General features: G+C 48.6%; 1 protein-coding gene, 1 long non-coding RNA gene and 1 pseudogene across 2 annotated transcripts; 1 reads left to right on the top strand and 2 right to left on the bottom strand.

The window, feature by feature from the left end:
* Nucleotides 1–15,455: 15,455 nt before the first annotated feature.
* On the bottom strand, nt 15,456–16,842 carry LOC119440873 (intracellular coagulation inhibitor 3). The gene has a single exon (XM_037705714.2). The coding sequence runs from the start codon at nt 16,785–16,787 to the stop codon at nt 15,588–15,590; it is 1,200 nt and encodes a 399-aa protein (XP_037561642.1). The 5' UTR covers nt 16,788–16,842; the 3' UTR covers nt 15,456–15,587.
* Nucleotides 16,843–32,047: 15,205 nt separating this feature from the next.
* LOC125943385 (uncharacterized) lies at nt 32,048–46,515 on the bottom strand (annotated as a pseudogene).
* A 24,732-nt stretch (nt 46,516–71,247) lies between these two features.
* Nucleotides 71,248–71,569, top strand: LOC125942937 (uncharacterized). Its single transcript, XR_007465431.1, has 3 exons — nt 71,248–71,319; nt 71,398–71,423; nt 71,518–71,569. It is a non-coding gene; the product is annotated as an uncharacterized LOC125942937 (long non-coding RNA).
* Nucleotides 71,570–72,089: the final 520 nt, after the last annotated feature.

Below are 72,089 nucleotides of genomic sequence, written 5' to 3'. Positions count from 1 at the left end.
TGCTGCCATTTTTTTAACCTTGCAACACGAGACACGCGCCGGAGTTCGCCGTATACAGACTCGACAGGGGAACAGCGCGAAAAGACTAAGGACGAGAATGAGAACACACATTAGCTCTGGTGTGAGTACCTGTTTTTTCCTTCGTCTTCTCGCGCTGTTCCTCTGTCGAGTATGTAACGACTAGCCCAAGCCTCTAGTTTCACTTCACTTGGGCCAAACTTCAAAAACGTGCAAAGGCTACGTAGCTGGACAGAACCAAGGTAATGTTTGCCGTCGCTTAGAGATACTCATATTATGTTTTGCATTCCGCCTAATTATATAATTGGTCTTCATTAATTAATGAACTTTTTAGTTGAAGTGTCAATGAGATAAGTGTCAAAATGCACGCAAACTGGCTCGAGCGGCCAGTCGCGCGGCAGTCCTGAATGTGTTCGGGGGCTTCTATCACATTCGGAAAAACGCTTTTAAGTAGCACGTATTGAGCAACAGAAAGCTCTATCGGGAGGTTTTCATGTTGCTCTACAATTCTCATTGACACTTATCTAATTATTATAATCGAGAAGTTGAAGAATTAACGAACACTAATCATCTAATTAGGTGGAATTAAAAAATAATCTTAGTATCCCCAAGCGGCAACAAACATTGCCTTGGTTCTGTCCAGCTACGTGGCATTTGCATATTTAAAGTTTGGGCCAAGTTACGTGAAACACCCTGTATAAAAAGCGGCTGAGGAAGATGACGATGGCTGCTAGAGGGCGAACTGGTGAAGCGTTTGCTCGGCGTTACATGTGCAAAAGCTTCTTGTCATTCAGAGCGCTTCTTTTTTTACTTTATGAAACAGGAGATGTGTGTAAAGTGTAACATGGCAGTGTACAAACGTATTCACTGGTTTGAAGATGATTCATTGCGACCTTATGCTTGTCTTTTTTTTTCAGAGTGGTACACATGTGCCTCTTGTACAAGTGCTACATAAGTGGTACATATGTGCCTCTTGCTTTTCATATAAACCAAGAATTACTTCCTTGATTATTTGAATGAAGCTTTCAGGGCAATAGTTTGAATTTCCAGGTTTATATAAGTTTTTTTATTATGAGGCTTATACATGCATGTCTCGTGTACTAGAATGCAAATATTATTTTATTTATGTAGCATTACTCAGTCTCATCGTACACTGCAATAGAATGGTGCACACTTGCGACACTGATTTCCCCGTTTGAATATTCTATACTACTTTTACTTGATTGCTGCTTTTTGGTTTTATTGTTCTTTTAATTTTCACCATTACATTATTTGACGTATACCAAAGACAGTATTGTTTATTTTAACATGTTCCCAGTGTTTGTTTTTGATACTATGCGGCGTTATTCCTTTTTGTGTTCTTTTCAATTGCATCTAGATTATTGGTAACATTGCTTGTAGGCAGTTACCATACGATTAAATCTCACATTTCGCAGTCTGCTTCTTGCAGTTGCTGTGATATCAATCTCTAAATAACTCTAGTTTGTTCATCTGACTGCTTGGGCTGTTTACTTTGCTAAATAAGAAACTTTACGAATTTTGTTTGTATATTGTAGTCATTGTTTATCAGTTTCTAGTTCATTAAAAATTGTATCTGCGAACTTTAGTCATTGTTGGGGTACTTTTAATTCAATTTACTTTGTATTTATTATACACTTTGCTGATATCTTGCACTTTTTCAATGAACTTTTGCTTCGTCGTACGGTCCTCATTCCATGCGCACTTGGTGCAAAAGCCCTGGCCTGGACGCTCGTCCAGACGCGCCGATTTTTTTTAGCGGGATTTCATTCCCATTTTGGTTGTAAACATCCTTGCTGCACCCCAAAGACAGTATTGTAGATTCATTTTCGTGCATATGTTCATTTTCATGCGACTTGGTAAAGGATGCGTCAGCGTCGATAGGCAACAATGCTTGGCACAGCACCCGGAGCTCTTTTGCATTCGACACCAACGCTTCGACTCATTTTGGACCCCCCAAAATTAGCTTCAGATTACCGTAAACCTTCCAAGACCATTTCTAGACCAGCTTTTTGATATCGTTTTAAAAACGTTTAGAAATTGGATATGAATAGCTTTGGCAAAGGGCTTATTTGTTCCTTTCCCAATCCTATTTCTAGACGAGCTTTTCGAATACGTCTTTAAGACATGGTATCAATAGTCTCAGAAAAGTAATTAAGCCGTACATTAGCCGATATATGCGACGTTTTACCGACAAAGTTGTCTCACTGATGTCTTCTTTAAACTGTTTGTATCGTCTTCGATTAACGCTACGAAAACGCTATGTATCTCTTTTGTGCTACCTGGATTGCCCTAAAGAAATGTTAAATTAATGAAAATGAAAACAGATGAAAAAACAACTGTCCGCAGGTGGGGAACGAACCCACGTCTTCGCATTACGGGTTGCGATGCTCTCACCATTGAGCTACGGCGGAGCCGTTTTCCCATCCACTTTCTGGTGTATTTATGTTTTACAACTAGAACTAACATTGGGTGTGTTAATTAGCCAGCACCACTATTCACAAACCTAGGGGCGGATGTGGCACATCCTTTCTGCCGCAGGCGTCACGAGTACGTGATCTTCTTGGGGGATGGCAACTGGTGTGTGTATATATATATCTTGTTATGTTTTTTATGTGCTTCTATTTTTTGAACTACTTCTGTGCCGGCTCCGGTTACTCTTTACTTTACTAATATATATATATATATATATATCCCCTAAAATACAAAATACAAAACGTCAGATTAACAATTGATGACAAACGGCATATCTTTGTTTACAATCACGCATACAGCATATATATACATATATACATATATATATAATGACGCGTCACCACGCTTTCACATATAACAGGGAGACGCGTCTAGCAACTGATTCAGTTAATTCTAAGACTGCCATGGGTAGACCACGGAAATTAAAGACACCAGAAGAACAGCGTGAATACAATGCTCGACCATGTGTGGGGTTCGATACAGCTTCGCTGTACATTCGTCGTCGTCGCCGTCGCCGTCGCCGTGCGGTTCCCTATAGATAAAATCTTCGCCGCGCGCCATATGCCCGAGCGGAAGCGTGCGGGGACGCGCGCTATCACGGAGAGCGAACGCACTCAATCTCCCACGCGCAAGCAAGGAAGCGGGAAGCCAGCGCCGGAGGGAGCGGGGGAGGGGGGGGGGGGCGCACTTCTACTCTGCCAACAACCGCGCTCGTCGCTCGCCCCGCACCGTCTCTTATCTCCCCACGGCTCTGACCTTTATGCGCCGTGCATTCGCCGCTCAGTTTCCGTTGAAGCGATAGACCGCACGTACCTTCGCCGCTGCGGCGTACGCGCTTGCTGACAGCGTTTTGACAGTCGTCTGCAGTCATTCAGTGTGATCTATTCATGTTTGTTTGTGCGCGCTCACACCACGCTCGTTCATTTAGTTAGTAATAGTCGGGCCACGTTTTCCAACATACGCTACACATGCAATGCTGCCCGGATCGGCAGTGCAGAGCTAAAGGTGTGTCCCTTCGCACGCGCTGCCCACGGGAAGCGCTTCTCATCAACACCACCGTTTCACACGCGCCTTTTCGTGGTCATCGAGTCTCTCTTCAAGTCGGTCTACTTACGCCGCAGCACACCTGCTTACTTAATCAGCTCATGTTTACTACAATTCATATTGCTACCAAAGCCGCTCACGTGTGACATTGCTGTGTTGCTATCGCATTCATTGCTTCGCCCTTAGGGCGAAACTGTGCCATTTTCTTTTTTTACTTTAGGAAAGAAGATATGTGTGTAAAATGTAACATGGCAGTGTACAAACGTATTCACTGGTTTGCAGATGATTTATTGCGACATTATGCTTGTTTTCTTTTTTCCAGAGTGGTATATATGTGCCTCTTGTACAATGCTTTACGTATAAACCAAGAATTACTTCCTTGGTTACTTGAATGAAGCTCTCAGTGCAATAGTTTTAATTTCCAGGTTTATATAAGTTTGTAATATGAGGCTTATACATCCATGTCTCGTGTACTAGAATGCTAAGATTATTTTATTTATGTAGCATTACTCAGTCTCATCGTATACTGCAATACAATGGTGCACACTTGTGGCACTGATTTCCCCGTTTCAGTATTCTATACTATTTTTACTTGATTGTTGTTTTTTGGCTTTATGGTTCTTTTAATTTTGTATGTTTGTATTGAAAACTCATTAGAGGCAGTCGTGTTTCTTACTGCAGTCGACAAAAAATAATTGTTCCATTTTAGTTAATTGGCCGGCTCACAGTGATTATTGTCATCTCACTTTGTGCCCCCCTGGCCACATAACTTATTTGCAAAGGTGGTCTTCACGTGCTTCCCAGTGCCTAATTTTAAGAAACCATAACGCTTAATTTTGAACACCCGGTATATCTAGCCTGTATTGTTTCTTAAAATAAAATTTGGGATGATCTGTTGCAGATTCGTTATAAATGCGTAAGCACGGGTCCGTCTTTGGAGTTCCGTTGGGACACCTTGTTTTCCTTAAGGAGATTCTTTGTGTTCGGCTGAGACACCTTCGTTTGCTTTGGAGCTCCAACGCGGCAACCACTACGCTGGTTGTTTACGATGGCGAATGACCGCGTATGAAGACTCATGACGCCACCTACAAGAAGAACGATGTGGTGTAGTAGCTGAGAGCGCGAGCGAGCGTCTTCATGTTTTGTTTCCCACGCGACGCCATCCTTTTACACAAGGCGCGCATCTGCTCCCGTTTCGCTAACCACGCGACGCCATCCTTGGCCCGCGCGCTGGCGTTGGCCGCTGACATCATGCTCGCCCACTTCGCAGCCGCTGCTCGAGGCTTCGCCCCGCTCCGCGAGAACGCCCACTCAGATAAACGGATCCAGCGGCTTTGACCCTACTTTGCTTAATGTACGGCAATAAAACTGCGAAGTTACAATGAAAAACTTGTAGCGTACGAACGGCACTGTGCTCGTATTGGATATTTTCAACGTGTAACTGTGATCACAATGAGTGCTACCGTTAAAAAAAGCTGCCCATGCGTCCTTCTTAGTTTAGCTGTTAGTTGTTATTATTTATAGAGGGTTTGTCCGAAAAGTAATGTCAGAGAGTCGATTAAAAAGAAATTATTGATGAGATCGGTACAACACAATAAAATGATTCAAAATAGGCTCCTCCTTCATCGTTACATTGCTTCTAGCTAGATTTCCAACCATCGAAGGCGTCACGGTAGGCCTCCTTAGGAATGTCGTTTAGAGCCTTGGTGCAAGCCTCTTCGACTTAGCCAACTGTCGCGAAATGATGTCCTTTCATGAGAATTTTCAAGCGCAGAAAGAAGAAGAAGCCTGGGAGAGCCACGTCAGGACTGTAGGGCGGCTGGGTAACCGTTGGCATCTTTCAATCGGCCAGGAAGCGGCTCACGAGGAAGGCGGTGCAGGCTGCACGGTGCGTTGTCATGGTGAAGTTTCCAATCGCGCCCGATATCAGGCCGGGTGCGATGAATCCTTCGTTTGAGTCGCTTGAGCACTTTCACGTAGAATTTGGTGTTCACGCTTGTGCCATGGGGTACAAACTAATGGTGGACAAAGCCACTGATGTGAAAGAACACAATCAGCATGGTCTTGACCTTTGACTTGCTAATTCTGGCCTTCTTGGGGCGAGGGGACGCCGAGCTGTGCCACTTGGCACTTTACCTTTTTGTTTCGGGGTCGTATTCAAACACCAAAGTCTTGTCACCTGTGATGACATAGTCCAAAACGTGGGGGTGACTTTCGCACAAGTCCCAAACCTTCTGGCACGTTTCAGCTCGGCTCGATTGTTGGTCGTCCATTAATATTTTGCGCAAGATCTTCGAGCACCACTTTTCGTATCTGAAAATTATTCGTCAAAATCATATGAACGGTACTTCTTGGAATGTTTACTGTCTGTGCCACTAAACGGACACTCAAACGAGAGTCTGAGTACAAAAGATTTCTCGCGCGCGTCACATTTTCGTCGGTGATGGTCGTTGATGGCGGTACAGCGCGGGCTTCATCACTGACCTCTTCACAACCTTCTAAAAAGACCTTGTGCCCCCGGTAAACTTGACGTTCTGATAAACAATTATCGCCGAAAGCTGTCTTTATCATAAGAAAAGTTTCCACTGCAGACTTGCCGAGTTTCACACAAAACTCGATGGCAATCCTTCGTTCCAACGAGTGCTGCATTACGGCTTGCACGGCAAATGAAAATGAGTTGACAAAAAACCTTGTCCTTAGGCAGCGTTCGCGCCAGCAGCTTCAAGGTGTTCATGAGAAAAAATAATTACGGCAACTTCGCGACACCACACCCCGGCGGAATACAACTAAGCTTGTGAGCGAGCTAGCTTTACTTCTAAATGGCTGATATCATTGGTACTCGCGAAAAATACTTTTGAAGAATGCTGGTGGTCATATTTGTTTTTGGGACAGCGCCATCAGGGTCAGCGAGGGGGCGATGCAGAAATCTGAGGGGGGGGGGGGGGGGGTCGGGACATCCGGACATCCGCCCTGGATCCGCGCCTGCACGCAAGAGGCCGCGTTTCGACCAGAAAGCTCGCCTACGTGCATAGCGTTCGCCGCCAGTGTTTACCAGTAACCATTACGGTTGCATAAGCTGCAGTCGTCGGGAACCATGAGTAGCAGTCGGGGATCTTTGAATGCTATCGCGTTCCACTCTTGGACGCTAGGGAGCCAAACGGAGCGGTCGCGCTTCGCATGAGCTCCTGCCTCGGCGCCTCATTTCACCCGGAAAACCTCGACGTCGCCGAAAATGCAGTACTGCGTCGCCTTCTACTAATCGTGCGAAATCCGTGGATAACCGGTTTTCAACCGTAAGTCCAAATTCCCCCTTCTCTGCTTGTTCGAAGATCCGCGGAGAAGAACGATGCTCTAAGGCTAAGCGGCGTCGGGCCGTCAGACCGACGGAACACTGCTCCTGCTCGTGCGGGACGCGCCAGGATGGCTCACGACGACGCGTCTGCGATGATCAGAGCCACGACGCCGATCGAAAAGAACCCCCAACTCGAAGAAAACGCTACCGACTTCTCGCAAAAGAAAACCCTTGACAACGGGGGATGGTTCACTGCAAAATATCACAACTCAAGGCTGATCGCCGTTCCGGAGACCGGGACCGAAGCGGTGAACAAATCAGCGTCGAGCCAGCCCAAACTAAAGGGGAATCCCGTTCGCCAAGAGAAGCTACCTCAGGAAGAGACACGGACGAGCGCTCGTCCGTGTCAGCGCTCGTCCGTGTCTCTTCTTTTGTCGTCTGTTTGGCGCTTTAAATAATTTAGTAACATGCACCAACTAGCCCAACAAAAAGTTCTGCTTGAAGCTACCTCCACTGCCGAAGACCGATTTCAAAGGCATCATTACACCGAAGAATGGGCTCAACATCAGTCAACTGAGCACGCATCAGATGGCCCGGGCTATAAGCAAGGCATGTGGAAACCCAGACATGTGTAACGAAGGCAACTTGCTTATACGGTTGCGCAACGGATCGAACATTGCCATAATCAGCACGCCAAGCATGGAGACTGCCAATGTTGTGCAGAGCGTTCCAAGTCTACGTTTTGGTGCAAATGCAGTGACGGCTTACGTGGCAGCGCCGGACAATTCGTGTAAAGGTGTGATTCATAGACTGGACGCCGGTACAACGCGGACAGAATTACTAGCCCTTCTTCGGGTACGTACACAAGGAGTCAAAATACTTTATGCAAGAACGCTTGGAAACTCCCAAACCACGGTCATTACCTTCGAGGCCAAGATCGTCCCCCGCTACGTTTACCACTACGGCGGCGAGACACGTTGCTACCTCTATCGGCCATCGCGGCAAGTCTGCTATATATGATTCAAGCCTGGGCATAATGTGGATGTGTGCCCGACACCTGACGCCGTTTTCTGCTCAAACTGCGCCGAACCAGTCATCGAGGACGGAAACACCTGGAAGCCCAGGTGTGCGCTATGCAAGGAAGCGCACCCCACACGGGCAAAGGAGTGCAAGGCACGCCTCAGGAAAGCGAGGAGCCCACGGGCGAGAAAAGTTGTCGCAGTTTCACCTGAAAGGCGAAGCATCAATTGCGATAGCAAACTTGTAGAGAGCTATACGGAGTAATGATAGTAGCTTTATCAGGTGTATAACCTTGGACATGCAGCAGCACTGGCAACACGCAGAACTGTTGTCGACGCCGTCGGCATTTTGCCCGCGTTCGCACAAAATGCGTACGGCGTTGGCGACTGTTGCCGGGGCCTCTGAAATAAATAGGCACTTGATGCTGCAGCTAAACGTCGCCTCCCCCTCCCCCCCCCCTCCCTGCCACGGCCTTTCGCGCGTCGGAAGAAGGCGCATTTGTTCTACATATATGATGATTGTAAAGGAGAAAAGAGACGCCTACTTCTGCAGCCCTTAAGGGAGCACGGCGAAGAACGCGTGTTTTTTCTTCGCCGTGCGTTCACTCCCCGTGAAAGCGCGCGTCCCTCGCGCCCTTTCACTCGCACATACAGCGTTCGGCGCGCGGCGACGATTTCATCTGCACTGACGTCATACGGAACCTCACGGCAACGGCGACGACGACGGCAACGCCGACGGCAGAAATCTGCTTTGGAGTGTCCATATAATTGCTATCACAATAAAACAAGAGGAACCAGACGCCGAAGCCAGGAACGCCGGCGGACGTGGCCGTACCAGGAAACGCTGGTTCAGTAGGGACTCCAGCTCAACATCCAGGTCAAGATCAAGGTCGAGGTCCGCGTCCAAGACCCGGCAGGCTCCGGAAACGAAAAAGAAGCAGCAGAAGAAGACCATAACCAAGAAGGAAGAAGAAAGTAAGGTGAGCTGGAAAGTGCTTCTCAGCCTCTCCCACTGCTCCAAAGAACACGAACACGCAGAACGACGAAGTAAGTGAGCTAAGGCAAACTATTCAGACTCTCAGGGCAGAAAATGCGGAGCTTAGACAGAAGCTCAACGAGCTCATAGATAGGATAGGATAGGAATAAACTTTATTTGTGCAGCGGTTAAGGCTGTTGGTGCCCGGGGCTAGGCTGCCAGGGGTCCATCGCCGGAGAAAAATCTTTCGAGATCCTCGGCAATGGCCCTGGCCCGCTGGACGGCCCACTCCTGGTCCTCGGGTGCCTCGCTGAGGAGGGCGGCTTGCCATCTCTCAGCGAGGCGCCCCGCTTCAGAAGGTCCTGCTGTTATCTTCCCCCTTCCTCTTGGTCCTTCTTCTTCAGGGCGTTGACATTCCCAAAGTATATGGGCCATATCAGCCCGTTCATGCTCGCACCACGGGCAGCCGGGCGACGGGTGCAGCGCGGGCCACAGGCGGTGCAGGTGATAGGGGTTGGTGAAAGTGCCCGTCTGCAACCGCCTCAGGTCGACTGCCTGGGACCTGTCCAGCCGCCCGTGGGGTTGTGGATATGTCATACGTTCTTTCCTATAGTGTGCAAGAACCTCTCGGTACGAGGCCGGAAACTCCTCGATATCACAGTCGGCGTCCCCGTGGCCCCCAGTTCCGACCGCCGCGATTTGGGTTGTGTTGATAATTCCTCCGGTGGGGTCCCGCACAACAACGGCGGCTGCCCTCTGGGTGATCGCGTCGCGGCGGGTAAGTTGCCTCGCGACGAGATGGGCACGCTCGTTGTGGTTGGGCGGGATGCCGGTGTGTTTTCGGCCGTTAGTATTGTTGTTGCTGCGGCTGTTGTCTTCTTTAGTACCAAGCTCCCCGACGTGCGCGGGGAACCATTTGAGGGACTTGATCGTAATCCTGCCGGACACGAAGTCTCCGGCTCTGGCGTTGAGCATGCGCGCCACATCCACGGACACCCAACCTTTGGTGTAGTTCCGGATCGCTGATTTGGAGTCGCTTATTATCAGGCTATCCTCCGTACCTCCGTGGAGTACCGCGAGGGCTATGGCCATCTCCTCCGCTGCTTCGGCCGACGGCAGCCTAGCTGATGCCATGACTCGGATCCTTCCCTTCGTATCTACGACCGCCATAGAGAAGGCGGGCTCCGCCGCCGTCGGCCGGCCGTGTCGTTGATGTTGCTGCTGTTGCTGCTGCCGTTTTTGTCGTAGTAGTAGTAGAGATGGTGGTGTTGGCATCCCCGGTTCGTCTCGCACATTTCGTTGTAGTGGCGATGGTGGTCGTCGTCCCTCGTCGCCATCAACGTTACCGGCGGGCCGCGGGTACCTGGCTGCATCGACAAACAGGACGCCTTCTCGTCTTGCGTGCTCCTCGAGGATTGCTACCGCCCGTCGTTTATCTCTTTGCACGTCATGCACCGGGTGCATGTTCTTCGGCATGTTTTCCGTCTGTATGGCGTCCCTGACCTCCGGTAGCAGTATTTCCTTCAGTCCCCGCGCCTCATGATATCGAATCCCGAGCAGGTCGAGGATTCGTCTTCCCGTTTTGGTGCCCGACAGCCTCTCCAGCTGCGCTATTCTCTCCGCCTCGGCGACCTCCTCGAGCGAGTTGTGTACGCCCAGCTCGAGGAGCCTGTGAGTTGGCGTGTACTGGGGTACCCCCAGGGCGGTCTTGAACGCCCTGCGGATCGCCACGTCCAGCTTGTCGGTTTCGCTCCTGTTCCAGTCGGCATACGCGGCGACGTACGATATATGGCTCAGCGCGTACGCCTGTATCAGCCTCGTCACGTTGTGTTCTTTCATTCCTTTCCTCTTGTTCGCGACTCGCCGCACGAGGTGCGTGGCGGCGGCTACTTTCTTCTGCAGTCGGGAAACCAGCTCGCGGTTGGCACCGTTCTCTTCCAGCCACAGGCCGAGCACTCGCAACTTGGACACCGTCGGTATTCGGGTCCCCTCCCTCGTCGTGACGTGGACGCCCAAACGACGGGCATCGAGCACGCCCTGCGGGAGGGGTCCTTTCTTGCGCGGTCTGTGGAGTAGGATCTCTGACTTGTCGGGTGAGCAGACGAGTCCCGTGTCTTCAAGGTGCCGCTCCACCTCCCGGACGGCCCGCTGCAGTCGGTCTTGCATTTAGCCAACGCTCGTGTTCTCCGTGGTCCACACTGTCGCGTCATCTGCGTAGATCGTATGATTGATGCCCTCTATCGCGTCGAGACGCTCCGGCAGGCCGATCATGACGAGGTTGAAAAGCATGGGGGAGAGTACGGAGCCCTGCGGCGTTCCCGCACCGCCCATTCTTAAGGCACTTAATATGAACTTAAGATGAACTTAAGGCATTCTTAAGATGAACTTAAGGCACTGAGAACAGGGCAGACAAACTCAAACCCACAAACAGACGAAACTCAGTCGGCCACCATAGAGCGGCAGGAATTCGCAACTGCCATGGTAGCCATGAACAATGCACTAGCGAATCTTAGCAACCTCGTTTCTAACCTCCAAGAGGAGGCGCGCAAGGATAGAGAACGCCTAGTACAATTTACTGGCATGAAATCCAGAACTAAACCCTATACTAGGTCATCGGCTGACCATGGCGAGCTACCGTAAATGCTCTATCAAGTTGGAAACCATCGATATATGGCAGTGGAACTGCGGCGGGATTCGCAGAAAGCAGGGTCTTCTTAAACAACACATAACCCATTGCAGAGCTCAGCCAGACATAATTGCAGTACAGGAAACCGGCTGCTCACCCACTCTTGTGGGCTACTCAGTCTATGAGGGGCTCGGGCAAAGTAAGGTCGCGACGCTGGTTGCCAAAGCGATCACCGCAATCAGACACGACATCGACGCAACGGACATTGACCACGTCTTTATTGGAATCATTACCTAAAAAAGAAGCCAAGAAAGCATCTTTCTCCTCAACATTTACAGCCCACCCAGCCAGAGGAAAGCAAACTTCGGCTACCTGCTACGCAAGGCAGAACAAGCAACAGGCAAGAAGGGTCTCGTCATCCTGGGGTATTTTAATGCTTGGCACAAAAGCTGGGGCTACGTTAAGGAAAATCAAAAAAGTTGTCGCAGTTTCACCTGAAAGGTGAAGCATCAATTGCGATAGCAAATTTGTAGAGAGCTATACGGAGTAATGATAGTAGCTTTATCAGCTGTATAAACTTGGACATGCAGTAGCACCGGCCACACGCAGAACTGTTGTCGACGCCGTCGGCGTTTTGCCCGCGTTCGCACCAAATGCGTGCGGCGTTGGTGACTGTTTCCGGAGCCTCTGATATAGAGGCTAGGCTCACCGACTGGGTAGCCTATAGAAAAACTAAGGCGGAGCCCGAAGACGCTGAGATCACAGACATTACGAGCTGGGTCACAGGAATCAAGGCAGACGGCAAAACGCTAACCCGAGAGGTACCCCTCACCACCAACACACCCGAGGTGGATAAGCATCTGTTACACCTATGAGACGCCCGACGCGGGCTACTAAGATGGAAACGGCAGAAGCACAACAGGAAACTCCAACTTAATATCGTTGAGGTCACCAGACAAGCCGAAGAGTATGCAACAGAACTCTCAGGGCGCAACTGGGACCAAAAATGCAACGAGCTACAGGGGACCCTAGGCTGGAAAAAGACATGGGCCCTGCTAAGGGCTCTTATAGACCCAATCATGACCAAGTCCGAAAATCGTAAGACGACCCAACGGATCGCGCACCGATTCCAAGGCACGGATCGGCAAATGCTAGAGAACATCAAGCAGCGTTATGTTGGGGATATAACGGACGTCAACTGCAACTTGGCATACACGGGTGAAGTAAATCCCGCTCTAGATGAAACCATTACCACAGAAGAAGTCAGACACGCTGTGATGTCTGCCACAAAGAACACCACGCCAGGGAAGGATGGCATCACCAACGCCATGATAAGGAACCTGGACAAAAACTCGACTAAACGATTTACAGAATTCGTCAATAAACACTGGGAACGGGGGACCATCCCGGACGACTGGATACATGCGGAAATAGTAATGATTCCGAAGTCCGGAAAGACTCCCTGCCTGGAAAATATGCGAGCTATTTCACTAACGTCCTGCTTGGGAAAACTATACGAGAAAATTGTGCTTCAGAGGTTGGAGACTCACGTGGAGGATAAAGAGCTCATGCCGCACACTATGTTTAAATTCAGAAAATTCCTCTCAACACAAGACATCCTCCTGCAGATCAAGGCAGAGGTGCTTACTAACATCCCGAAATACAGAGAAAATATCGTGCTTGCGCTCGATCTTGAAGCGGCCTTCGACAATGTAAGTCATAGAGCTGTGCTGGAGGGGCTGAGCAACATTAGTGGCGGGCAGAGAATACACAACTACGTCAAAGCTTTCCTCAGTAACAGAACCGTCATCATTGGTATAGGAGGCATCAGGACTGACACCTTCAACACGACCTCAAAGGGAACACGGCAAGGTTCTGTGATCTCCCCTGTGCTTTTTAACATTGTTATGATCGGCTTAGCACGGAAGCTGGAAAAAATTAGAGGACTCAGGCATGCCATCTGCGCAGACGACGTCACAATCTGGGCGACCAGGGGATCCTTAGGAGAAAAACAAGACCTTCTGCAGAGTGCAGCAGATACAGTCCACGCATACACCGAACACTGCAGACTTGCATGCTCCCCGGAGAAATCCGAAGGGCTCAGAGTCTACAGAAAAGGATACAATCTGCAAAACTCCATAGACATCTACATAGGGGGAAGAAGGTTCCGGAGGTATCCCAAGTTAAGATCCTTGGCATGTGGATACAAAGCAACTGTCGTGTGGATCACACGATCAGACAGCTCGCAAAACGACAGCGCAGATCACGAGGATGATCGCAAGAATCTCAAACAGACGACGAGGCATGAAGGAAGAGGACACATGTAGGCTAGTACAGGCCCTCATGGTCAGTAGGATTGTATACAGTGTCCCCTATCCAACCCCGCTCGAGCAGGAAAAAGAACAAGTGGAGGCAATCCTTAGGCAAGCTTATAAATGCGCTCTCGGACTGCCAGTCAACACCTCGACGGAGAAATTTCTTAAATTGGGCATAAACAACATAGTCCAAGAACACATCGGAGCTCACCTTCTTGCGCAGAAAATGAGACTCCTGCATACCCCAACGGGCAGGAATACGCTGAAGATACTGGGCATGAGGGATGCTGGCAGAGAAATTAACAGCACGGAGAGCATACCTAAAGATATTCGAGAGATCATTGAGGTCAGCCCGATACCAAAAAACATGCATCCTAAAATACACAAGGCCAGAAGAAAGCAAGATCGGAAGCACACGAAAGAAAGATATTTCGCGCGGAGAAAAGACGTGTTATATGTCGATGCGACCACATACAAACAACACTCCGGGGCGGTGGTCAGCGTTGTTGATCACCAGCTTAGTATAACCAATTGCGCGTCGATCAAAGGCAACAACATCCTCGAGGCTGGGAAGCGGCAATCGCCATCACCCACCAGGGCGAAGAGGCGACTACAGAAATACTTACGGACTCGCAAGAAGCGTGCGTGCAGAAGGTACAGCAGTGGACGCATATCCACTGTGGGCATCCGCATACTCAAGACGAGAAAAATCACCTTCTCGAGATGCTTCATTACGTGGACACCAAGCCATGAGACTGTGACAGGGAACCAGCATGCCGACGCCAACGCCCGAGCATACGCCAACCGGGGTGCGCACAACGACGGTGAACCGGACACAGTCTCCAGACGCTATGGAGCAATTTTAGAAAACCGAAGAGCCCTAAGGACGATCTACCCCCTCCCCACAAATACCTTAGTAGCAGTCGGTTGCCTGGAGCAGTCGGTTGCCTGGAGACAACTGCAGACTAATACATACCCCAATCTGAGTCTACTCAGAAAAATCTATCCGGCAACATATGACAATAAATGCCCGCTATGCGGGGAACACGCAACCCTTTACCACGTTACATGCGCCTGCCAAAAACCAAAGGTAGCGCCAGTACACAAAACAATAACACCGGAGCAGCGGGAGGCTGCGCTATCCTGCTCGAAGCCTGAAGAACAGCTCAAGCTGATCGACGGAGCTCGCAAGATAGCAAAGGCCACAGGGGCCCTGGACTGAGGGCTCCACCTACGCCGGGAAACCTCCTTTGTGAAAATAAAGTTTTTCATTCATTCATTCATTTCCACTCTTAAAAGCGAAGATTAAGCGTTTTCCCAATTTTTGTACTCGTCAAAATAATAATATAAAATAAAGCTGCAGTCAGGCTATGCGAGTAGCTAATCCAACCTTGGGAACGCCATGACCTATTATCGCACCACATAAAAACGCTCAAGGTTACACAGCGCACCATTACGAGGATGCCATGACTGGCTTGTGAAAAATTTCTGTTCTTATTGTTTCATACATACGCTTTTTCCAAGTAAAAGATAACAATAAATACAGCTCTTCATCTTCACGCTGCCAATCTACCCAGCGTAACTGCATATAGTCAGACCTTACACTATCGTGACAGCATTTCTGCGACCCGAAAGAAACATATTTCTGAGCATGTGGGAGATACAGCGAGGATTGTACTAAAAGCATTCAGTTTATTTTCAAACAGCAATATCTTGCTTATTTTCTCATTTTCTAGCTCAAATGACACTTTTCTTGCCCTTCAAAACTTGTCCCTAAACTAGAGCACAAGAAAGATCACGCGCGTCAAAGGCTGTGGACTTCGCCGATGAAGAGGATGCGGTTGGCGTTCTTGTCTCTGATGTAGTACAGGAAAGGGCGATCAACAGTGAACAAAACTGGTGGTGGTGGGACATTCAGAGCCAAGGTCGGCGCGAAGCCCAGTCCAGTAACGGCCGCCGCGACGGTTCCCTCCTCGTTAACCTCTACGGCCGCTTTATGCACGGCATCCGATATGTGGACGGGTGTACCCTCGGTGATTCCGCTGAAGTCAGCTGAGCCTCCGAACACAGCGTTCAGTCCGAGTGCCTTCATCGTGGGCACCAAGTTGTAGCGCATACTCATCTCGAACTTGGGCAGCCGGAGTATGACGTCTTTTGTTTGCAGGTTGCTGCCGAGAACTTCTAGAGTGGCGACCGACAGGACGTCCCTGAGCGCCTGAAGGCCAGTAGGGATGTCCGGCAGCATGACCACCATGCTGAACTTGCCACCCTGGTACGGGATCTCGACAGCGGACGCGTGCAGGGCATCAATTCGGGTGTGAGGAAGACGAGTGCTGAGGTGCATCGTCGGCTTCCTCACCTCGGTGGTTCCAAGGTTGAAGAATGGCTTGTTCACGGTGTCGGCGACATCGAACTTGGTCACCCAGGTGCCCTGGAAGTAGACGGCGTTCAGGATGAAGAGGACGATGTTCTGCGGCTGGCCTTCAGGCAGGATGCCGAAAATCTTGCCCCTGGTCTTTTCACGCACCCAGGCATTGACATCGGCCGCGACCCTAGGACCTTCGTTGGTGAAGTCGGCGGACCGGAGCTCCGCGTCAAAGATCTCGCGGAGCTGCTGCTTGTAGTTGTCGGTTAAATGAAAGCCGTTCTGCGCGAGGACCATGTTGGCCACATCCTGCGTGACATTGGGTGAGGCTGCGAGCTGCAGCAGGTTCTTGTATGCCGCGAGCACTCTTGCTCGGTCTGTCAGGCCAACCGCAGTATGGCCGAGCACAGACCCCAGCTCGGCCTCTGAGCTTCCCCGGGCACCGGCGTAGGCCATGCCGAAGGCAGCGGCGATGCTAGTCGGCGAGAAGAAGACGTTGGACGAGGGATCCTGAGTGGCAAGGTGCTTCAGCAGATTCACGGCGAACTGGTTGTGAGCTTTGGCGAGTAGCGTGTCGTCTTCATGTTCACAGTTCACCACGACGAGTACCGCCGTGAGAAAGACAAACTTGGTGAGCATCGTGCGTGTTCTTCGAACGTCTGTCTGCGTCTGACCTCTGACCGCGGTGACGGTTCTTAATAGAGCGACTCGTGGCGACCTCTATTTTTCCCGGCGGATTCGTTATTCTGCCGTGTCGTGGCCACCGACGGACATCTCCGGTTGCACCACTCAGCCGACCAAACAGAGCTGTATGCCTTCGCTTCATGAGTGCGTGTCAGCATTTCGCTTTTATCGGCTTTAGCGCCAGACGGCATTTCATTTCCTCGCACCGAAAACTAGAACTTGGCCAGACGCGTGCCTCTTTATCAGGGCGAGCGTAGTGCAGAAAGCGTTGCCTTGAGCGAAAGTTGTTGACTCCGGTAACAGTTTTTCTGTCGCTAGTTACCCCATGTGTCAAAATATAACTGGAGTGTTTTTCTTTCAGCATGGAGCTCCCAGCGAAACTTCCAGGAGAAAGAATGCTAGTCTATAAGGCTCCAAGTAGCATTATAGCCTAATACATTCTTATAGGGAGACCCATTTACCATGTTGCTTGTCCACAACCAATAGCCCAGTCCAATAAAACATCTTTCCCATGAATTTATGGAGTTTATACTCATATGCCAAAACACACCATGACAATTTACTTTAATGATTTACCCATAATTTCGCTATGCGCATTGTTTCATATGTTATATATTTGTAAAGAAAACTTGGGGTACAATGTAGTGCTAGTATAAACTGCCGTCAAGCATCAATGTCCGTGCCTCCAGTGAGGTAATGCCGTGTCCCATGCCCCTCTTACTACCGCGGGGTCGGGAAAGTCCCACAATGGGTGTCTTGACTGTCGGACGAGCACTGATGTCGCACGTACTGCACGACATTGGGGGTGACATCACTTTTGGCTCCATCTCTTCCGCCTCCAGGGTGGGCATTGTGGGGTACCTTCGCATTCACCTCCCGTTTTTCTTGCAGTTAGAGTCACTCGCACTCCTCCTCTAGGTCCAGACGCACAGTAATGAGAGAGACTGAGCCATGGGGGAGATGAACGGGAAAATACAAGCTCCCTCGCTCCACTGTAGGCTGCACCGTTGCCGATGATGCCCGAGTGCCCCGAGAACCAGTCCATTCGCACGCCCATGGCATAATCCCAATGAAGGGATGCGCATGCGACCTTAATATCATGCGCCCACATGTCGACTCTAAGCATCCCCGTGAGTGCATTTATGGCGTCCAAGGAGTCGGTGAATATTGTGAACTGCTTGCTTTTGTGGTCTTCCGTTTTTTTCCCGCCTTTTCTGTCGACCTCCTTATGGCAAATAGGATGGCCTGCAGTTCAAATGCCTTAGCGGTCGGTTCTTGACGATGTTAATGAATTCAGACATCTAGCTGCTCACCACCAGCGATTGCCAGCGCCGCTCGGCAGGTAGTAGATCCCTGGCCGCATCTGTGAAAATGGCATTTTCTTTCATGTCTGCACGTTCTGCAAGTTTGGCTCTTTACGTGCCGTGGTAATATTTCGTATGACAGCGAATGACACTGTTCGTGACTCGAACCTGCACGTCGTCTCAAGGAGGGACAGCAGGAAGCACTTTCACCTTGTTCGACAAACGTTCTCCGTCTAACTATAAAGCTGCTGTCCAGAGCCTGTGTAGCGGCGACGGCGGTCATGTCCCTCCTTGCGTTTTAAGATAATGTCCCTGAGTGGAGAAAGTCTCGCGTACCTATACAGGTCTTCCACTCACGCATGGCGGGGAAGACCCGTGATCGCTCGAAGACATATCCCTGTACACGATTTCGAGCTTGTTGTTTTGAGCTTTGGCGAGGTCAAAGCATACCGCACAGTAACAAGCCCTCGACTTAAGCAGTGCCGACGTCAAAGTGTGAGACGTATGGGTGGCAGCTCCTCCGCGCTTCTGCGATATGCGTTTCACGAGGTGCAGGAGTTTCTTCCACGTAGGCTCCCGTTGTTTGAGCCAGGTAGCCGCCCCTCCGTCTTGTGAATTGGAATGCCGAGTATCTTGACGTGGCATTCCGGAGCTCTTTCAAGTTTCCGGTCAGCTGGGTACAGCTCGACTTTTTCTTGCTCCGTGCCACCGGGGAGGATGTACTTTGTTTTCTCCGAAGATGGCTGCATGCCTGCTTCTTTCAAATAATTCGTCATCTTGTCGAGCGCATTCCGTATTGCCTTAGTTGCTATTTCTGTTGTCTTGAAAGGGCCGCCAGGTTCCGTCCCCAATATCATGTCGGCTGCATGTGTGATGAATCAGATGTCGCTAACCTGTCGTAGACGCACAGCCAGTCCTCGCATGACCAGATAAAACAGCATAGATAATCAAATTGCACCCTGTAGAACGCTTACATTGTTCGTGAATGTCCCTGGATGTGTGTTGCCACTATATATCTCAATTGTTAGATTCTCCCGGAAGGATTTAATAATGTTTACAATTCGTTTTCCTGGCGCGCTTCTTCAAGGGCCGAGATTACGGTTTCGTGTGTGACACTGTCGAATGCCTTCCATCGGTCCGCGGCGACCAGGATGCCAGAAGCCTTCCGCATACCCCGATGCCTCCCGGTACAACGTCGGAGCAAGAAGAGACTGTTCTGAGTACAAAGGCTTGGTCTGAATCCAGTATATATGACTTGAGTCATAGTATGGTTCATTACTTTCCTCGAGATGGTAGGTGAGCTGCGTGAGGACTAAGCGTTCGAGTAGCTTGCAAAGTGTTTGGTGTTAACGAAATAGGCCGCAAATTTCCTGACGTCATTGGCGGCTTTGTCTGGTTTTGGAATAGGCCTCACCACGGAGTGCTTCCACTCGGCGGAAATTTCACCTGATAACAAAACTTCGTTGAGCTCTTCCTTTACTTGTTCTTTTCCTGGTTCGCTGATGTTCTGCAACAATTTTGTCAGGTAATACCATCCTTGCCCGGTGCATTCTTGGCGTTGACAGAATCGAGATCCATGATAAGTTCTTGCATAGTGAAAGTTGATTCGATATATGTGTCCGACGTGGGAACCATGCGTCTGTAAATTTTAGCATCCGGTGGTAAGTCTGGCTGAGAGAAGAAAGTGCGCGCCGCCTTCGCTGCCAACTCGGAGGGTGAACAGCCAGTAGCCAGCATTTCATTCCTGACGATATGGCACTTCTATTTCCAAACATGCCCTTGAAAGTGGACCCTAGCTTCCACGTCCCCATCCGTTCACCTAACGAGGCGCAGTGGTCGCACCATTGTTTTCGGTCAAGTTCCTTAGCATAACGACGTGCCTGCGCTGTGTTGTTACGAACCTTGAGCAAGTCGACGTGTTGCTTCGCATTCTTAATGTATACAAGATGTAACGTGACTCGCATGCCCCACAAATTGACGAGATGGTTACCAGGTGTAGGAAGATGATCGTCCACTTCAATATTTCTAGTGGCTTCCTGAGCTGCAATTGACAGCTTTTCTGTTGTCACCGGCCTCAAAACAGAAATGAAACATGTCCCAATCTACGTCTGAGGTCATTCTTTTCTTCTGGCCGGTGGCCTCCGCCTACACTTCAATCCAGATAGGGTAGTGATCGCTGCCCATAGGGTAGGCGCCACACCTCCAGTTATTCACAATCCCGGCGTCGTAAAAGTCAAGTCAGGCGCGCTGTCGTAATGCCCCGAGTGGATTGCGTGACGAGTGGAGTAGTCGAGGTCGGTCGCCAAGACAACGCCGGCTGCGTCAACTTCTTAAAGAAGTGTAAGTCCCCTCTCGGAATTCCTGTCATATCCCCAGTTTTGATGAAGAGCATTGAAGTCTCTTCCAACTAATACTCGATCCTTAGGGTATTTGTTTCGCAGTTCACGCAAACATTCGATATTATCTTTGTTCACACCACCTTTCATGTAGCAATTGGTTTCGGGGTGAAGGCAGACGGACACAAGTAATGTTTGACGACCATCGCACCGCCACCACCTCTTGGATCTTGCTACGGTACTTCGCTGTGTAGAGCTTTGCGCGCAGCACATCCCTGCGCACAACGCCTGCCGCCTGTGCTCCAGCTTCCTCTCCTCTCTGCTGGTCCCACTTTTAAAGCGAAGCTTTCTTTGCCTTTTCCTTAAACATTTTACGCGTCAGCGTTAAAGACCCCGTGTCGCAGGAAATCCGGTGTCGGCGCCGGCGACCCGCGAGTGACAATTTGCCAACATATTTAGGTATATGTATATGCTACGCCTTGCTATACGACATGCGGTATATGCAGGTTATATTGCCACACCATTTTATCACCAAAGATGCTCAAAGTTATTCCTGGTAATATTGAAAATGACAACTCACAAACAAATGTCATCAAAGAAAACATCGACAGCGCATGCCTTTTATGTTAAATCTTCTCAGACTGAAATATGAAAAGTGCGAAACAATAACAGAAACCTGAAAATGATGTATTTCTTGGCGCGCCTGTGAATTACCTCCGGGATCGGCTCACGCAAGAGGCCACTGTTTCGATCACAAAGCTCGCCTTCGTGCATAGCGTTCGCCGCCAGCGTTTCCGGGTAAATACTACAGTTACACAAGCTCCATTTGCCGGGCAGCGTGAGAAGCAGTCGGGGATCTTTGAATGCTATCGCATTCCGCTCTTAAGGGCGAAACTCAAGCGTCCTCCATATGTTTACACTACTACTACTATACTTAGGAGTGAGGATCAACGGTGAATATCTCAGCAACCTTCGGTTTGCAGATGACATTGTTCTGTTCAGCAACACTGGGGACTAATTACAACGAATGATAAAGGACCTTAATTGAGAAAAGTGTAAGAGTGGTGTTGAAGATTAATATGCAGAAGACAAACGCCTGTTCAACAGCCTGGCAAGAGAACAAGAATTCAGTATCGCCAGTCAGGCTCTGGAATCGGTACAGGAGTAAGTTTATCTAGGTCAATTACTCACAGGGGACCCTGATCACGCGAAGAAAATGTATAGAAGAATAAAAATGGGTTGGAGTGCATACGGCAGGCAATGCCAAATCTTGACTGCGAGCTTACCACTGTGGTTGAAAAAAAATTGCACAATTATTGCATTCTACCGGCGCTAACATATGGGTAGAAACTTCGAGGTTAACTAAGAAGCTCGAGAAGAAGTTAAGGACCTCACAGAGAGCGATGGAACGAGAAATGGTTGGCGTCACGTTAAGACACACGAAGATAGTGGTGTGGACCAGAGAGCAAATGGGGATAGCTGATATTCTAATTGATATTAAGAGAAAAAGATGGAGCTGGGTAGGCCATACCAGGGGCGTAGCCAGGGGGGGGGGGGCTAATGGGGCTTCAGCCCCCTCCCCCCCCCCCCCCCGAAATGTTTTCGTGCTGTCATGCGCCACCGACCTAAACAACCACCAGCGCCGGGAATCATTCCGGATTTTGTCTACAATGTCTTTTTGACGCTCGATAAGACATTTGGGTGCGAAAATTGCGAACTCGTGCTGGATTTCGTGGCAACGCCCATGCACATGGAGTCGCATAACGTAAGGAGCCCCAGCCGAGCACAAAGTTTCAAGGGCTTTTCGGTAGCGAGCGGGCGCGTCGCGGCATCTCGCAACGGCCCCGGAATCCACGGAGCGCATGGATTTCAATTCCGAAACTTTATGGGTAAAAAGTTCTCATAAACTTTTGACGTGAAAGGTGCACTGACATTTCCAAAGGCGTGCTTCCGATTTTTTATTCTGGAACTTTATGGGTTTAATATTCTTGTAAACTTGGACCAACATGCGCGCACTCGAACGCGCGTGTCCAAGGCGTTCCGGAAATGGAATCGCGCGCTCGCAATCTTCCACACACACGAAAATATTAAATTTCACCGTGACTGTCAGCTGGCATCTGAAAATTTTCTCTAAACATTTTCAGGAAGCGCGCCCAATGGGATCGATCAGCTGGACCAGGGCAGGCAAAGTAAAATAAGAGAAAACAGAAGAAAGTTAACGACCTATTAAAGTTGAGACAGTTCTTTTTTGCGGGTGGCAAGGTCTGGCTCTCCGTGGCGATAGGGAGACTGGTTCTATGGATTTAAGCGAAGCCCGCGTTCAAAATACTAGTATTTCCAGAGCGCTTCTACGCATGCGAGCTGATTGTGGAGATACATATCTGAAGAACCATTTGGAAAGTTGCCCCAGTAATGCCTCTTATTCAAACCAGATGTACAAAACCAAATTATAGAAATTTGTGGTGAAATTATCAAAGAAAGCCTAGATGCAAACGTGAAAGCTGCAGGCTGCTTCTCCGTACTTGCTGACGAAACGACGGATATTGCTGGAATCGAACAGCTAGCTTACTGTTTGTACAAGGTACCTAAACAAGGATGTGAATGATTTCGAAGAAGTGGTTTTAGGCTTTAGCACAGGAATAGATGCCCTCTCTCATTGAGACTGCAGGTTGTATGTAAATGTGTAGCAACTTCTACAGATTCTAGTCACCATTCCAGTGACCACTGCCAGCGCCGAGAGATTTTCAAACATGAGATTGCTAAAAAACTACTTGCGCTCTACAATGCCTGAGGAACGCATGGTTAAGCTGGCGCTTCTGTAAGCCCACAGAGACGTCGCCATCAACGTGTCCAAAGTTATTGAACGCTTCTCTAAACTTCCCCGCCGAGTGAAGTTTATCGTTTAGATAGCGAAGCAGCAAAAGTCAATGCATGTAAAGGTATCTGTTTCTTCACGTTCATATATTAGCTCGCAACTATGAAAACGTATGACTGTTCAGTAGCTTTTAAAACCACAGAAAGTTTCGCCGTTTATTGTAACAGTTAGCATCATGATCAAAATTATCATGCGAATACAAAAATTACGAGGAAATCAATAACCAATTTTGACCGACCTTGCTCACTGAAAGCCCGGCCCACGCGGCGTTTTCCAACAAACACACTCGGATATTAGGTAGTTCAACTTGCCGCATCATCTGTAGCTTTCGTTGGCCTTTTCTTTCCTTTTTAGCTACCTGTTTTTACTTCTTTTTTGAAACGAAGCAATACCCTTCTTTTACTTTTGATGCAGAATATTTGTTGCCGCTCTGCAGCCAGTAAATTACACATTTTCGTACTAATTTCTGTATTCTTTCTTTATTATTCTAGCCACATGGTGCTGTCACGACCGGAGCATGGCCCAACTGCTTATCACGATTTCTGCGATTATAGTTTTGTTCTTGCTTGGATCGTCTGTCTTTGTACTCGTATGCGTGAAGTTTACTATCTGTGACTGCGCAACGTGTTTATTTGTCTTGTTTGGCGCATTATATAGAGTTACGTTTCCTTAGATACGTAGATTTATTGCAACGTTATACGAATATTTAAATATCTTGTTGCGAGGTTTTGGGTATATATATGCAAGCAGTGAACTTTGTTTCGAGTCGCACTTTTTTGCCCTTTATCTTCGCATTTGTATATTCCATTCTATCTTCGCATTTTCAATGCATATTTTGCGGAACTTCTGCTTTTTATACGTACTGACTGTTGCGACTATAATTTCGGTGCAATTACAATATACGACCGGTAACATCTGCTCCTGCGCAATCCATTGCAACGAAGGACAGCGTCATTGAGGTTTTTCCCTGGCCGTTGCATTTTTACAAAAATGTAAACAAGGTTGTTGAATGACAAAGATTCATCAAAATATGTGTCCTCAACTTGTTCATTGTATGGCCTTTACGTTTTTCATTTCAGCTGCATGCACTGCTTCGCTGGTTTCGAACTGATATAGTTCTAAAGTTCGCGTGATGTTTTGTTTACTTATTAAATAGACAAAAAAACGTGGAAGCATTGATATCAGTTATTTCTGCCACAATGTTTGGGACATACGAATATATTCTTTTATGAAAAATGCATATTTTACTTGTCTTCACAGTGCGTTGCGTGCAATAATTCGTTTGCAGCATCTAATATACAATGGCAGTGGCAATGGCAATGCAGTTATTATTCATGTATTTGATGCCTCGACAACTTCTATAAGGACTAGGCTGCGCTGCAACTCGAGCCCCCCCCCCCCCCCCAAAAAAAAAAAAAAAAAAACTGGCTACGCCACTGCAACTGAGCTACCACAACGCCGTTTTCCCATCCACTTTCTGGGGCATTTACATGTTGTTACTACTAGACCAAACCCTAGTAGTGTTAGCCAGCACCACCACTCACATATACAGGGTGTCCCAGTTATCACGCAGCACGATTTAAAAAAAGGAGGAACGGCGTTACCCGAAGCAAACCTAGTGCGTATTGTTTCCAGTACAGTGGAGTAGCCGCCAGTAATTTTTTAGTTACTGAGATTTCATTAGGTAATTATATATAATCATCTAACTCGAGAAGTACTGTCGTAATTATCAAAGTGTCAATGAGAAAGTTGTACAGCAACATGAAAAACTCCCGATACAGCTTTCTGTTGCTCGGTACGTGCTACATAAATGTGTTTTTCTGAGTGTGAAAGAAGCCAGCGAATACACGCAGAATTGCCACGCGAATGGCCGCTCGAGGCACTTTGCGTGTATTCGCTGGCTTCTTTCACATTCAGAAAAACACATTTATGTAGCACGTACTGAGCAACAGAAAACTGTATCGGGAGTTTTTCATGTGGCTCTACAACTTTCTCATTGACACTTTGATAATTACGACAGTACTTCTCGAGTTAGATGATTATATATAATTACCTAATTAAATCTCAGTAAGATAAAAATTACTGGCGGCTACTCCACTGTACTGGAACCAATACGCACTAGGTTTGCTGCGCGTAACGCCATTCCTCTTTTTTTAAATCGTGCTGCGTGATAGCTGGGACACCCTGTATATAACGACCACATAAAGCCAGCAGTCAATGAAGCCAAGAAAAGCATCGGGGAAATGAAAGTGCACGAAAAGATCACTTCTCCCCAGCGGAAGCCGAACCATTAGGCATTAAGGCTGTTTCGCATGGCGCGATTGGCGCGATAAAATCATTCTGTTGCGCACGTCGCAGAGCGATTTTCGCTGACAGCTTTCACATGCGTCTGCGACAGTGCGTTTTCTGTCGCAGCGACGTGGACGGTTGCCCCCTGCTCACGAAGCATCCATCCCTGCATCGCTATATAAAAACAACCTGGAAACTAGTCAAATAATACAATTTTCTTATTATTTGAAAATAGAATACGTAGAGCTTTTTTTTAACTTTTAAAAGCGTCGCGACTTTACGATCGCTTATTCTGCAGCCGCGGCGAGTGAAACACTGCACAAACCGCAAGTATGAGCGCGCGGCTAGTGCGGCGTCGGTAGGGTGGCTTCGTTTAGTGCACTCTAGTTTTGCTGTTGCGGTAATATATCGAAGCCACAACTCTTCTCCTGGGCTTCTGCGGAAGAAGCTACCACTGAGTGTGTAAGCAGCTGACACAATTTGTAGCGATGAAAAGGTTCACGACGGTGACGATCAAGTGGGTGCGTGCCGTACGCTGAAGGCGGCGTCTGCTCCCAATCTAGATAGCGTGTAGCGTCTGCATTCGTGAAGCTCCTGTTCATGAAGCTCCTGAGCCACAGGCGCTTGTGGGTACGCCGTTATTAAACATCCATGACACTGACCCCAGGTGAATATGCTCCCATTCTCAGCTGGATTATGAAACCAAAAATTCCTCCCAGCTGTAAAAATAACCAGGTGGCTTCATTACCAACCGAATTTCATGTCAGTTCCAGCTGGAAATGGAAAATTTTCCAGTTGGAATCTTTTATTTCCAGATGGAATGCCTACCAGTTCCAGCTGGAACTGACAAATTTTCCACTTGAAATATTTATTTCTAGCTGGGTTCCAACTGGGAAATTTGCCATTTCCAGCTGAACATGCAACATTTAAGAGTTCCAGCAGAACGTAAACCACTCCCATAAGAAAATGTGTATTTTGAATTGGCATAAGGCCTAAGTTATTGTTAGCAAAATGTTTTAGGCTGTACCAATACGGCACTGTTAGCCCAGGGCGATATATCTAACTCTTGGTACAGAAGTACATAGATTCCTCAATACTTCAACAAAAATGCATAGCTTACAGCTAGTCCATCTGTGTGGTTATGGAGCACCTTCACTGAAATTTCTATCAGCTCAGGTGCACAGTAAAAAAGGTCAGATTGTAAAAAAAAAACTTTCCTTGTGCTATGTTAGCTTTGTGCTAGGACGACGTCGTAATTTCATATGCGCAGCTTTTTTTAGCATCCTGGAGTTTTTCATTCAAAGTGCGCAGCACTTTTTCCGATGCCACTGAGGTGTCATTAAAGGGAAACTGAGACATCCACCCAAATGTAGCAGTTTGCTACAATGGAAACCCAACCGGGTTCCTCGAAAGAAAGCCTCTCAGTTGAAGAAAAATTCGTCCTGGTCCGGGACTCGAACCCGGGACCACCGCCTTTCCGGGGCAGCCGCGACGGCGGTCCCGGGTTCGAGTCCCGGACCAGGACGATTTTTTTTTCAACTGAGAGGCTTTCTTTCGAGGAACCCGGTTGGGTTTCCATTGTAGCAAATTGCTACATTTGGGTGGATGTCTCAGTTTCCCTTTAATTACTTATCTCCACCTAGCGGATTTCCGCTGAACAATTACGTCATACACTTGCCTTTGCTTCGAGTTGTCGACTACTTCGACTTCGCCCTGCCATCTGCTAGCTGCCTGGTTAGCTCAGATGGTAGAGCGGCTGTCCCGGAAAGGCGGTGGTCCCGGGTTCGAGTCCCGGACCAGGACGAATTTTTCTTCAACTGAGAGGCTTTCTTTCGAGGAACCCGGTTGGGTTTCCATTGTAGCAAATTGCTACATTTGAGTGGATGTCTCAGTTTCCCTTTAATTACTTATCTCCACCTAGCGGATTTCCGCTGAACTATTACGTCATACACTGAGGTGTCAACACGGTTTTTTCCCCAGTGGGACAGGCATGCTAAAAGGAAAGGAAGAAGTTAGCAAGCACAGTTCAAGTGCACAAGCTTACCAAGAAAAAAACTCACCATACAAAGCGTCCCACTTATCAGATGATAGCTGCTTGCATGGCTCGCCTTCACCTTGTCTTGCGGGTTCCAGCCTATCACTTATTGAACGCTGTGATAGAGTCTCGACACCCCAAATCACTTGTGCAGCTTCCCGCACAAGAATAGGTGATCCGTTAAACGAGCAATCTCAGGTAATTGTGGGGCGCGCTGTCTGCTAGCAGCTTCCGGTTCGACGGACGACGCGGCGGCAACGGCGGCATGCCTGGCGCACGTGTTTTTCTACGCGGTTTCAACGGTCAGTCGTGCGCTGCTTTCCGTCCGCTTGGTCATCCAGCAATGTCGTACCATTCATGCAGCTGATTTCTAGGTTTCAGTTCACTCTGGGCGCGACGCTGCCGAGTCAAGAAAGGCAGGGATACGCTTTTATTCATAAAGGAACTCTGGTTTTCGTTCCGGCGGCCTTTTTTGTTTCTGCCAGGCTTAGCTCTACGACATTTGCCGCTGCTTGGGCACATCGTCACTGACTGATCTGCCTGCGGGTTCGTCAGACAGATGAAAAAGCTATATTTATCCGATAATTTATCAAGCTAATAGAAACATTACTTAAAAAATAGGGTGCTGAGGCGATGGCTCTAGCAGCCTGGTAAAAACTGCCCTGTGACCGTCGCTGCAACCGATATCGTCAGTAACGGCGCAGCTAACGTAATTAGAAAATGAAGTGCTAAAAATTTTTGAAAACTGCGCACTGTCAACGGCACTTCTTGGTCAAAACTCGAGGTTCACTTGAAGTGGTACGTAGTTAGAATTTCTTGCTTTTTTGTCAACTAGATGGGGGAATGGCGGTATCGCCAGCATATTACGGCTGCGCATTATCTCTATCTGTGTTCAAGGAACTAAGGTGGGCTGATTGGTTACGAGTATTATGTATGTATCTCGCTGTGTCCCGTTTAAAATCGCGCCGTTAGACCACGTTTCATGATACCTCTATATGTGCATGCGAGTACTGAAATAGTTATTGTTGCTTGAGTCAATCTTAGAGAAATATCTTGGGGGATCATTCCGCGTCGGCCCTTACACAGCTCATCGTCGCCCGACAAGTGGCACCGTACGTTCATTTTCTTTTCGTTCACTGATGGTTCAGTTTTGGAAGTGGCAGCGTGCCTCTGATGCTTGTGCACAGCTGACACAGCAAGGGATGGTGCAACGCAGTATAGTTACAGTAGTTTACCTTTAACGCTTGAATTTGAGCAGCTAAAGGCTGAACAGCCAACCATCGTATTGCTAGACACCTGCAACCGGGTAATCTTCGAGTGTGAGAAAGCCGGGTCGCAAGCGCATCAATAGGCTTCAACGGCGAAGCGGTGGCGGCGGCTGCGCTTCCTCGAACCGGAAACAGCCAGCACACGGCGCATTCCAGAGTCCCTCGCTTTTTTTACGGGTCACCTATTGAGTGCTTCTTATTACTAAACAGCTTTGCAGCTTGTTGTGTTCTAATAAAAATGCTGTTGCAAAGGTGGAACTAATACAAATGACATGCCAAAAAACAAACAGAGTCAAAAGCAAATGAAGTTTTTAGCATGCTGCTTGAAGACTACTTACACGTCCATCAGGAATAGTTGAAAATGACGGCAATACATGCGAACTTGCACAGTCCTGGGAAAAGATTTCAGAACTTAACATAAAGAAATGTGTTATAACAAAATCTCTAATCTGAAAAGGGCAGCAAGGGCTTCAGCACAAAAGTAAAGTTTGTGAAGTAAAGTACCTGTGACATGCTCCGCACTTTCACGAAATGGCACCCCGAGCTCCTCTGGGCAACTGGGCTCCCCAGTTGTGATGCCTGCATATAATTTTGAACCATACATAATTAGATACGGCTCTGCATAGGAATAGCAGATTTACGCAACAAGAGACAAATAAGTGATTACAACAAATTCTTTGTACAGAATTCAACACAGGTTTGCGATCAAGAGGAAAGCTGCCAACATCACATATTATCGACCTACTGCTGCATACAACAAAGCAAAATATTACAAGGAGTTGACTGCCCTTGAATAGAATGCAGTAGAATTAATTATGCTCTTTATAGCATTTCATAGTGCCTGCTGCCTGCTTGACTAGTAGAGACACAATGTATCAAATGGTGTCCTTGAGATTATGGCATGCTGCACTGTGGTAACAATGGAACACAACTCACTGGCCATGGAACTTCAGAGCTTCATTGCAGCGTTATGAGATTGCGCTGTATGTATTTTGCTTCTGCAAGCAAACCACAATGAAACCGAAGTCCTTTAGCACAACACAGTGTTACACATACATTCGTCGTTTCCGCTGTCATCACACTGAGGAAGTCCTTGAACTGGAGGCATCTGCACACCCCCTCCTGCTCCTGAAAACACTACAGCAACATTGACATACAGTATATATGCATGAGTCTAAACACACATTCCTATTTTTACGTATTCTCCTGCAATCAAGTATTCAATAATGCATCACACGCTTATGTGCTTCCGTCTTCATGGTATCCAATGTTTCCTGAACTGCAACACAAAGGTGTTGCTCATTTAAGTACAGAAAGCTTAAACCTATTACCCTATATGCAGCTGCAAAGAAGGGCAGGAATAAAAGCAAAATGTAAATTTCTTAACTCACAACATGTCAGCCGGCTCACAACTTCAGCTTGCAGGAATTCTACTGGCTCTTTAAGAGCAGCACTGTGCTTCCGCTCTTGTTTGACCTGCATCTTTCAATACTGGACTTGCTTCATCGCACTTTTCAGCTGACTTGCTGGAATTAACGCTTCATCAGAGTCAGAGCTTGACTCTGACTCTGTGGCTGAAACTTTGGCCGTTTTCTGCGCATATAAAATAAATATAACTGTTGCACCATCAGGCCTCTAACAGATGCACCATAATGTAACCCCATCCATGAGTACGCACATACTCAAATATAAAAAGTTAAGAAAAAAAGGCCTGAAGACACATGAACCGACTACATATGAGCAGTATTATGGCATATTATTACATTAAATTTCAAATGTATCAGACTAAAAATATAAAGGGTTCACAGGAAAGGTAAAAACCAATTCGCACCTTCCTGGCAGGAGCTCCTGAAGAATTTGATTTTGTCCGTGCTTCTCTTCCAAATACGGCACCACTGCCTGGAGCAGGAAGCTGGAAAATTTCATAACACTGTAATACATAAAGGCACAGCTAGCATCCCCAAAACGTTCTTGCGCTACCTTTGCAGGTTCCGGCAAACATTCTGAGCCATGTGTTGCGTGTACTGGGACAGAATAATTGAGTATTGCTGTTTCCCAGCGGCAGTCTTCGTTTGTTTTTGTTCTTTTTTAATTCCTGCAACAAGACATACAAATGTATTGTCACAATAAAGTTTCACATTGATTTATGTTTGTAGTAAAAAAAGGCAACTTGAAAATTTTGCTTTTGTAACCTGTTTTGCTGTTTGTTTTTTGCCTGCTTTTCCTCCCCTTCTGAATCAACATCCAACAGATTGAGCTTTGGTATCTGAGGCCGCTTCAGCTCCGATTGCCGCTGCATCTCCTTTTTTTTGATGCTGAAATGCAATTGAAATAAAGGCATGCTTATTGTCATGTACAATGCTACACAAATTGTATCAAAATAATGAAATAGAGATGACATATATGTTAATTGGGCCAATTTCACAAATTAATTCTGCGATTTTACTGACAAAACCACGACAACATTATACGGCAAGCCTTAGTGCGAAACTCCAAATTAGTTTTGACCACTTGGGGCTCTTCAATGCGGTCTTAAACCTAATTCCACAATCCTTTTTGGATTTCGTCCCCACTGAAATGCGGCCGTGATTGAACAAGCGAGCTCGAGCTCAGCAGTGCAATGCATATATAATCACTAAGCTACAACGGCATTTATTGCACATTTAATGTAGCTATACAAAGCATTTTAAACTGCTAGCTCTCTATTATTGAGCATATTGTGACAGAGCGACGAAGAAGACGTTTGGTCATGACTTGAAGAAGACGACGCTCTGGACTTCGCGAGCTATGATCTTGTCAGCCGCTGCCATACTTGTAAATACAGTGTAAATATATTTCTTGCTTCTTTTCCCCGTAACAATATTTAACAATGTTTCTTTAGTGAGCTTCCTGGGTCCTCGGTCGTGATTGGTTTCTTTGCGCAAGCTGTGGAAGGGAGCCAATCGCAGTCGATAATTTCGATACGGATCCGGCTCGATCGTGATCGAAAGTGGCTGTCTGACACCGGTATTATATAGAACCTTGATGATGCAAATCTCTCATTGTTTGCGTCGCGACGAGGCGGAAAGAAAAGCGTCCTTCACCTTCAACAAGCAACAACCAAAAAGAACCTTTATTATCAGGAAGCAGCGGCTTTTATAGAACGCATCGCTAGTGCCACAGCGGCGCTGTAACTGCTGACGCTGCCTAAGCTGGCGAGCTATCTTATCACACATCTCCCTCTTTTTTTTTTTTTTGAAGCCACTCTTGTTACGAAGCTTGAAATTGTTCTGGAGGAACCACACACCTTCCGCTTCGTGTGTGATTGTGACAGGGATCGTTACACTGCTGCGCTCTGCTTCTTTCATCGCTGCATATTTCTGGCGATTCTGCTGTCAGTTGCGTTGTTCCTCGGCCGTCTTCTAAACTGGTCGGAGGCAGCGGGACGAGATGAGGGCGATTTCTGCGTAGAGAAGTTTCCCCGGAGTCGACTCAGTACGATCTGGGTTCGTCGGTGCTTCCTCGTACGACTCCTCTTTGGAAGTCTACGATCCATACGTCTGTTCCTTCGGAAAGCTCGGGCAGATCTCGCACTCCGGGTCGTCGATCGTAGTCTCTCTTCTGGCGCTGACGCTGCGACTTCTCGAAAGCTGCCGGTTTTTGTAAATCTGGCGTCCGAGGCTGAAGGCTTTCGCTGGACGTAGGCAGGGCCGTGCGCAGTCGTCTCCCCATGAGCAGCTCGGCGGGGCTGTATCCGTTCTTCAGTGGGCTTGTCCTGTAGGCCAGAAGAGTTTTATAAGTGTCAGCAGTTTTCTTTAAGGAGCCCTTGATAATTTTCACGGCGGACTCTGCCATTTCGTTGCTGTGATGATAATGAGGGCTAGACGTCGCGTGTTGAAAGTTGTACTCTGTTGCAAACTTTGAATATTCAGCGCCGAAGGCTCTTGAAAATTGCGGTCCATTATCGGAAACAACTATTTCCGGAATCCCCTGTCTGGCGAAAATGGATTTGCAGTGGTTTATTACTGCTGATGAAGTCAGGTTATTCAGTGGTACGAGCTCCGGGTATCGTGAAAAATAATCCGTGACGATCAGCCACCATTTTCCCTCAACAAAGAATAAATTGATTGCAATGCGCTGCCATGGTCTATCTGGAAACTTGGTCTGTAGCAGGGGCATCTTTCGGTTGGTGCTTTGCTTGAGGCAGCTGTGGCAGTTCTTAACAAGTCGTTCAATGCCCGCGTCGATACTTGGCCACCAAACTGAGCTCTTGGAACGCGCCCGGCACTTCTCGATTCCGAAGTGTCCCTCGTGAATTATTTAAAGAACGGGCTGCCGTAGTGTCGATGGGATCACTATCTGAGAGCCGCACATGAGCAGGTTTTCAACAAGGGCAATGCTTTGCCTCTCATTCCAGTAAGGCTTCAGGTCAAACCCAATGTCTCGACGGATTGGCCAGCCTTTTGTACACAGATTGATAAGAGCTTGACATACCGGATCTTGCTCTTGCTCCTGGGCGATAAGCTGTAAACTCGGCGCAGTTACCGGGACTGACGAAGCCACCAATCGCAGATAGCGCTGGATCGGCCCTCCAGTTCCGTGAATTCCGTTTGTGGAAGAGGTGACCGAGAAAGCACGTCCGCCACCGTCAGGTCCCGGCCTGGAACATACACAATGTCATACGTGTAGCGCATAAGACGCATGCGCATTCTTTGTAGCCTCGGTGTTAATTCGTCAATTCCTTTTGACCCAAACAAAGAACGAGTGGTTTGTGATCTGTCGCAAGGCTAAAGTGCTTTCCTACGAGATAATCACGGAACTTTTCACTAGCCCACACGAGGGCAAGTCCTTCCTTTTCAATTTGGGCGTATCGCCGCTCGGTGGTTGTAAGAGTTCTGGGAGCATAAGAAATCACTTTGAACTGACCGTCTTCTTGCCTTTGGCGCAGGGCAGCTCCAAGACCGTACGATGAGGCGTCTGCTGTCACCACCGTTTCCTTGTTTGAATCGTAGATTCCCAGAACAGGGTCTGATGAAAGAAGAATTTTCCACTTCTTGAAGGCGGCTTCTTGCGCGGGGCCCCACACAAAATCCTGTCTTGAGCTCATCATGAAAGAAAGAGGCTGAAGGACTTCCGCCATGCGGGGCACAAAACGGGCCAGTTAATTTGCCATGCCCATCACGCGCCGTAACTCTGTCTTGGAAGTCGGATGTGGCAGTTCTGTCACCGCGTCAAGCTTTTACTTATCAGGACGCACTGCGTTGTTCCCGGTTGTATCTCCCAAAAATGAAATCTGGGTGACCCTGAACTCGCACTTATCTCTGTTCAGTTTCAGTTTATTCAGTCAACTTAATACAAAAACATGGTTACAAAAGTATTTGGACCATTAGCCTGTGTGGCTAGTTAGTGGTCCAATCTATTACACGTTTATTTCTTTTTTACATCTCAGGAGCAGAGGTGCAGTTAATATTATTTTGAATCTATACACAAATTCAATGAAAGGGTGGCTTTTAAGGTATATTTTATCTAATTAAGTACACATGACAATAAAAGCTAATTTGCTGCAAATATTTTAAGTACACAAGTAATAAAGAACTAAAGGCATACAATGTAACAATACAGAAGATAGTGATACCACGAAATAATTAGCACAATTTAATAATTAATAATAATTAATAATTAGCACAAAAAATTAATTATGCCAGATGAGTCGAAAAAAAGTGTGGACGTGAGCTTAACTTTGGTTAAGAACATGAAAGACTTACAAAATGCATTTTACAAGTGAATTTAAAGTTGCGGGCAAGTTTAATTTCAAGTGGAATTGTGTTCCAGATTTTAGCGCCAGTGAATTGTATTAACCGTTCGCCATATACATTCCTACAAGTAGGAAGGTTGAAGTTGCCATTGCCTGCATGCCTTGTGTTACGGGTCGGTGTTGAAAACGTACTCACAGGTAGTGGAAAGTTGGTGTTAATGATAGAATTTATCAACACCGCGGTTTTATAATTTCGCTGAGACGTGAAATGCAGTATCCGAGTACATGAAAACAAATCTGAGCTTGGGCAAGAAGAGGACGATGCCGTAATAATTCTTAAGGCGCGTTTTTGCAATCGTTTTATCGGTTCTGTATACGTTAGATAAGTAAAGCCCCATATCTCGCTACAATAACTGAGTTGAGTGTGAAATATAGAGAACTATAATGATCGAAGTACGTTATATGGAAAGTAACATTTGGCTTTAATGAGCGTGAAGCATGCGAAAGCAAGCTTTCTGGATATGTAATTGACCTCATATTTCCAATTCAGGTTTTCATCTATTAGAACCCCTAAGTATTTAAACGCGGAAACGCGCTCGATGGGTGCGTTGTCAATTTCTAAGCGCAGATGACTATAATCTAGGTTTTTTCTTCTAGAATGAAATATAATATATTTAGTTTTGGCTACATTTAATGCGAGCTTGTTGCGGGCGAACCATGCGGAAATCTGTGCTAACTCTGCCGTGATTTCTTTTTTTAGCGTACCCAGAGAGTTACCTCGAAAAAGCAATGCGGTGTCATCAGCGTACATTATGGTTTTGCGTGAAAGAGCAGATGGTAGGTCATTTATGTATAGTGAAAACAACATAGGACCTAAAACGGTTCCCTGGGGTATTCCACATGTTATTTTTCTAAATCCTGAAGATATACGATCAAACAACGCATTGTTTTATTTCTGCCAGATAACTAGAAAATAGCTGAAGTGTCTTCTCGGTGAAGCCATAATAAGATTCTAATTTCTTTAATAGTATGGAATGCGAAACAGTATCGAATGCTTTTTTTTATATCCAAGAAAACGCCGACGGCAATTTCGTTATCATGAAGTACTGAGTTGACGAACTGTGCCAGAGTAAAAACAGCTGTGGTTGTTGACCTATTTGTGATGAAACCATGTTGTTCAGGGCAGATTATGTCGTTTGAACCCAGAAATCGGCCGAGACGGGACCTAATTACCTTTTCAAAAAGCGTGTTAACAATGCTGAGCACCGAGATGGGACGGTAACTGCTCGGATTTTCTCGATCCCCGGATTTGTAAATAGGTACTACTCTCGCTATCTTTAGGATGTTGGGGTAAGTTCCATTTTGCAGGCTGTTATTCATGATGCGGGAAAGAGGCTCCGAAAGAAGGTCTACATTTGCCTTCAGTACTTTTGTAGTAATGCCATCATGACCAACGGCTTTATTGCCTGGGAGTTTTAGTATTTCTGACCTAATTTCCTCAGTGGTTTCGCTTGCAAGCTGAAAGTCTTCCTCAAATATTTTGTTTTGGCAAGAATGTAGAGGATCTGCTTGAGATTGAGCAGGAAAGTTGTTACCAACATTGGTAAAAAAATTATTGAAGTTATCCGCGGTATTTGTTGTAGGATTATCCGGAGCAATGCGCTTTTTCACGCCTATTCCCGTAACTTCACGCACTAGCTTCCATACCTGCTTGATGTCGCCGCTCTGTTGGACTATTTTAGCACTGTAATACTGCTTCTTGGCTTTCCTTAGCATCCCGACTGATTTGTTTTTGAAGTGTTTAAACTGCTTTTCATAGTATTCATTTGTTTTGTTTGGTTTCCATCTAGTGAAGTATGTATCTTTTTTCTTTATAACATTCAGTATGTCCCGCGTCACCCAAGGACATATTGCTTCCTTGTGTCTTCGGCCTGTGTATTCTTGGGTTGATTGGCTTATTGCACCCATTATATGGCAAATAAAATTTGCCCATTCAGTGTGAACTTTGCTGTGGTACAAGGCTTCACAATCCGTACGCTCAAGTAATTTGTGCACTACAGCGTAGTTTATCCGCTTAACTAGTTTTGAGTTATTATTACATGGAGGTCCTAAATTTGCATTAGGCATAAACATAAATGTTGGGCAGTGATCTGCAATAGTAACGTCATACACTCCGGCGAAAACATTCATATCAGTTCCACAAATAATATGATGAATAAGTGAGGAACAGTTATCACTTATTCGTGTAGGGGCATTATTTACGTTAATTAAATTATACGACTGGAGCATCAATACATAGTCAGGGTATTCATCTTTAAGTAGATCGACGTTAAAATCACCACATATAACCAGTGGGCGGTTGTAGGCTATCAAAGGGTCTAAGACAGTTTCCATAGTAGAATGTTGCTACAGGCGAGCTAGGTGGGCGATAAACAGCTCCGAGTATAACGCCACATTTCAAATGCACAAACAAGGCTTCACATTCAGGTTGGCTAGTAGAATGGTTAGGCATGCACTGGTAATCGATGCCTTTTTTTTAGGAACAGAGCAACGCCCCCACCTCGCGAAGTGCTCTTCCTTGGAAGCGATAATACTGTGTATCCTGGAATATGCGCAGATTCTCCTTCTTTCAACCAGGTTTCAGTAAGAGCGATAACGTCGTATACAAATGAATGACGCGACAAATGAGCGCAGAATTGGTCCAAGTTTCTTCGCGCACTTCGAATGTTGCAATGAACAACAGACAAGTTTTCGTACTCATGCCAAGCTTGGTCGATACTTGAAAAATCAAACATCATTGCTCAAGAAATTTGGGATAGATCTTCTGCGCATGTTATGTGAAATACTCGCGAATTTTCTGTCTTTCTCATGAGAATTTTTCCGCTGGATACCCAAGTGAATTTCCAGTTATTTTCGCGCTTCGCCTTTAATGCCTTGCCCAGCAGTACCTTCTTAGCTGGGCATAGGTGATCATTAATATAGAGCGGGGTAGAACCTTCAAAGCCTATGATTGAAGTGGTCAATCTTTGCTTCTTCCTGGCATTCATGAATTTATCTCTGGGGTTGCGGGAGATGAACTTTGCAATGATGTTCGATTGTGATTTTTCCCTGGTTGGAACACGATGTACAACCTCGAGATCAGATTCATTTATATCCACTTTCAAATAGGTTGATATGCTCTTGATCACTGCTACAAGGTTTTCTCTTTCTTGGACGGGGACACTTTTAATTTCCACATTGTTACGGCGGCTATACTGTTGTAGCTCTGTTAGCTCTTTTCTTGTTTCCTTTAGCTCAGCCGTGAGCCTGCTGAAGTCGTTCTTGATTGCCCTGTTTTCCGTTCTGACGATTGCAATTTCACTTTTCAAGTCACCAATTTCCGATTTAAATTCCTCAAATTGCTTATTATGAATTCCATTGCTTCTTTGAGGGATTTGAGCTCTTTTTCAATTAGCTTAGGCAGCTCTTTCTTTAGTGCAGCATGCTTATGCTCAATCGACTGTTTTATCGGTTGTATCTCTACTTCAATTATTGCCTTTAAATCTTCCTTCAGTTGGTCATTTTTAACATCTAGTCGAGCACTCAAATCCGCTAGTGCTACGTTAAGTTCCTTGATGGTTGTGGGAGTTTTGCTACTCATATCTCTGGCAGCACAAAAAGAAAACACTCGCGGAGCAGTTCAGGCAACACTAATTCTTAGGTTTTAGGCGTGAACAAACGTAGCTTGTACGCACCTGCAGATACAGAAGAGACGATTAGTTGTTGCGCGACCCAGCGGCTGCCTGGACTGCTCCGAACAAAATGCCGGCTTTCTTTCGAAGAACTGGCTTTATAGCCCATCCATGACGTCGACCACGGCGAGGGACGCAGGCGCAGTCGATTCGGTCATCGAGGGCGTATACTTTCGCTGCTCCGTTTTCAGAACCAGCAGATTCCACCGGTCCGCGAAGCAGCTCAGTCGTTGAAAAGCCCAGATTGCGGTCAACACCGATGTGCTGAACCAGTAGCGGTAGATACCGTTGTGCTGCAGATACAGAAGAGACGATTAGTTGTTGCGCGACCCAGCGGCTGCCTGGACTGCTCCGAACAAAAAAAAGTAATGTAATGCCCGCGGTGCGGAGGCGGTTCATCACTGCCCGAAGCCGATCGTCATGCTGCGCCTGCGTGGCACCCCAAATAAGCACATCGTCCATGTGGCAGACGACTCCCCCCTCCTGTCCTGAAAAAACCTGTCCCATTCGTCTTTGAAAATATATTCTGAACGGAAGCCGGTTGAAATAAAATCGTCCGAACGGCGTGATAAACGTTGTGAATTCCTTGCTCCCTTCACTCAGCGGTATCTGCCAGAAACCCGAGTTCGCGTCGAGTTTCGAAAACGTGCTCGCTCCCCGTAGCATTCCGATGGTGTACTCAACGGCCGGGATGGGATGCCATTCTCGTTGAACGTATCTGTTGAGTTCCGTGAAGTCGACACAGATTCGAACAGCACCAGAGGGTTTAAGAACGACAACCATAGGTGCGCACCATGTAATAGGCTCGGTGACAGGAGAAATGACGCCTAGTGCTTGCATCCGCTCGAGCTCTTGTCTAGTTTTTTCGAACAAAGGCAGAGGGGGACTCTGCGTGGGGACGACAGAGCGAAAGGCTTTGCTTCAGGGTTCAACTTGAGGTCATACTCTTCTTTGAAGGTCCCAAGTCCCTGGAACACTTGTGGAAACTCAGATTCGGGGTCTAGTTTCTTTATTACGTTGATTTGTGGTAGTACGCAGAGTCTTTCTATCGCTGGTTTCCCAAGAAGAGGGGTTCGGAGGCCTTGAAGTACGTACACGTCTTCGCGGCTGTTCGTTCCCGCAAACGTCATATTCATGACAGCCATACCAGATATGGCAAGGGATTTACCATCAGGTCCCTGAAGCCAGCGCCTTGCTGGTTGAAGCTTTATCGCGGGAAAGATACGATTGAAGAGCTCCGCCGGAACGACCGTTTCGTCTGCGCCAGTATCTATTTTAAATACGACGTTCGAAGATTCAACAAGTACTGGAACTTCCCACCTGCAAGCGGATGAATGGGATGCGACTCCGAGGAAACCTGGTTCCTCGGTCCGGTTTTCGACATTCCTGACAGCTCTGGTTGATCGGCAAACCACCTCGAAGTGTCCTCTTTTGTCGCACTTTCTGCAGACTGCATCTTTCACTGGACAGGACGCTCGATTGTGCCTGTTTCTTCCGCACCACCCACATTGTTTGGGAACGTTGGTTCCACTTTCAGGCGGAGACACGTTCTTCCCCACTTGTCGCGTACCCTGCTGGGACTGTATTTGGTGGACTTCCTGTTCTCGCACGCGGTGAAGCTCTGCCTGCGGTTGGTTGACGGTCTCGTGCTGTCGTGCCACCAACAATGCTTTCTGTAGTTTTAGGTCCGAATAGAGTTGCAGAGCTCTCGAGATTTTACGATCTTGCAGGCCCACCACGAGACGATCTCGAATTAAATCTTCTCGCAGCTCCCCGTAGTCGCACGTGGAAGCAAGCGTGTGCAGTACGGTAACGAAATCCTCGACGGATTCACTGTCTTGTTGCGTTCGGGTATTAAACTTAACCCTTTCATAAATGGTGTTCCGTCGAGGAACAAAGTAGGCCTCGCACTCCTGCAGTACGACCTAAAACTTTTTCTGTTCGTCAGGTTCAAGTTTGAATGTTTTGAAGATATCCTCGGCCTGAGGTCCCATTAGATACATCAAATGCATCTACTTGACTCTTTTCTGGCTTCCCGTCTAGTCCAGAGGCAATTGGGAAGCGAAGAAATCGCTGTTTCCAGGGAGGCCAGTCGTTGGGTGTTGCGAAGCTGAAGGGCTCGGATGGAGCAATTTGAAACAAAGCCATCTTACTTGGTCTTTCGTTGTAAGGTACCTGGTGGCTTGTCCGGCGTCTGGCACTGTTCAGTGGGCCCGCTGCGTCCTCGTTTCAGGGCTAGTCTGACGTCCGATAGCCGTGTTGCCTCAGATCGGCGGGCGCCACTTCTGACACCATGTTTGCGTCGCGACGAGGCAGAAAGAAAAGCGTCCTTCACCTTCAACAAGCAACAACCAAAAAGAACCTTCACTATCAGGAAGCAGCGGCTTTTATAGACCGCATTGCTCGTGCCACAGCGGTGCTGTAACTGCTGACGCTGCCTAAGCTGGCGAACTATCTTATCACACACTCATGCTCATTTTTGTTATATACATTGCAGATAATCAAAGCCAGTCGCGTATTCCTATACGCCTCGTGATCATCGGCAGCGATTCCCTCAGCTTTGTAGTTCCAATTTACCGTCCTTAATTAGGCCCTTGGCCTAGGTAATCCCGACACCTGACCTCATTTTGCCCAGGACATCGCTATTCGAGTGCATAAATATAATCGCGATAACGTATAACAAAACGCAGAACATGTTAGGTGTTTGAGCACATAAGAAAAGCTCAGTGTCACGTTGATCTTATTACTTTCGATAACGCTGACGAAAAAAGTACGGGACGAATGCCGGAAGAAATATCATTTTCTAAAAACGCCGGCCGATCCCACGCTCTGTGGGAATCGATGTTATGCGAAGCAGTGTGCGGGGAGCCTAACCAGTTAAAGAAGCGATCATGAGAGCACCAAGACGTAGGCGGCTGTTTCATTACCTACATGACATGCATGTCATGACGTTCATGTATGAGTCCTGAGGAGTCCGTTTAGCTAGGCCTAAGAGACCTTAAGGCGAAAGCTTAGTCATGCTCATGACTATGACTTCGACCATCAATCTTTAGCCTCTTCCCTTCAATTAGTACCGCATCCGAGCCCATTACATTGGTTTTTGAGTGTTATTCTTTTTTCGCCGAGTCTGTCATTTTTGCTGATTCATGGTCATGACTATGACATCTACCACCATCCTTTAGTGTTTCCTTCACTTAGTACCCACGTCCGAACCCATTTCAGTGGCTCTTGAGTTTTAATTTTTTTGGTTGAGTCATTGTCATTTTTGCTGAGTCATGCTCATGACTATTACTTCTTCCATCATCCTTTAGTGTTTCCTTCCCTTAGTAAGCAGGTCAGAACTCATTTCGGTGGTTGTTGAGTGTTAATCTTTTTTGCTGAGTTACTGTCATTTTTGCTGAGTCATGCTCATGACTATCACTTCTGACATCATCATTTAGTGTTTCCTTCACTCACTACCCACGTCCGAACCCATTTCGGTGGTTTTTGAGTGTGAATCTTTTTTCGCTGAGTCATTGTCACTTTGCAGTCATACTCATGACTATGACTTCTACCATCATCATTTAGTGTTTCCTGCCCTTAGTACCCACGTCCGAAGCCATTTCAGTGGTTTTTGAGTGTTAATATTTTTTTCACTGGGTCATTGTCATTTTAGGCGACTGTTTCATGACCTACACGACACGCATGTCATGAAATTCATGTCATGACCTATCATTTATGTTCGTCATACACTATTGTCATACTATGCAAATTTTGGTAAATACCAAGTTAACGATATGACCATGAGAGCACCAAGACGTAGGCGGCTAGACAGACAGACAGACAGACAGACAGACAGACAGACAGACGACAGACAGACAGACAGACAGACAGACAGACAGCACAGGACAGACAGAACCGACAGACAGTACAGACAGACAGAAGACAGACAGCAGACAGACAGACAGACAGACAGACAGACAGACAGACAGACAGACAGACAGACAGACAGACAGACAGACAGACAGACAGACAGACACGACAGACCAGACAGACAGACAGACAGACAGACAGACAGACAGACAGACAGCACAGACCAGACAGACAGACAGACAGACAGACAGGACCGACAGGACTTAGACAGACAGACGACAGACAGACAGGACAGACAGACCAGACAGACGACAGACAGACAGACAGACAGACAGACAGACAGGACGGACGGACGACGACGGACGGACGGACGGACGGACGGACGGACGACGGACGGACGACGGACGGACGGAAGACGGACGGACGGACGGACGGACGGACGGACGGACGGACGGACGGACGGACGGACGGACGGACGGACGGACGGACGGACGGACGACGGACGGACGGACGGACGGACGGACGGACAGACAGACAGACAGACAGACAGACAGACAGACAGACAGACAGACAGACAGACAGACAGACAGAATGACAGACAGACAGACAGACAGACAGACAGACAGACAGACAGACAGACAGACAGACAGACGGACGGACGGACGGACGGACGGACGGACGGACGGACGGACGGACAACTTTATTGAAGGTTCTGAGAAGCTCCTTTGCCCCCTCTCAATGAGGTGACGAAGCCTCTGGCCGCACCCACGTCGGGACGGGGAGACCGAGCTCCAGTGCCGCATCCTGGGCTCTCTGGACAGCCTAAAATAGCAGTGACAGCATGCCATGCCTCGCTAATGTACTGTCAAAGAAGTACCTGGAACATAGGGGTCTTCTTATAGAAGGAATGTTTCTTCTTTTGAAATATTCGGTGTCACCATTAGACATAGAGCACATTGCCCGATTTCTCACAGAGTTTGTAGTTGGTGTTGAGTTTCTTTACGGTCAAAAGAACATGACATATAACGTGCTCCTTCATATCCCAAAGTCAGTGGTCCTCTTTGGTCCTCTATGGACACACTCATGCTTCAGCTTTGAAGTAAACATGGGCATGCTGCTGCGACTTGTGACCTCTTATAATGGTGTAGCCCTTCAAATTGCCCCACGGCTGCTGCTTCACAGCATTCTGTTAGCTCTGAAGGCATTGGCAAATGGCTATGCAAATTGTCATTGATGGAAGAGAAATCTAAAAACATCCTTGGCAAAATTGTTCCTTTGGGAAAGTGTGAAGCAGTCTCCAACAGTTTTCTTCGTGCTCACTCACCGTTGCATGGATGTGCAGTAGTGGAGTATAAGACAATAAATGTGAGCGGTGCCATCATTACTTCAGAGAAGTATATTAGACACATGAGGGTAAACAGTACAGCCCTTATCTTCCCTGATGGTACTTATGCTAAGGCTAAAAGAATATTTTGCTCTAGACATGGCTCTACTGAACCGTTCTACGTCATGTCTAATGTGTTCTCAGTTAATGCTTTCAAACCAACTGAACGCATAAAGACTGCGAGGCAACAAGATGAAAGGCTGTTTTAGATTGACAAGCATGCCCTACCTTGCATATTCTTCACTTTCGGCGGTCAAGAATTATTTTGTAATCTTGAATAATGCTATGAGTGGTCCTAGAAAGACCATTCCTGAACGAGAAACATTACTCCAAGTACCTTCCCAATTATTGTGCTATCTGTTATTGTTTCAAAGACCTAAGCAGACATAGCTTGGAAATAAATTGCAACAGCTTAGCTCCCTGTATAAATCTCCCACACATAAACCATCTCAAAAGGCTCGGGTAAGCAATGGAATTGCATGGAATATAGTAGAGTGTTTGGAAAGTCTTGTATATTTTGAACAGCGACAAAACAGACCCATAGGACCTCCGCCAAAAAGTTTGAGAAGTCACTTATACAGCTTTCCTGTTCGACGTATGAGCTGCTCAGATTGGCCTACATTTGCAAAGGGGGTTGATTTTTTCTTTGTATTGCACAGCTAGAAAGGTACCCTTAAAGTCATAACATCACTGTAGTAGCTGTGGAAATATTTTGCTGATCTATTCAGTAAATAAATCCGGAATGTGCATTTGGACAAAAAGCCAAATATAGCATATTAGTTTTTTTTTCAGAAAGTTACATTATGCTACAAGCAAGCATTTCTGTTGATGCACTGTAACAAGAAGCCAGAGTAAGCGACGAAGCTATACGTTGATTCTGAATCAGTCAAATTGACAAAAAGTGAAATCTATCATTGCTTTATTAAATCAAGTAATCTAGAGGCTGTATGTGAATTTATGAGCTGTTGTGTTGTCGCTTTGGTCAAAAACAAAAGGATGCTGGCAAAACAAAATATACAGTTCCTTTGTCAGTAAGGCATGTAAGTTCAATACAGCTATTTTGTTTGAGGCTATAGAGCTAGACCTAGACTGTCAAATATTTCCAAGATGGTGATTCAATGAAGGTTTACGTGGAACGTGTACATAGAGAAGCTGGGGACCGTACTTCATGGAACTGCTACTCACTCCTACAAACTCTTCGGACATTTACCAATGTGTTTATGGAATGCTTTGTTATGCACTGGTACAACTACTCAAAATAATTGTTAATGAAAGAAATAAATTGATAGTGTATTTAATACCAAGTACCCGCATTACGGAATATCCTACGAGGTCTCCCAGGTTCTCATCTTGAACAAACTGGGGACACGTTCAAGTCCATTATGGTCGAATAAGTTTGAATAGCTAGTGAACTGTTTTCTACTTGTTCTTACAATTTAAGATGGCACATTCCCTGTTATGTAATATAAGTGCTTTCATTATTTGGATTATGTATTTAAAATCTGTTCACTTTTGTATATATATATATATATATATATATATATTCATTTTATTTCATTTGTACTTCTGAAAGTGCCCAAGAACAGCTCTAGGCCTTAGTATTGGTGCACTCGTGTTACACAAAATAACAGAAAATAAAAACAACAAACGAAACAGACAAACTGAAAGTACAGTGGTAAAATGCAACAAAAACTTGAATTACATTACTGACAGAAATCAGATAATGAGCAAATGCAAGAGCTGAAAATATCAACATCGTAATGCAAGGTATTTTGTTGTGTCACAAGACGTGTTATAGCATTAGAGGTGCAAAAGGAGTTAACGTAGAAAATGCTCAGATTACGTAAGTTTGGGCGAGGCACGCAGAACGTTACAGTCGACAGTAACCGCAGACAGGAAGCGTTGTTATGAATTAGTGTATGCAAGAATAAGTAATGCCGATATTTTCGCCTTATTTCCAGGGGTACGTAACGCTAAACATGCGCAGTACACGCTCATAGGCATAAAATACACGGCGTCCCATAAATTGATCGAAGGGATATGAATGAAACGTCGCTGAACACATTCAATTTTAGGCACATTGGTCAAATTAATACAGTTCCATACAACGGAACTAAACTCCGACTTGTTGCGGACAAAAGAAGAATACAAGAGAACAACGCAGTGGACATTCGTAAACTTTTTTGTCATTCTTGATATCAGACCTAACTTTCTGTAGGATATGCATTAACAATGCTTGAAATATATTGTTCGAAAGTTAGTCGAGAGTCAACCAATATTCCTAAGTCACGCGTACAACTCGCTCTTTTCAAAGGAATGTTATCGAGTGAGTATTCGCATGGTAAGGTGGTGAATTTACGACTAAAGGAACCAACAACTGTCTTATAGTGGAGTTAATACGCAAAAAGTTAGAAGCACAGCACTCCGCGACAGAATTCACATCTTCCTGTAATAATTCACAAACCTGCGCCGTTTCTATTTCCCGATAAAGCTTAATATTATCAGCGTACAAAAGGAGACGCGGATGGTGCAAACATTCTTTAAGATTATTAACAAATATATTGAAAAATAACGGGCCTAAGATAGACCACTGCGGAACACCAGAAGTTGATTCATAACGCAAAGAGTATTTAGCACCAACGCGACCATAATTTAATCGAGTGGACAGGTAGTCTTTCATCAGTGCGCACAGGCTGGTGTGCTAACGCCACAACTCAGGAGTTTATGGATAATAAGGTCATGAGAAACAACATCAAATGCTTTTAATAGGTCGAAGTATACTGTGTCTAACTGCCTCTGATTAGCAACAGTGGGTCCCGCAGCATCAAGAAAAGAAACAAGGTTGTTTCCACAGACCTGCCTTGAACAAAGCCATGTTGGCATACACTAATCTTATGCTTAAAGAAGAACGACAGATTGTAAACATCGCTATTTCAAACACTTTTGCAAGCGGAAACAAGAGGGATACGGGGCGACAATTTTTGATGTCGCTCACGCGGTCACTTTTATGAATTGGCACAACTATTGCATTCTTCCAACAAGAAGGAAACGCACTCGTGCGCAAAGCAAGATTAAAAATATGCGTAAGGAGAGGAAAAAAATAGAAGAACAACTTTGATAACAAAACTTGGTATTCAGTCGTAAGCAAGAGAATGCTTTGGTGTCAACTTACTTACGGCGGCCGCGATATCGCGTTCTGAAAAACATGAAATGTTGAAATGGCCACTGAAGCTACACTGCTAGTCACCAGAGCTAGGGGCATGCGTTGTACTCAAGAAAACCGAGGAAAAATGTTTATCGAATACATTGGCGATATTGTCGCAGTTTCTAAGAATGCCACGAGAAGGAGGATTTATGACGTTTATTTCGGCCCGCTCAGAACTATGATCTTTTACATAGGTCCAGAAAGGTTTGGGATCGCATTTTACGAGCTCCTCGACAAACTTAATGTATGCAACACTGTCTCTACGCTTTATGCGTTTCACCTCGCTTCACAAAGCACTAAATTTTTCGCACCCCACCTCGATGATTCTGTTTTATTGAACTTCCTATGGTACCTTAGCTTAGCTACGAAGTCAACCGCGCAATTCCCTCGAAAACCACTTAGGATAGCATGCACGGCGAAACTCTTAGCAGGGAATGACGGCTTCCAAAGCACATTTTACGTTATCAGTAAGCAGGCCAACTGCTTTGTTAACATCTGTGGCGCGGTACAATTCAGACCAGTCGGCATCATTCATATAATGGTTAAGGCGTAGATAATCTAGTGAACGTTCGGAAAAACAAATGAGCCAACAGGCTCGCTCTACACATGAATCGCCACTAGAAAAATTGCGAATTCGAGGGTAACATGCCAATGGTCAACAGGAACTAAACCACTAACAGCAACAGAAAACTGAGCAACACAGAAATTAGCCAGAATCAGATCTAAACCATTTCCAACGGCATTTGGGACCTTGTTCAACTTCGTTAATCCAAGAAATTCGATAAAGAAGAACACCGCATCACAGCGAGGGGATAGTAAAGATGCAGTTGTCGCGCGAGATGAATCCCAAACAATAGACAAAACATTTAAATCGCCAGCTATCAGAATATTATATTTTGGGGTGCGAAATGCGAAAACACCCATGTACTTAGATTTAGGTGCACCTAAAGAACCCCACGTGTTCCAAATTTGCGGAGTCCCCCACTACGGCGTGCCTCATGATCAGATCGTGGTTTTGGCACGTAAAACCCCATAATTTTTATTATAATTTGCTACATCAGTAACTGCAACTAAGTAATTCATATAATTAGAAAACTGCACGTACGTTACTTATGACTGGTAGGGCAATATTGGCACGACTTAATATCCCAGCATACCCGATTTATCTCACCGAAGAGGCCGTACCTCTCCCTCCTTCGGTGAGATCCAAAATTACAGTAGCTCCATTTTCCCAAGAATATGCATCCCGAGTACAACAAGGAAAGGCGCAAAGCACGCGCACAACATATTCAATCGATGTACTCCAATAACGCTAGGTACAATACGTACTACACGGACGCAGCTGCGTATGCAGAGGCTACCGGGCAGCGCTACCAAAGGAGGTACGCCCTGGCAGTCGTGAACGCGAACAGCCAGCAGCAAATTACCGCGTCGGCCACGGCGGGCTCCCCCACCTCGGCCGAAATGTTAGCAGTGGCGATCGCGCTCGCTCACGCGGAGCGTTCGGAAAGGGACTCAGTCGTGGTCACTGACTCCCGGGAGACATGTTGCATGTTTCTTAAGGGGCACGTGACTGCGGCTAGCCTCGCAATAATCCCCAAATCGTTCAACCACCGCCATCGCCTACTCTGGTGCCCGGGACATTCGGGGATACAGGGGAACGAACAGGCTAACGCTTTAGCTCGAGCGTCTACTAACCGAGCGATGGCGTCCTCTTCGAACCCCAGCCCCTCACACTAACCCTCACAAAATCCCATCAATTTAAATGTAAAAGACATCCTTGCTCATCAGCGCGGAGTCCGCAGAAAATACCCGCCGCCTCACGCACAACTTAGCGGGGAAGAGGCCGCCGATTGGCGCAAAATACAGACCGGGGTATTCCCCCATCTAAAACTGCTAAATGCCATGTATCCCACCCGCTATAGGGCCACATGCCCTTGGTGCGGTGGCATACCTACACTAATACATGTGACCTGGGAGTGTAGTAGGCACCCTCATAGGCCCACTAATAATATTGCTACACGCGTGTGGTATTTGGTTGTTTGAACGAGGCGCGCGGGCGCCTAGACGAAGAAGACGAACTGCTCTGGGCTCTCGAGCTATCAGCTGATCTGGCCAGCGCTGCATCTATCATTTGTAAATATACTTGTAAATAGTCTCCTGTACTTAATCCTTCGTTCGCGTAACATTTTGGTGGAGCGTGCCGTTCCCCGTCCTCGCCACGGAGCTCCGCAGTGGCCGCACCGTCCAGCTTTCCGCCATGGCTCCCGGTGACACCTCGTCTGCTGCTGCTACTGCAACTCCAACCACAACGTACGTCACGGTAGCCACTCCCCGCGATCCTGGCATCTTCTCCGGCCAAGATAATGTCGACGTTGATGACTGGCTACGCATGTATGAGCTTGTTAGCCGCAACAACCACTGGGACCCTACCATAATGCTAGCTAATGTCCTCTTCTACTTGGGCGGAACTCCTCGTGTCTGGTTCCGGACACACGAGGAGGAAATCTCTAGCTGGGACGCTTTCAAGGAGAAGCTCCGCGACCTCTTTGGAAATCCGACCCGTCGGCAGCAGGCTGCAAGGAAAGAGCTTGCTACTCGAGTGCAGTCTTCCACTGAATCGTATGTCTCGTACATACAAGACGTGCTAGCTCTTTGCCGGAAAGTCGACGAGAACATGGTCGAAGTTGACAAGGTTGGCCACGTTCTCAAAGGGATCGCGGACGATGCGTTCAACTTGTTGATCTTCAACAATGTGTCTACCATCGACGTCATTGTCAAGGAATGCCGCCGCTTTGAGCTCGCCAAAAGCCGCCGCGTCATTCCACAATTCTCCCGGCTCCCTAACACAGCTGCGACGTCGTCCTGCGTAGCCCTTACCGCTTCGCCCCCCTCCAATGAGACCGTCACGCGCAGGGGCGGATCCAGGTTTTTTCTGAGGGGGGGGTCAGCTTCTGTCGATGATGATGATGATGATGATGATGATGATGGTGATGATGATGATGATAGTAGCCTTTATCATTTACCGAAATTCACCGTTTCCGCTCACGATAAACCCGCGTTTTATACGGCTAGAGCAGCACCTGTAACCTACAAGGCTTGAGAGGGCAAATCACTTTTTTTTTCTTCTTTTTTTGTATTTATTTCCAAGAAGTTCGCGCTGTTTTTATTCCCCGGCCGCCACTGTCATCATGAAAACGAGTGTTACCTCGCGCCATCTAGCCCGCCGTGGTGGCTCAGTCAGTTCAGGCATTGCGCTGCTGAGCACGAGATCGCGCGATCGCATCCTGGCCGCGGCGGCCGCATTTCTATGTAGGCGAAATGCAAAAACGCCCGTGTGCTTGCGTTGTAGTGCGCGTTAAAGAACCCCAGGTGGTCAAAATTAATCCGGGGCCCTCCACTACGGCGTGTCTCATAATCAGAACTGGTTTTGGCACGTAAAACCCCAGAAAGAGGAAGAAGACCTGTAGCGAAGCCAGGTACGGTTTCTCCGTGCTTATAGGAAAAGGACGTTACCCAATACAGCCATGTGCTTGGCGGCTGTGCCTGATCATGCAGGTTGTTCAAAACTAAGCTTTATGGTTTTCTTAAAATTAGGCACTGGGAGGCACGCGAAGATCACCTGTGCAAATAAGTTATGTGGCCAGGGGGGCACAAAGTGAGATGATAATTATCGCTGTGAGCAGCCCAATTAACTAAAATTGAACAATTATTTTTGTCGACTGCAGTAAGTGGGTATGTTTGTATTGTGAGACGTTGACCAATGCGATGCCTTTATTTCCGAGCAGTCGCCCGAGTCAGAGACGAAGCACCGCACGAGACAAAAGATGATGATGAGTCGTATGTACAGATGACGACGACGATTTGCACAAATAGCGCTCACACAAGATGATGAGTCGTTTGTGGAGATGACGACGACGATATGCGCAAAATGCGCTCACACTAACTTCCCCCCTTCAGGAAAGCGGTCAGCAAGACCGCAAACTAGAAAGGGTAGGTACGGCGAATGTAGGGTTTCAGGCGAGATACGTGAACGATTTCCGTAGTGCGGCGGCGGCGGTCAGTAGCTGAGCTGACAGGAGTGACGCTGTAGTTAACGGCCGAAGTTCGTTGCAAAACGGTGTAGGGGCCGAGATATCTGTGGAGAAATTTTTCACAGAGCCCCGGTGCGCGAACAGGTCTCCACAAAAGAACTTCGTCGCCTGGGCGGAACGAAGCAACGCGACGCGTCGCATCATAGCGAATTTTCCTTTTGTCCTGAATGGTATAGCGGTGTTGGCGCGGGCAAGTTCACGGCACCGGGAGAGGCGAGCGGCAAATTCCTCAGGAAGAGACGCGGATGGAGCAGCAGGTGCTGAAAGGAGTGTAGTGTCCAAGACGAAAGACGGCGCACGACCGTACACCAGGAAGAAGGGACTGTAATTGGTTGTACGTTGGACGGCAGTATTATACGCAAACGTCACAAAAGGTAGGATGGTGTTCCAGTTGGTGTGATCGGGTCGAACATACATTGACATCATGTCAGACAAAGTTCGATGAAAACGCTCCGTAAGACCATTTGTTTGCGGATGGTACGATGATGTGGTCTTATGGATGGTGTCCGAGGCCTGAAGGACTTCACGGAGGACATGCGATAGGAACGTCTTGCCACGGTCACTCAGGAGGACACGAGGTGCGCCGTGGCGCAAAACGATTCCGTGCACGAAAAACTCGGCGACTTCGGAGGCAGTACCAGAGCGAAGAGCCGCTGTCTCAGCGTAGCGCGTTAGATGATCCACTGCGGTAACGATCCAGCGGTGACCAGCGGGCGTGAGTGGGAGGGGTCTATACAAGTCTATGCCCACAATTTCGAAGGGGGTGTACGGGCATGGTAGAGGCTGCAGAGGACCGGCTGGAAGGGATGTCGAGCGTTTTCTGTGTTGGCATGATGCGCAGGAGCCAACGTATTTGTCGACTGAGGTGGAAAGGCCCGGCCAGAAACAACGCGTTTTGATGCGGTCGTAGGTCTTATGAAAGCCCAAGTGGCCAGCCGTCGCGTCGTCGCGAAATGCTTCCAATACTTGGAGTCGAAGTGAGCGAGGTATTACTGGCACCCACCGGTTACCGGAAGGATGGTAGATTGATCGAAATAACGCTCCACCTTGAAGCTTAAAACGTGAAAGTTGTCGTCTTAAGCGACTGTTGGGGGGTCGTGCCAAGCCAGTAAGTCGGTCGATCAGCGTACGGCAGTATGGGTCAGTACGTTGGAGTGAGACGAGGTCAGTAGACGGGAGAAAGTCAACTGAGGCAACTGACTGTCCCGGGCTACTGGGCGTGCGCTGAGACGTGTGGCTAGATGGTGACGTGCATACCGAAGGTAAAGCATGGGCGTTTGGGGACAGCGGGCCGCGCGACAAAGCGTCGGCATCTTGATGTTGTTTGCCGGACTTATACGTGACAGTGAAGTCATATTCCTGTAAGCGCAGTACCCAACGGCCGAGGCGTCCAGACAAGTTTTTCAGGGACGACAACCAACAGAGAGCATGATGGTCGGTCACAACTGTGAAATGGCGGCCGTAGAGATAGGGACGAAATTTTTGTATTGACCACACGATGGCGAGGCATTCCTGTTCTGTAATCGTGTAGTTGCGCTCAGCAGGAGAAAGAGCACGACTTGCATAAGCCACGACTTGCTCTTCGGACTTCTGATTCCGCTGCAGCAGGACAGCGCCAATTCCATGCCCACTGGCATCAGTGTGTAGAATAGTCGGGGCCGTTGCATCGAAATGACGGAGCACGGGCCCTGACGTGAGAACTCGTTTGAGGGTCTGGAAGGCGGCTTCACAGTCGTTCGACCACACAAAAGACGCGCTCGAAGTCAGAAGTTTGTGTAGAGGAGCGGCGATGGTGGCGAAGTCACGGACAAAGCGGCGGAAGTAGGACGCCAGTCCTAGAAAGCTGCGGAGTTCTTTAAGAGCGGTTGGTGGCGGAAATTGCAGTACTGCAGCGATTTTATCGGGATCAGGCTGGATGCCATGCTTACTGACGACGTGGCCCAATACTTTAATGCTTCGGCTTGCAAAGCGACACTTTTTAGTATTGAGTTGGAGACCAGCTTTTGCTAGACACGCGAGAACTTGGTCTAGACGTTGTAGGTGCTGGGAGAAACTCGACGAAAAGATGACAATGTCGTCCAAGTAACAAAGGCAGGTCTTCCATTTTAAGCCACGGAGTACTGTATCTACCATACGTTCAAACGTAGCTGGTGCATTGCACAATCCAAAAGGCATCACGTTAAATTCAAAAAGGCCATCAGGTGTAGCAAACGCAGTCTTTTCTTTATCTGGCTCATGCATGGGAATCTGCCAATATCCGGAGCGCAAGTCGAGGCTCGAGAAATACTCGGCACCTTGTAAGGTATCCAAAGCATCGTCAATACGAGGCATTGGATAAACATCCTTACGGGTAATTTTGTTGAGCGCCCTATAATCGATGCAAAAGCGCACAGAACCATCCTTTTTTTTTAACAAGCACAACAGGAGAAGACCAAGGGCTTGCTGAAAGCCTTATAATGTTGCGTGTCAGCATGTCGTTCACTTGTTCTTCTATAACTTTTCGCTCCGAAGGTGACACACGGTACGGGCGACGGCGAATGATGCGAGAGCCGTCTGTTTCAATTCGATGAGTAGTTACAGTGGTCTGACCCAGGCCTCGCGAAGAAACGTCAAAACAAGCTTCATGCTTCATTAAAATGGTGAGGAGTGCATTGGTCTGGGCCGGATTGAGATCTGCACTCAAGGTGGCCTTAATAGCACCAGTGTGGCCTTCTGCGGGCGTACAATACGCGGAAGATGTGGCAGGCGAAACACTGACGACACATACCGGCGCAGCCGTACTACTCTCCGTGGCGGTCGTCGCGCCCGGTTTGTTTCTACTGCGGTATTCGCGGCCACATTTCTCGCTACTGCCGTCGGCGTCAGCAGGATGAACGACGGGGCTATGCTACCTTTGAGCGAGACAGCGCACCTAGGTTGGATTACTACGTTCCCGGGCGTCACCCAGGTGACAGCCGCGGCTACGCCAACTTTGAGCGAGACAGGACACCTGGACCAGATTCCTCCGTTCCCGGACCGTACACAACCTCCTCTGGTCGCTCTCCTTCACCTACCCAGCACCTCCACCACTTGTGAGACGTTGACCGATGCGATGCCTTTATTTCCGAGCAGTCACCCGAGTCAGAGACGAAGCACCGCACGAGACAAAAGATGATGATGTGTCGTATGTACAGATGACGACGACGATATGCACAAATAGCGCTCACACAAGATGATGAGTCGTTTGTACAGATGACGACGACGATATGCGCAAAATGCGCTCACAGTATTGAAAACCTAGAGGCTGTCGTGTTTCTACACAGTATCAGTCGGAAGAATTATTCTAGCGTGTTCGTGCTCCGAGATATCCGACTCCAAATTTCAATTGCACTGCGCAGAGTTATCGACTCGACGCGAGAGCGGTTTATGCTTTGCGTTGCTGTGGAAGGGAGGCATTTTGGACATTTTTAGGGCATTGACATCTTGATGGGTGAAGTGTTGTCATGAGATTTGTGCATGACAACACCAAAGTTAAAGCGGCAGTATGAAATATTCGTTAGCATAGCTAAAAAGGTTTCTGCTGTTGATGGTGCAGTTGTTGCTTTTGATTTCAATAAAGCTTACAATACTTGTAAATCAGCAGTCACTTTATTTGCGTAGCCCAAACAAGGACCATGCCCGGTCGTCTAGTCACCATTACGCACGCGCACTGGCCTCCGGCTTCTCCGCTCGCGCCATTATCTCGGCATGGCAGCTGCCGCCATCTTTACAGGCTGCGCGGTCGCGTGTTACGACAGCGGTTACGGGTTCTTCGATTTTTTTTTTCGCCAGCCGTGAGGGGAAGGGGGGCAGTTATTATCTTTGCCAATGCCTCCGCCGCGTTGTCAGACTAAACGCTGCACCCAACAGCCGCGTCACATCAGGGAGGAGCTTTGCGCTGATCCTCACTCTCTTGCATGCGTAATCATGCGAACGACAATTAAAATTTGGAGTTGGATATATCGGAGCATAGACATGCTAGACGAATTCTTCCAAGTGAAACTGTGCAGAAACACGACTGCCTCTAACTTTTGAATACAAACATACACACTTACTGCAGTCAATAAAAAGTTAATTATTCAATTTTAGTTAATTCGGTTGCTGACAGCGATAATTATCTCACTTTGTGTCCCCCTGGCCACACAACTTATTTGCGCAGGTGGTCTTCACGTGCCTCCCAGTGCCTAATTTTAAGAAAACCATAAAGCTTAATTTTGAACACCCGGTATATCAGCCTGTATTGTTTCTTAAAATAAAATTTGGGATGGTCTGTCGCAGGTTCGTTATAAATGCGTAAGCACGGGTCCAGCTTTGGAGTTCTGTTGGGACACCTTGATTTCCTTAAGAAGATTCTTTGTGTTCGGCTGAGACACCTTCGTTTCAACGCGGCAACCACTACGCTAGTTGTTTACGATATGCGAATCACCGCGTGTGAAGACTCACGACGCCACCTACAAGAAGAACGATGTAGCGTAGTAGCCGTGAGCGCGAGCCAGCGTCTTCATGTTTTGTTTCCCACGCGACGTCATCCTTTTACACAAGGCACGCATCTGCTCCCATTTCTCTAACCACGCGACGCCATCCTAGGCCCGCGCGCTGGCGTTGGCCGCTGACGTCACGCTCCCCCATTTCGCAGCCCATGCTCGAGGCTTCGCCCCGCTCCGCGAGAACGCCCACTCAGATAAACGGATCCGGTGGGCTTGAGCCTCCTATGCTTAATGTACGACAATAAAACTGCGAAGTTACAATGAAAAACTTGTAGCGTACGAACGGTACTGTGCTCGTACTGGATATTGTCAACGTGTAACTGTGATCACAATGAGTGCTACAGTTAAAAAAAAAGTTGTCTATGCGTAGTTCTTAGTTAGGCTGTTAGTTGTTATATATATATATGAACACTTCAGCGAGAGATCTCTTTCATTAAGCAGGTTGGTCGCGGAACCGATGACAGCAAATGAGGCAACCGATGACACCCCAATGGGGAACTAAGTTGATCAGGCGCGAAGGCGCTCGCGCGGACATCGGCGTGCTTGGCAAAAGGGACGTCCCCTCGTTCATTCGACGCCACCGACGGGACGAGTAAGGCACGGCCGGCGCCAGGAGGTCCAAGGTGTTCATGAGAAACAATAACTACGGCAACTTCGCGACACCACACCCCTACGGAATATAACTAAGCTGGTGAGCGAGCTAGCTTTACTTCTACATGGCTGCTACCACTGGTATTCGCGAAAAATACTTTTGAAAAATGCTGGTGGCCATATTTTTTTGCGACAGGGCCGTCCCCGTGTCAGCAGGGGGGGGGGGGGCGATGCAGAAATCTGAGGGGGGGGGGGGGTCAGGACATCCGGACATCCCCCCTGGATCCGCGCCTGGTCACGCGTATTGTTCGCCGTGAGATCGAGGCTGCCAGTCCTGCCACGTTCCATCCGCGCCCACTTGACCCCACCATTGACCAACCAGCCCCAGCGATCTCCCTCATTCAGGAGGTTGTGCGGCAAGAGTTTGCCAACCTCGGTTTTCCTGCTGCCTGCTCCATCTCCCGACCTGACGCCCGACTGGTGCCGACAGCTGCGCCTCGCAGCGATCTGTATTCCAGATACCGCAACCCTACAGAATGGAGAACTCCGGGCGACAAGCCCATTTGCTTTCGTTGCCACCGCATTGGCCACGTCGCTCGCCACTGCCGCACCTCCTGGTCATCGCCATATTAGAGCTACTTTTCGCCGTCTCCTCGCCCATATGCCGACCCTCGCCGCTACTCGCCTCGCCGTATGCCTTCGAGCTCTCACGTATCCGTCGATGACAGTCGTCCCACTCGCTCGCCGTCACCTCAGCGCCGTCGGTCCCCGTCGCCCCAGCCACGTCGCTATTCGTCGCCGACCCATTATGGACCCTCCCGGACGGAAAACTAGGCCATGCAGCTCTTGGAGGTAGTGCTGCATCACGTTCGTCCTGTCCAAATCCTCCGTTGACGCTCCTCACGAACACGAACCCAATTGAAGTAGATGTAGATGGTGTCCCGTTGACGGCGTTGATTGATACTGGAGCCCAAGTGTCTCTAATGAGCGCTAACCTATGCCGTCGCCTCAAAAAAGTTCTTACGCCTGCCGTCACTCGAGCCGTACGCGTCGCCAATGGCGCCACTGTTGCCGTCTGTGGTATGTGCACTGCTCGCGTAGGAATTGCTGGCCGCCAAGTTCCCGTCCTGTTCTCCGTGCTGACCAGTTGCCCTCATGACCTAATCTTCGGGCTCGACTTTCTGACGACGCATTCTGCCCTCATCGACTGTTCCACCGGTACGCTGTGCCTCGAGCTTCCTCTTGTTTCCGACGTTCGCCCCGAACAACCGCACACCCTATGCACTACAGCGTTTGTTCGGTTACCTCCAAAAGCCCTAACCTTCGTCGAATTGGCCTCAACGGCAACCATGCCTGATGGCGACTATGTCGTCGCCCCTATTCGTGATGTCCTCCTGGCGCGCGACATCTCTGTGCCACACTCCGTCGTTACTCTTGCCGCTAATCGGATGTGTCTCCCCGTTGTCAATTTTGGCTTGACGAAGCAAGTGTTACCTGAAGGCATAGCGCTGGCCACGCTCCGGTCAGTGACAGACGACCACGTCACTGCTTTTGCAGCCGACGCGTCTCCAGATCCTCCTGATTACCCGCAGGATGCCTTGAACCTCGACGGCCCATTACGTCCCATGGTCGCTCCGGACCTCGCCCCTGGCCAAGCAGCCGCCCTATATCGCCTTTTGCTCTCCTATCGCGACATATTTGACACTGACAATCGCCCACTTGGTCAGACGTCCCTTGTTAAGCATCGGATAAACACTGGTGATGCTGTTCCCATTCATCGCCGACCGTATCGCGTGTCCACGGCAGAGCGGCAAGTTATTCAGCAGGAAGTCAACAAGATGCTCGCCAAAGGCATTGTTGAGCCCTCGTCGAGCCCTTGGGCGTCGCCGGTGGTGCTCGTCAAAAAGAAAGATGGCACGTGGCGTTTCTGTGTTGATTACCGCCACCTAAACCGAATCACTAAAAAGGACGTTTACCCGTTACCACGAATTGACGACGCTCTTGATTGTCTTCACGGTGCCAAATACTTTTCGTCCATTGACCTTCGATCTGGTTATTGGCAGATTTCCGTCGATGAGCAAGACCAAGAAAAGACCGCTTTCGTCACTCCAGATGGCCTCTACCAATTTAAGGTTATGCCGTTTGGTTTATGCAATGCCCCCGCCACGTTCGAACGGATGATGGACTCTCTGCTTCAAGGTTTCAAATGGTCAACTTGCCTTTGTTACCTCGACGACGTCCTTGTGTTTTCTCCTACGTTTGAGACGCACCTTGAGCGCGTCGCAGCTATACTTGACGTCTTCCGCAAGGCTGGGCTCCAATTAAACTCATCGAAGTGCCACTTCGGGCGCCGACAGATTACAGTGCTCGGCCATCTCGTCGATGCTTCCGGAGTACAACCCGACCCGGAGAAGGTTCGAGCAGTAACAGCTTTTCCTGTACCTCAGTCTGTCAAAGACGTCCGGAGTTTTGTGGGGCTCTGCTCTTATTTCAGACGGTTTGTGAAAAATTTCGCAGCAATCGCTCGACCACTCACTGAACTTCTGAAGAAAGACGTGCCTTTTACGTGGTGTTCCCCTCAGGCTGCCGCATTTTCACGCCTTATCACGATTCTGACCAATCCACCGATCTTGGCCCACTTTGACCCGTCCGCACCTACAGAGGTCCGAACCGATGCCAGTGGTTATGGGATCGGCGCAGTCTTAGCGCAACGACAACACGGACACGACCGCGTTATAGCCTACGCTAGCCGACTCCTTACAACTGCAGAGCGCAACTATTCGATTACCGAGCGCGAATGTCTTGCTCTCGTCTGGGCTGTTTCAAAGTTTCGCCCATATTTGTATGGCAAGCCCTTCTCAGTAATCACAGACCATCATGCGCTGTGTTGGCTTTCGTCGCTCAAGGATCCTACTGGTAGGCTCGGTCGTTGGGCTCTCCGACTCTCCGTTGGGCTATCCGCAAACGAATGGCCTCACGGAGCGTCTTAATCGCACTCTCACAGACATGCTCGCGAAGTATGTGTCTTCCGACCACAGTGACTGGGACCTCGCTCTACCGTTTGTCACCTTTGCGTATAATTCCTCGCGCCACGACACAGCCGGTTATTCGCCATTTTTCCTTCTGTTCGGCCGAGAACCAGCACTGCCCCTCGACACAAGCCTCCCTGTTCACGCAGCACCCACCAGTGAATATGCACTTGACGCCGTCGCCCGCGCTGCCCACGCAAGGGAAATTGCCCGTGGCCGCCTTCTGCACTCCCAAGAGAGTCAACGGCGTTTGTACGACCAGCGACACCGCGACCTGCACTTCCCACCTGGTTCTTTGGTGCTCCTATGGTCTCCGTCGCGTCAGGTCGGCCTGTCAGAAAAACTGCTGTCTCGTTACACAGGCCCCTACCGAATGATTCGTGCCGTGACTCCCGTCACCTACGAGATCGCCCCTGACGCCCCATCTGCTTCCCAGTCCAGTGATATCGTGCACGTTACACGACTGAAGCAGTATCACCCTCCCAGTGATGACATTTAGACGCTCCGGGACGTCGCTTCTGCCGCCGGGGGATTATGCTACACGCGTGTGGTATTTGGTTGTTTGAACGAGGCGCGCGGGCGCCTAGACGAAGAAGACGAACTGCTCTGGGCTCTCGAGCTATCGGCTGATCTGGCCAGCGCTGCATCTATCATTTGTAAATATACTTGTAAATAGTCTCCTGTACTTAATCCTTCGTTCGCGTAACAATATCTCAATGGAGCAGTGGGAGGCACAGCTCGCCCGTTCCGACTTGGCAGGACAAAAGTCTTTAATTAGCCAGGTCAGGCAGGCGGCAGAGGCCAGTGGGGCCCTGGACTGAGGGGCTCCGACCACCGCTATACTTCAAATATTTTCCAGCCAAATAAAGTTTCTATATATATGATAAGAGGGAAGTAGAGTGCGCAGAGCAACAAATTCTTGCCGCTTTCAACAGGAATTTCAACCCACACAGTTTCTGGTATAATCTCAAGGTCCACACGCCTTAAAACGCTAAGATTGTTACGCACGGCCATTAGCACACCACCACCGTATTTAACGCGCGCATGGTACACGTGGTCACATCTATGAACTGTGTATTCTGGTGGAAAGTAATAGTTAGAAAGTAAGTCGTTGCAAAGGCAAGTTTCCGTTCAGCAAATAACAAGGTATGAGAAGGCTAGCACGTTCTCATAGAAACAGGAGGATTTCGTGCGTAGACCACGAACATTTAGGTAAAAAACGGAGCATTTTATTAATGAGGTTAGAAAAGAAGTTAAATTATTTTGTCAGTGCCGTCCCTGTATGCATCATGCCTGCCATACAAAGGCCTGAACAGGCAACCCTTCGGCTAAATGTTTTCAGAGTTGATTTTTTGGAAGACGTTCTCGTTCACTATGACCCGGAAGGAAGCGTAGCTCTCGTGCTTCGCTTTGAGCTTTTGGCAGTCGACATCGCTGCTATAAACAACTTTTTCCAGCGTAGCACAGATTTACTAGCAAGTTGTCGAAGGGGCCAAGCGAGGAAATATATATATTTGCGTGAATGTTCGTAATATGCCACGATTTATGAGAAATTTCTCGTTATTTAGCTTGTGCTATAAAACTTCTGTATTTTATGCAATTTTTCATAATTGTGCTCACTGGCTTGCATGCCAATTAATAGAACTAGAGGCAATTGTGAGGCAATGTAGCTTTCAGCCTTTCGCCCTGCATGAAGGCAGAACAGAAAAGATCGCAAACTCAATTCAATAAAACATTGTTATAAAGTTATACTTGCATATTGTAATTTTAATAGCAATACCAACAGATGACGGTGGCGCACATGGTCATTACGTTAAGCAGACATGTTATCTGGCCAGAATAACATTAGGGGCTGAGCAATACACGTTGATAACGAACCTAATTTCATTCTCCCTATTGATCACTCGGTGATTTCTTCTTGTATGTCTGCAGGTTGAGTGTTTTTTCATATGGGGCCAACATATTGTCACGAGCCTCTAGAAGTAGTCTTGAAGGTTTAATAACCCGTAGAGCAGCTGGCTCTCGGAAGACGCGACCGTCGGGGCTGGCTCGAGCAGAGAAGGGGCGCGCGGTCTTCTTTCTTCTCTTGGGTTCGACCCACTTTTGCCCTCGACCCACTACCTAGCTACAGGTGGCAATATCCCCCCTTCCGTGCAAAAGCATCGCCTCGATGCTAAAAATAAAATAGGCGTAGAAGACAAAGATGAAGAAGGCAGGCAAAGCGAAAGTACGCTAATGTGGCCAATCCCCCCTGTGGGTACGAGCCATGTTTTCAGGCAACAACAACAACAACAACACAAAAAAAGTAGCCGTCATGCCGGCACAGTCAATGAAAGAAGAAGCAATCTCCCAAAGATAAATGAAAAGTAGAAACAAAGAAGGGATCGAATGAGAGAAAAAAAAACGAAAACAAAAAAGTTACGGACGTGCAATGTACGGCTTCATGCGCACAACATGAACTATGTCTGAGCTCAGTTGTCCTTGTGTCCTACTCCGTGTTTGCGATGATGTGTCCGGAACTACTTCGTAGTTTACGTCACTGACGCGGCGGAGCACTTTATACGGACCGAAATACCGGCTCAGCAGCTTTTCACAGAGGCCACGACGGCGAACGGGGGTCCACACCTAAACTTGGTCCCCGGGGTTGTAGGACACGTCCCTGTGGCAGATGTTGTAGCGTCGTGCGTCTGCCTGCTGCTGCTGGCCGATATGCAGCCGCGCGAGCTGCCGAGCTTCCTCAGCTGGCTCTGCAAATTCCTCGGCGTCAGTTGTCAATAGGTGAGCGTCTTGACACAGCAGCATAGCATCCAGCAACGTCAGGACTTCGCGACCGTAGAGAAGGCGAAAGGGCGTGAAGCGCGTCGTCTCTTGCACGGCGGTGTTATACGCGAAGGTCACTTAAGGCAACATCCGATCCCATGTTTTGTGTTGAACGTCGATGTACATTGCGAGCATGTCTGTGGCCGTCTTATTCAGTCGCTGAGTAAGTCCGTTGGTCTGCGGATGGTACGCGGTCGTCTTGCGATGCCTGGTGTTGCTCAATTAAAAAACATCATCCATAAGCTGCGCTGGGAATGCTGTCCCTCTGTCAGTTATTACAGTGGAGGGAGCACCGTGACGCAAGACGATGGGGCGCATGAAGAATGGCGCTACCTCTGAGGCCGTGGCTCGTGGGATCGCCTGCGTCTCAGCATAGCGTGTTAAATAATCAGTTGTGACGATCACCCATTTGTTGCCGTCAGCCGAGAGAGGAGACGGTCCGAAAATGTCCATGCCGACTTGGTCGAAAGGCGGGTGAGGTGCTTCAATTGGCTGAAGTAAGCCAGCCGGTCTAACCGATGGTGTCTTGCGGTGCTGGCATTCACGACAGCCTTTAACGTACTGTTTGACGCTTGCCGAAAGCCCGGGCCAATAGTATATTTCGCTTACTCTAGCGAGTGTTCGTGAAAAGCCTAAATGACCAGGTGTCGGTTCGTCATGGCAAGCGAGGAGGATGTCGTCGCGCATGTCCTTTGGAACCACCAGGAGGTAAGCACGGCTGGTCGAACGAGCATTCTTCTTATAAAGCACGTTTTCTCGCAGACAGAAGAACGTCAGAGAGCGGGACAGATGGCGTGGTATGGTGGTGTCGCGACCCTCTAAATGATCGATGATCGGTAGAATATTAGCGTCGTCACGCTGCCGTCTGTTCAAGTGCGACGAACTAATGGCACCCAGGAAGCCGTCATCATCCTCTGTTTCCTGACTGGCAGGATCAATGGGTGCGCGGGACAGCGTGTCAGCGTCTTCATGCTTACGGCCAGACTTGGCATCACGATGGTGATGTCAAATTCCTGTAACCACAAGCTCCACCGTGCCAGTCGTCCTGAAGGGTCGCGCATGCTTGCCAACCAACAGAGGGCATGGTGGTCCGTCACTACTTTGAAGGGACGACCATAGAGATATGGGCGAAACTTGATGATCGCCCACACGACCGCGAGGCTCTCTTTCTCCGTAGTCGAATAATTCGCCTCGGCACGGGACAGGGAGCGGCTGGCATACGCTATAACTCTTTCCACTCCATCTTGAAGCTGGACGAGCACTGCACCAAGGTAAATGCTACTGGCGTCGGTATGCACCTCAGTATCAGCATCATCGTCAAAATGTGCAAGAACGGGTGCTGACTGAAGGCGCTGTCGTAATTCAGCAAAAGCCGCCTGTTGCTCATTAAGTCACACAAATGGCGTATCGTCTCTTGTAAGGCGTGTCAGGGGTTCCGCTATCTTCGGAAAGCCTTTAATAAACCGGCGATAGTAGGCGCACAAACCCAGGAAACGCCGGACGGCCTTCTTATCGGCAGGAGCTGGAAACGCGGCCACAGCGGCAAGCTTGTCTGGATCGAGTCGGACCCCTTTTACACTTACTACATGCCCGAGGAACTTGAGCTCTTCGTAACCAAAGTGGCACTTTTCGGGCTTAAGTGTGCGGTCTGCCGATCGGATGGCTTCTAGCACACTCCGTAGGCGGTGAAGATGCTGCTCGAACGATTCAGAGAAGATGACCACATCATCCAGGTACACAAGACAGGCCTGCCACTTCAGTCCAGTAAGGACAGTGTCCATCATTCGCTGGAAAGTAGCCGGGGCTGAACACAAGCCAAAAGGAAGCACTCGAAATTCATAGAGCCCATCGGGAGTCACAAAGGCTGTTTTCTCGCGGTCGCGTTCGTCTACCTCGATTTGCCAGCACCCGCTTTTTAAATCGAGAGAAGAAAAATAGTGGGCACGCCGTAGTCTATCTAACGAGTCGTCAATACGCAGCAGCGGGTACACGTCCTTTTTAGTCACGTTGTTGAGCTTGCGGTAGTCGACACAGAAGCGTAGCGTTCCGTCTTTCTTTCTGACAAGAACGACTGGAGACGACCACGGGCTGTTGGAAGGTTCGATGACGCCATCGTCATGCATCTCCCGGACTTGCGTACGTATGGCTTCGCGTTCTTTTGCCGACACGCGGTAAGGCTGCTGGTGTATCGGGCGTGCGTCTTCGTACGTGATGATCCTGTGTTTAGTGATGGAAGTCTGGCGTACCTTGGAAGAATGTGCGAAGCTGGCCCTGAATTCAAGCAAGAGCTTGCGCAGTACTGTCTGGCTATCGGTGGACAGTTCAGAATTGATGTCGAGATGGCCCAGAGACGTGTCTGCTGTCTCCACTACTTCTGACGTGAAACAGTTGTTAACGTTTGCTACTGCGTCTGCAAACGCTAACGAAGTGCCGCGGAACAGGTGTCGGTGCTCGTAGCTAAAGTTGGTAACAAGCAATTGCGAATGACCAGCACGAATCTGTATAACACTGCGAGCCACACAAACACATTGCTTCAGTAGGTGTTCCAAGTTACTTTCGGCCACCGCTTCGCCATCGCGTAAGCCACAGCATGTGACGCCGACGAGGACACTGGCTCGTGGAGGAAGCGTTACACTCTCTGCAGAGACACGAAGTACGTCGTCGCGCCGTTGGCCGTCTTGCACGTCGATTGCTCGTTCGGCAGAGAAAGTGATACGACGCTCTTGCAGATCGATAATCGCGCCGTACTCCTGCAGGAAGTCAACCCCAAGGATAACGTCGCGGGAGCATTCCCGTAAGACAAGGCATCTCGCTACGAATGTAGATCCTTGAATCTCAACTCTAGTCGAGCAGGCGCCCAGCGGAGTAACGATGTGGCCGCCAGCCATCCGAATCTGCGAGTTATGCCAGGGCGTGATCACTTTCTTCAGCTGCGTTGCTATTTTCCCGCTTATTATCGTGTAGTCTGCGCCGGTGTCCACTAAAGCACTAACGGCATAACCGTCAATAGTCACTGGTATATCGAGCGAAAGCCGGTCGTCCCGTTCAGCTGCAGTTGATGTCGGATCGGTATGTTTCCGTAACTGCGTCCGTCGGAGGTCTTCAGCGCTTCGTCCGTCAGCGACCTCGCCCCCAAAGATCGCCTCAGTTAGTTTTCCCGGCGGGGACTGGTCGACCGCTCCGGAGAATACCGCTGGGGCGGAGGTGAAAATCGTCTCGGAGACGGCGATCGCGACTGCCGCATGGCAAGCGGTGGCAAGCGCTGCTGAGAGAGGTAGTCCTCAATGTCCCGGCGTCGCTGGCGGTATCGGGGCGGCGGCGAGTATGCGGAAAAGCCGCGAATCCCAAGGCGCCGGTATGGGCACTGGCGGTACAAGTGGTCAGCTTCACCGCAGTGGAAGCCCAGAGGCTGATGATCGGGTGTGCGCCATACATCCGACTTCCGAGGGGGCGGGTGTCTGTCGTCGACGTAGTGAACTGCTTGCTCCGAATGGTGGGCAAATGGAGCGGCATGAACAACGGGCGGCGGTGTACACCCAGCGACGTAGTACGGTATCGGCTGCGCCGACTGAACTGACACCGTAGGAGAGCACGAACGAACAGCGGCGGAGAGGAAGCAGGGCGCTTCAGCGCTTCCGCGTAGGTCGCACGGGGGTATTCAGGAGGTACTGCCGTAGCGTTATCAGGAGGCAAGGTGTCACGGAGCGCCTGGTGCTGTTCGTCCTTGATAATGCTCGCTATTGAGCTTACCGTAGGGCGCGGTGTTACGGCGGCCTTTTGCAACTCTTCACACACTACAGAGCGGATGAGTTCTCGCAGAGAGTCACCGTTGCTTCCTATGGCCGTGAAAATGTTAGCAGCAGACATGCTGCTCGCTTGCCGCTCATACAGGCTCGAGCGATGCAGAAGCATCTTTTCCATGGTCACGGCCTCAGACAAGAACTCCGCGACCATCTTCGGAGGGCTCCGCACGAGGCCAGCGAAGAGTTGCTCCTTGACCCCGAGCATCAGATGACGTAACTTCTTCTCCTCCGTCATTCTTGGATCCGCTCATCTGAAGAGGCGTGTCATGTCTTCGACGTACGTGGTCACAGTTTCGTTTGGCAACTGGACGCGCGCCTGAATCGCTCGTTACGCTCGTTCGTGGTGATCAGCACTGGTGTAGGTCTCCAAAAGCTGACGAAAAAACTCGCGCCACGACGTCAGTTGCTCCTCGCGGTTCTGAAACCACGTACGCGCCCCATCTTCCAGGTAGAAGTAGACGTGTCTGAGTTTTTCCGCGTCGTTCCATTCGTTCACGGAGGCCGCGCGCTCGTATTCGACCATCCAGTCTTCGACATCTTCGAACACTGTGCCATGAAACGTCTTCGGGATCCGTGGGCTCTCAAATGTGTAACGGTTCGACATCGTGCGTCCCGTACCGGTTGGGGCCGTTTGAAGGGAGCCGCTGGTCATACCGGTTGATGTGGTGGGAACCGTAGCGTCGACGACTTCTGGGGACAGTCCCCTGATCCTACGGTTGGCCCGATGCACGGGAGTGTCGACAGGCACTGGATTCATAGCGCTGATCCTTGGAGGGGTCTGCAACATCCGTGAGGACGCTTACCCAGCACCTCCACCAGTTTGTCACGAGCCTCTACCAGTAGTCTTGAAGGTTTAATAACCCGTAGTCATAGGTCGGCGCACTCACTCATGAGTGCACTCACTCACACTCACTCGCACTCATTTCAAAGGCGTGAGTGCGAGTGCGAGTGAGGGCCACTGAGTGTGAGTGCAGATGAGTGCGAGTGCGAGTGAGTGCCACTGAGTGTGAGTGCAGGTAAGTGCGAGTGCGAGTGAGGGCCAGTGAGTGTGAGTGCAGGTGAGTGCAAGTGAGTGCCAGTGAATGTGAGTGTAAGTGAATGCGAGTGCGAGCGAGTACCAGTGAGTGCGAGTGCAGGTAAGTGCGAGTGCGAGTGAGGGCCAGTGAGTGTGAGTGCAGGTGAGTGCAAGTGAGTGCCAGTGAATGTGAGTGTAAGTGAATGCGAGTGCGAGCGAGTACCAGTGAGTGCGAGTGCGAATGAGTGCCAGTGTTAGTGCAGGTGAGTGCGAGTGCCACTGAGTGTGAGTGCAAGTGAGTGCGAGCGCGAGTGAGTGCCAGTGAGTGTGAGTGCAGGTGAGTGCGAGTGAGTGCCACTGAATGTGAGTGCAGGTAAGTGCGAGTGCGAGTGAGTGCCAGTGAGTATTACTGGAAGTGAGTGCGAGTTCGCGTGAGTGCCAGTGAGTGTGAGTGGGAGTGCGAGTGAGAGAGATTGCCAGTGAGTGTGAGTGTGAAGTGAGTGCGAGTGAGAGTGAGTGCCAGTGAGTGTGAGTGTGAAGTGAGTGCGAGTGAGAGTGAGTGCCAGTGAGTGTGAGTGCGAGTTAGTTCCGGTGAGTGTGAGTGTGAGTGAGTGCCAGTGAGTGTGAGTGAGTGGAGGTGAGTGCCAGTGAGTGTGAGTGGAGGTGAGAGCCAATGAGTGTGAGTGGAAGTGAGTGTGAACGTGGTGAGTGCTTGTGAGTGTGAGTGGAGATGAGTGTGAACGAGACTGAGTGCTGAGTGGAGCTGATTGTGAACGTGACTGAGTGCTGTGAGTGTGAACGGGGTGAGTGCTTCTGGGTGTGTAGAGGTGAGTGTGAACGTGAGTGTGAGTGCAGGTGAGTGTGAACATGAGTGAGTGGTTGTGAGTGGAAGTGAGTGTGAACGTGGTGAGTGCTTGAACGATAACCAGAGGTGATATCGGTTCACCTTGCTTGCGGAAAAATGAAGGCACGTTGTGTGCACAAGCTCACTAGCGGTGATGACTTATCGCACGAGCAGATTGTGCACGCCAAGATAGAAACCACTCACTAGGGTCGTAATAATCCAAGGATCAGGCATGAGTCAGACAATATATAATGAGATGAGCGGATATATTGCGATGGCAATTATATGGACACTCCAAGAGAACTTCTACCGTGGTCGTCGACGTCGTTGTGAGGTTCCGTATAAAGTCCAAACACGGTGAAATCGTCGCAGCGTGCCGGCGTTACGCTGCGTGTGCGAGTGCAAGCTTGCGAGGGTCAGCCGACACTTGCTGCTCAATCTCGCGCGCGCCGCGCATAGGTGGGCGCACTCACTCATGAGTGCACTCACATCACTCGCACTCATTTCAAAGGCGTGAGTGCGAGTGCGAGTGAGTGCCACTGAGTGTGAGTGCAGGTGAGTGCGAGTGCGAGTGAGTGCCAGTGAGTGTGAGTGCAGGTGAGTGCGAGTGCGAGTGAGTGCCAGTGAGTGTGAGTGCAGGTGAGTGCGAGTGAGTGCCAGTGAGTGCGAGTGGAAGTGAGTGCGAGTGAGTGCCAGTGAGTACGAGTGAGTGCCAGTGACTGTGAGTGGAAGTGAGTGCGAGTGCATGTGAGTGCCAGTGAGTGTGAGTGCGAGTGAGTGCCAGTGAGTGTGAGTGAGTGGAGTTGAGTGCCAGTGAGTGTGAGTGGAGGTGAGAGCCAATGAGTGTGAGTGGAAGTGAATGTGACCGTGCTGAGTGCCCGTGAGTGTGAGTGGAGATGAGTGTGAACGTGACCGAGTGCTGTGTGAGTGGAGCTGAGTGTGAACATGACAGTCCTGTGAGTATGAACGGGGTGAGTGCTTCTGGGTGTGTAGAGGTAAGGGTGAACGTGAGTGTAGGTGAGTGTGAACATGAGTGAGTGGTTGTGAATGGAAGTGAGTGTGAACGTGGTGAGAGCTTGAACGGTAAGCAGCTGTGATATCGGTTCACTTTGCTTGCGGAAAAATGGAGGCACGTTGTGTTTACAAGCTCACTCGCAGTGATGACTTATCGCACTAGCAGATTGTGCACGCCAAGATAGAAACCACTCACTACGGTTGTAATAATCCAAGGATCAGGCATGTGTGAGACAATGCATACTGAGATAAGCGGATATATTATATTGCGATAGCAATTATATGGACACTCCAAGCCAATTTCTGCCGTGGTAGTGGACGTCGTTGTGAGGTTCCGTATGAAGTCCAAACACGGTAAAATCGTCGCAGCGTGCCGGCGGTACGCTGCGTGTGCGAGTGCAAGCTTGCGAGGGTCAGCCGACACTTGCTGCTCAATCTCGCGCGCGCTAGGGAAAAGGCGGGGCGGAAGCGCGCTGCTTCTGTGGCGCGTCAGGCATCAGGGAAGGGGGGGGGGGGGGGGGGTCGTCTTGCTGCGGCGGCGGCCGCGTGGGTGTCGTATCTCGAAAGCGATCTGTGACGTGAAAAAAGGGCGCGCGCGCACGCCTCCTCTTCAAAGCGATTTGCGACGTGAACAATGTTCAACTAGAGCCGGTAACTTCGTATGCGCCGTGTTTTCGACGTTTAGTTCGCTTTGAAGCGAGACGCGGCACGAAGGTCAATTCGCTCGCGGCTATCGCTGCGCCTCCTTAGTCCAGCGTTCTCACAGCGAGTTTCCGCGGTCATCGAGCGAGATGCGTTCATGTTTACCTGTTCGCGCGTGACACCGTGCTTGTCTATTTAGTTAGTAGGCGAATGTTTACAAGTTTATACGGCCCATTAAACTACTATCCTTGCTTCGTATAGCTCTCTAGTAATTTGCTATCGCAATCGAAGCTCCGCCTTTCTGGCGAAACTGCGACATTTTCTTTATTCCCCAGGGAATATGTATCAGCTGGAGCGCTGATGGCAGACATATCCAAATCATGACCGGCAAATTTTGCCATGACTTCCACTGAGTGAAGACGTTTAATACCGTGTGATTTGCTACAGCTTCGCTGGTCATCCGCTATCAGAGGGTGGAATGGCTCCTCATTTTCTTCCTGCTTCCCTCTTAAACGTACACGTACAGGCACCTTATATAAACAGGCAGAGCGGAAGAGGGACTAGCCAAGTTAGCACAGGGTAACAGACACGCACGTTCACATACATGGCGAAAAGGCGAAGATGCAATGATAGATACCGCTTTGTTCTCCCTTTTGTGCTTGTTTCGGCGTTAAGTGGTTGACTAAGTATACGGACAGTCAATCTCTCCCTCTATTTCCCGCTCTCTTGGTTCAATCCGACCGAAGGGGAGCTTAGCGAGCATGGGCGGCAAGCATGCACGCGTCTAATGTCAATGACAGAGAGATGGACAGAGAGAGTTTAGGGCTGACGTCAATGTTTGTGTCACCATGAATAAATTGAAACGAAAACTTTAGTCGTGCTAGTTTTTCTCTCCTTTTCAATGTTAATAAACCAGCTCTCTTTAATATTTTTTCAATGAATCCGTTAATTCGTATTTATTAAAACATAACTTTATTGCCTTCCTCTGCACCCATTCCATTCTTGCAATGAGTTATTTGTGCACGAAAACCAAACAATATTGGCGTGCTCCAGCACTGTTCGAACAAGCATTTGTAGGCCAGCAAATTTTATCTGGGGCCGCAAGACGAAGGTGTCTTCTCAGAAAGAAGAGTCGGTTTAGTGCTCAGCATGTACATTGATTTCCACTTGAGGTTATTTTGTTAACATGGCTTTCCCATCGGAGAGCGTATGTTAAAGTGACACCTAAATATTTACGCTGAAATGCACAAGTGAGAGGTGTGTCATTAATAATGTAAGTAAACTCAGATATCTCTTTCTTTCTTACTGTTAGCGTTACAGATTTTTCGGCATTTAGAGTCATCTGCCACTCCTGACACCAAAGAAAAGGCAGAATTTTGTATATGGTGATTATCACCGCGATTAATTTCGCGGTACGAAATACAATAGTCAGCGAATAGACAGATGTTACCATGCAATCGGGGAGGCAAATCTTTTATGTATATTAAAAAATACCTGGGTCCAAAACACTGCCTTGGCGCACTTCCGATGCAACAGGTGCTAAATTGGAAGCTTCGTTATGAATATACACGAATTGTGAGCGGTATAGATCGGCACAGTGACTCATGAGTAGACTCACTCACACTCGCACTCATTTCAAAGGGGTGAGTGCGAGTGAGTGCCAGTGAATGTGAGTGTAAGTGAGTGCGAATGCGAGCGAGTGCCAGTGAGTGTGAGTGCAGGTGAGTGCGAGTGAGTGCCAGTGAGTGTGAGTGCTGGTGAGTGCGAGTGAGTGCCAGTGAATGTGAGTGTAAGTGAATGCGAGTGCGAGCGAGTACCAGTGAGTGTGAGTGCAGGTGAGTGCGAGTGAGTGCCAGTGAGTGTGAGTGCAGGTGAGTGCGAGTGCGAGTGAGTGCCAAAGAGTGTGAGTGCAGGTAAGTGCGAGTGCGAGTGAGGGCCAGTGAGTGTGAGTGCAGGTGAGTGCGAGTGCGAGTGAGTACCAGTGAGTGTGAGTGCAGGTGAGTGCGAGTGCGAGTGAGTGCCTGTGAGTGTGAGTGAATATGCGTGCGAGTGCGAGTGAGTGCCAGTGAGTGTGAGTGCAGGTGAGTGCAAGTGAGTGCCAGTGAGTGTGAGTGCAGGTGAGTGCGAGTGAGTGCCAGTGAGTGTGAGTGCAGGTGAGTGCGAGTGCAAGTGAGTATCAGTGATTGTGAGTACAGGTGAGTGCGAGTGCGAGTGAGTGCCAGTGAGCGTGAGTGCGGGTGAGTGCGAGTGCGAGTGAGTGCCAGTGAGTGTGAGTGCAGGTGAGTGCGAGTGAGTACCAGTGAGTGTGAGTGCAGGTGAGTGCGAGTGCGAGTGAGTGCCTGTGAGTGTGAGTGGAGATGAGTGCGAGTGCGAGTGAGTACCAGTGAGTGTGAGTGCAGGTGAGTGCGAGTGCGAGTGAGTGCCTGTGAGTGTGAGTGGATATGCGTGCGAGTGCGAGTGAGTGCCAGTGAGTGTGAGTGCAGGTGAGTGCAAGTGAGTGCCAGTGAGTGTGAGTGCAGGTGAGTGCAAGTGAGTGCCAGTGAGTGTGAGTGCAGGTGAGTGCGAGTGCAAGTGAGTATCAGTGATTGTGAGTACAGGTGAGTGCGAGTGCGAGTGAGTGAGCGTGAGTGCGGGTGAGTGCGAGTGCGAGTAAGTGCCAGTGAGTGTGAGTGCAGGTGAGTGCGAGTGAGTACCAGTGAGTGTGAGTGCAGGTGAGTGCGAGTGCGAGTGAGTGCCTGTGAGTGTGAGTGGAGATGAGTGCGAGTGCGAGTGAGGGCCAGTGAGTGTGAGTGCAGGTGAGTGCGAGTGCGAGTGAGTGCCTGTGAGTGTGAGTGGATATGCGTGCGAGTGCGAGTGCGAGTGAGTGAGCGTGAGTGCGGGTGAGTGC

This window comes from Dermacentor silvarum, chromosome 2 (assembly GCF_013339745.2).
Source record: "Dermacentor silvarum isolate Dsil-2018 chromosome 2, BIME_Dsil_1.4, whole genome shotgun sequence".
Lineage (NCBI taxonomy): Eukaryota > Metazoa > Arthropoda > Arachnida > Ixodida > Ixodidae > Dermacentor > Dermacentor silvarum.
Note: the sequence above shows the minus strand (reverse complement) of the source record. Positions and strands in the feature narration are given on the sequence as shown.

What these genes read in the sequence shown, in the direction of transcription:
- LOC119440873 (XM_037705714.2), bottom strand. Translation starts at nt 16,787, where the DNA reads ATGCTCACCAAGTTTGTCTTTCTCACGGCGGTACTCGTCGTGGTGAAC.